The sequence below is a fragment of the Loxodonta africana genome, chromosome 25, assembly GCF_030014295.1.
Source record: "Loxodonta africana isolate mLoxAfr1 chromosome 25, mLoxAfr1.hap2, whole genome shotgun sequence".
Taxonomy (NCBI): Eukaryota; Metazoa; Chordata; class Mammalia; order Proboscidea; family Elephantidae; genus Loxodonta; species Loxodonta africana.
In genome coordinates, this window is record NC_087366.1 from 55451435 (window position 1) to 55523523 (window position 72089).

At 43.4% G+C, this 72089-nt stretch overlaps 1 protein-coding gene across 2 annotated transcripts; it reads right to left on the reverse strand.

The window, feature by feature from the left end:
* Positions 1-685: 685 nt before the first annotated feature.
* MTARC2 (mitochondrial amidoxime reducing component 2) lies at positions 686-45212 on the reverse strand. Of its 2 annotated transcripts, XM_064276888.1 has the most exons (8): positions 44926-45212; positions 35301-35474; positions 25291-25453; positions 23536-23676; positions 5958-6019; positions 5748-5819; positions 4089-4243; positions 686-2006 (listed from the first exon to the last, which is right to left on the reverse strand). In XM_064276888.1, the coding sequence occupies exons 1-7, from the start codon at positions 45195-45197 to the stop codon at positions 4117-4119; spliced, it is 1011 nt and encodes a 336-aa protein (XP_064132958.1). In that variant the 5' UTR covers positions 45198-45212; the 3' UTR covers positions 686-2006; positions 4089-4116. The 2 variants fall into 2 exon arrangements, with proteins under 2 accessions (XP_064132958.1, XP_064132959.1); XM_064276889.1 differs by lacking the exon at positions 4089-4243.
* Positions 45213-72089: the final 26877 nt, after the last annotated feature.

A 72089-nucleotide genomic window follows, 5' to 3' on the forward strand; every position in this document is an offset into this window, starting at 1 on the left:
CACCCCAGGTGCCAGCGCCAGTCTCCCCTAGAAAAAAGGCACTGGAATTTGTCTATTTCTGTTTGCCTCCTTCCCCAGTCTCTTTGCAAAAGGAAAATTTTGCTTCTTAATTTTAGTGGTTGACTTTCGAGTAAGCATGATTTTTAAGTTTCATTACTTCCAAAATGTACCCAGAGATATAGCTGACTTACCACTTTTACCTCACAGGGTGGTGGGAGGAAACCCCATTGCCCTCAAATAGATTCTGACTCATAGCAACCCTACAGGACAGAGTAGAACTCCCCCATAGGGTTTCCAAGGAGTGGCTGGTGGATTCCAACTGCCGACCGTTTGGTTAGCAGCCAAACCCTTAACCACTGGGCCACAGATGCTGGGAGTGGAGGTTAATTTCAGCCCCAGCACCCAGATAGGAGAAGATAGGAACTGCGGCTCCTCACTGGCATTGGAAAGTATCCTCACAGTCACTGGCCATCACATCCCAGAGCTGTGTGACCGAAATTCATGACCCTTCCTGCCCACCCCCCCAATAGCCACAGGAGGTAATGTTTACAGAGCCAGATTTCATCTCTGGAGGGAAGTTCTATGCTAGGTAATCAGAAAATACAAAGAAAAGTGACAGTGACTGAAATTCTAATATAAAATGAGAAAAACACTGGAAGCAGACTCATAAATACCAAAGAAAAAGTAGAATTGAGATTCACGTTTATTAATAATAAAGCAACCACAAAATCATAAGTAGGTTAATTCATTCGTGTATTATTTCAGTGAGTATTGTTGGTTAGGGAGCCCTGGTGATGCAATGGTTAAGCCCTCAGCTGCTAACCAGAAAGGCTGGGAGTTTGAACCCACCGGCCGCTCTGCAGGAGAAAGATGTGGCAGTCGACTCCACTTATGGGCAAGTTCTGCTCTGCCCCATAGGGTCACTATGGGTTAGAATTCAACTCAGCTGCATGCAACAACATTGCTGGTTGGTCATACTGAAGTAGTTTGTTTCTCTTTGTTACCAAAAAAAAAAAAAAAAATTTGCACCTATAAAATTAGGTTCATGTTCTATTCCTCCCAGGCCTTACCCTCAACATTCCATTCTCTTTTAAATTCCATTGTCCTCTTTATCCTACTTACAATTCCAGGTGGTGTGTCTGGCAGTTAGACACAATTGACTTTCATACGGCTTGGAAAAGTTGAAACTGAGTATTAAAAGAGTCTATAAAATAATTTGTATAATCAAGAGGAACCCTTATTCCATAATAGTAGGCAAAAAACCCACATGAAAGACCACCAGGACTCTATAGCTTTGTGTACCTGTTGCGATCGTGTCTGCTCCAACTCATGGCAATCCCGTGTGTGTCAGAGTAAAACTGTGCTCACAGAGTTTTCAATGGCTGTAATTTTACAGACTAGAGCAACAGGTGTTTCTTCTGAGGGGCCTATGGGTGGATTTGAACCACCAACCCTTCCATTAGTAGTAGAGCGAAAACTATTTGCACCACCCAGGGAAGGCTCAGTAGCCATGTAAAGGCCAACTGATGGGAATTTATGAGTGTGTTGACATGTAAAGACAGGATAGAAAACGATGACCTGTTATTTCCCATTTCTTAAAAAACATGGAACGGTCGAAAATAAAGTGTACACTTTTTTGTTTTTTATTTTGCAGTTTTTTAGCTGATTTGTTAACTTTCTTTCCTCGAGAATATTAAAGTCTGGTATTGGAGAAGTGTAATACCCAGAGTAACATTCAAAATCATTTTATGCATTATTTTATTTATTTAAGACTTCTGTGTTTTTTCTTTTTTTCTGTGTTACCTCAAAAATGTGTATCTTTATATTTCCAAATCACCTCTAATGCTTGCCTTCCATTACCTTGAAGCATATAAAACACCAAAAAGTTAAAAATAGAGAATCATTTTCAGTTTAAAGATGGTCAAGGGCTGGGTCCTAGAGATTCGCTGAGATGTTGCCATGGCCGTGGGCTATAATCCTGATCCAGGTCTTGTGGATGCTGTAACCTGAATAAATAATAAGAATCTCTGATTATTTGGTTGTTTATCTTCCCTGTCCATAAATAATTAAAAAATCCACAAGACAGTCATTATTGAGGTTAAAATGGAGGAGATACAAACTTTGTCCTGCCCCAAATTATTGTTGTTGTTGTTGTTAGCTTCCACCATGGTGGCAACACCATGCACAATGAGAGCTGACCGTCGTAACCCATAGGGTTTTCATTGGCTGATTTTTTGGAAGTAGAGTGCCAGGACTTTATTCCTAGTCTTAGTCTGGAAGCTCTGTTGAAGCCTATTTAGCATCATAGCGTCCTGCGAGCCTCTAATGACACACAGCTGGTGGTTGTGCACGAGGTTCACTGGCTAGGAACACAACCCCAGTCTCCACATAGAAGGGAGAATTCCATCACGGAACCATCACTGTCCCCACCCCAAATTCCTTAATGCAAAAAAACAGCCTGTTAAGATTGAGTCATCCACCCAGTTCTGGTGAGTGTCCAGAGTAAGAGATCTTTCTTACATGACTGTGGGGGTACAAAGTGGAACAGCCTTTTGAAAGCATTTGGTCAAGATGCTCAAAAATATGCGTGTACCCCATGGGTCAACAGTCCCACTTCTAGGAATCTAACTTATGGAAAAATCCTAAATTTTAAAATGTTTTGCATACAAAGATATACACTACAATATCATTTAAAGTAAAACTGAATATAGTCTAAGTATCAAATACTATAAAAATATTTTTAAGGGTCATACATTAATACAATCAATGTTAAGAGGTCATCAAAAGTTATGTTTGAAAATAGGATGTTATGTAATTTGGATGGTGCACAAACGTGCCTAAATGGAGAGCAATAGCTTTCACTGGCTTTCCGCCTTTGTGTTGTTTAATAACCTTTCGTATCACTCCAAATTGACACTTCTCCTTTGCCGCTTGCTGCTGCTATTCCTAGCACTGGTTTTGCTGCGTCTGGGAGCCATGATGCACTTCACGGTAATATTTTTGAAAGAAAATTAAACAGAGAAATAATACTACAATACTCAAGAGAAGCACAGTACATGAGACTGGATGCTGCTGCCTACCAGTTGAAGCATATACTGTTATATGGTAAACTTTTTATTTGTAAATAGGGAACGTTCACATTAAAATAGGGACAGAAAGTACAGTCCACACGTAAGCCAGTAACACAGGTGTTTATTATGACTATCAAGACAAATGTCTTATAGGTTACAGTTCCACTCTGTCCCATGCGGTCGCTCTCAGTCGGAATCGACTAAATGGCACCTAACGACAACAACGTTATTCTTCCCACGTTACAGAGAAGGATACTGAGACTTAGCAAGGTTAAGTAACTCAAATTCAGAGACGGAGTTGCCAAGATTATGAACCTGAATCTGTCCAGCACTAGATGTAGACTAGTCTTACCCACCATCCTACATTGTCCTTGATCATGGAGATGGCGGGTGTCCAGGCTGGAAGGGCAGGTCACCACAGGTGAGACCATCAGGCCAGAATTAGACAGAAGGATGGTCAAGAACTTTAGAGATATGGTGACTTTAAGAACTGGGTTCTGGATTTTATGAAAACGATTACTTAAAAACTTCAATTAGAGGTCTTTCCATAATTTAGGATTAGGCATTATGCCAGGAGCGAGGGTTTAATCTGGCCCAATGAAATCAGTGTGAAAACATTTTCTACCTCAGGATTTTTTTTTTTTTTTTTTACCTAGATGCATTGATTTTTTTTTCTAACTTTAAATTACATTTAGAAATATATAGTTAATAAAACACGTTTGATTTAACATGTCTCCCAAGTTTCTTTTCAAAGATATCCCTTAATGAACTGGGAGCCCGTGTTTCTGCTGGGATTCGGCACCGGCATTTTAAAATCAAATGGGAACGTGAGGTGGGGCAAGGTTGGGGCAGAGTCACCCCGGTTTCTGAGAGAAATAGAAAAAAGGAGCATTCTCCAACTCCAAATATAAGCTGCTTATTCCCCTAAGTGTTAAAGCAGCAAAACATAAAAACGGCTCAACACGAGCAAACGTGCCAGCGCCTGTCACAACACTGGACACCAGAAGCAGAGCTGACCTTTTGCCCTGTCACCTCAGTGGATTCGTCACTGCACCATCCGATACACGGGGTCACCAACTCTCAGGCTTCCACATTTTTCCACCAAATAATAGATCCCAAAAAGTGGGGACGACTTGTATATGTGCCTCTCGGAGGGATCACACAGGCGGTAGCTGAGAGAAGCAAAAATTCATTGTCAGGTGCAAAAAGGAAATTGATTAGTGCTCTCTTAATAGGACTCACGTCTTCCGTGCCCAGGTTCTTCATAAATAAGCAGCAAGGTTCTTCTAAAACGCTGACAGAGAAGTCTATGGGACAGAGAAGTCAAACTGCAAATAACCCTGGCTTTTCTAGAAGGACCCTAAGAGTCTAAACAGTTTTTCCATGGCTTCAGTTTGAAGCCAATCCGAAAAAATGTATATGCATTACTTACGATTAATAATTTATGTATATGTGTTACTTAAAATACATATTTTGTTGACGTGTGTACCTTCAACTTCATAATTCATTGAACTAAATGCTTGTGGAATCTCAACGTGGAAATGCCTTGACCTCTCCAAACGCTCACTCTAAGGCACTGAAACCCTGTGATGCCAGTTCCCCTCCAAGGATATAAGCCCAGAGCTGGCGTGCTTTGGTGGACAAAAATTCAGACAATGATACAGTTGGCATGTGGATCTGAACTATTGCTGAAGTTATTTTTTTTTTTAAACATGCTTGTCTGAAAAAAAAAATTGAGTAACATCACTGCATCTTAAAAACCAAAAATCCAAATAGAATTATAAATCTGAAGGGCTTAAGAAATAACCCTGAAGGACTCTTCTCTAAGCTACACCTGTTGGCAATAAGCAAACAACAAAACAGCAGAAAGAGGAGCAAACAGAATACTGTGGGCAAAGCAGTAACTTAAGCATAAAAATACGTCTGCGCTGGAAACTAAAATCTCAGCGGAAATTCTTTAAATAACAAAACTAAACAAAAACCCTGGCATAAAAGGAGCTTCTGCACAAACAACCTCTAATGACTCACTACATTTGGCTTTTTCCTAATACTTCGTTATACAACTAATAATATTATATCTACAATATATATTGTGTAAACCAAAAAAACCAAACCCGTTGCCGTCGAGTCGGGTCTGACTCATGGCGACCCTGGAGGACAGGGTAGAACGGCCCCATAGACTTTCCAAGGAGCGCCTGGTGGATTTGAACTGTCGACCTTTTGGCTAGTAGCTGTAGCAATTAACCACTATACCACCAGGGTTTCCATATATTGTATATGTTACATATATTATTCAATTACTCTCCTATTACTTGATATTGGTTCTAATAAAGAAATGCGAGCTGGCAATAAAATTAAGTATTTGAGGTCTTAATTTGGAAATGCACACAAAAATGTTATTAAAAATTGATATGGAGATATTAGGATTTTGAAACATGGTATTATATCATTAGACCATTGTGAAAAGTACCGGAAGGTCCACCCAGGAAGAGGAAGCAACAAGGACCCTTCTATATTAACTGAGAAACACAAACCAACAGGAAGGCAGAGTGGAAGACATTCCCAGACAGAAAGATCATATCCACTTAAAACCCAGGCTCAGAGACAGCACTAAACCCACAGGTGGTTCCAGGACGGGGATACCACTGAAAACACGCTGGACACTCGGTGTTTTACCTCTTCAGGGTTTCCAGGGGCTCCTTCCGGTCTCTGACTCCAGTGTCTGGGTCCACAGTGGTCAAAATGCACCTGTCAAATAATAACCAAGGCTGAGGCACTGGTTCTTCGCTAAGAGCCAAAGGGCTATGAGTTGGAATCTCACTCAATGGCAGTGGGTTTAACGGGCACCCTGCACCCAGAGGTTGTGCGCCTGGAAAGATTCCTTACCTGGAGCAAGCCATGACCTTTTTCAGTTCCACATTGCCAATTAGGAGTTCATCCCAGGTATCCTAGGAGAAAACAAATTTTCCTCTTGAGTTAAGACTTCATTCATCTTTACAGCTTTTTATTCCTTAACTGATACTAACTATGGAACTAGCAGAAGAAAGTGGCACAAGAAGATGCCAAGAAGTATCCCCCCACAGGACCCAGAGGGAGGCAGCATGCTGGTGAGCCCGGGTCCACTTCTCAGAAGCTCGATTCTGTCAGCACAACATGGATTGATCTTCTCAACAGAGGTAGTTTGCCATGAGGATTGTAAATAAACTCAGTAAATTAACTAATAAATTAACTAGATGGCCACTTTATTGATATACAATGAGGAATGCAGTTTACAGGACAAGCTGCCCCTTCCTTATAGCTAAGCCACAATGGGAGCCAAATTAAAGTCTGAGAGCTCTTTGATGAGCAAGATGTCACTCAAGGGAAGTCAGTTATAACGTTCACACGGTCAACACGTCTCCCTCCACACAGAGACTGCCGGCCACGGGGGTCCCGGTATTGCATGGGCCACTCTTTCCCACCCTCCAACAAAGAGCACTGCCAATGTTTGCCTCAGTGGTTCAATCAGTCCTCACAAGTTTGACATAGGTACTACCGTGACCCCATCTAAGATGAAGAAATGGAGGCCTAGAGAAAGATTACGAAAAGTTCCTGGGTCACACCAGGAGGATGTAGGGTAACTATTTTTGAAAACCTTTTTGAATCTGAAGGCAGGGCTTTTAACCACCCAGCTTGTAACCATATATTGTTATGTATATATGTATATATGGAGCCCTGGTGGCACAGTGGTTAAGAGCTAGGGCTGCTAACCAAACGGTCGGCAGTTTGGCAGTTCATGTCCACCAGCCGCTCCTTGGAAACCCTATGGGGCAGTTCTACCCTGTCCTATACAGAGGTTATGTAGATCATATGTAATGTAGTTACTAAAATTGCTATGACTACTATTATATTACATATAATCTGCATAACCTTCATATGTAGATTCTATGTAATATTACTACGATTATTATAATTACTATCATATGATATAAAATATGAAATGATATAAAAGAGAGGGGTCACGTAGAGCTTTTTAAAGTCACAGGTCTCGCTAATAAGAAAGCCGTTTGTCATTCTTTACCTTGTAGGTGCCTATGCCTGTCTCTGCTGAGATCTGTTGATTTTTAAAGTTGGAATTCCACAGGTGAGGAGGTCTCCGTGGATGCCCTGGGGGCCCAGCCATCACTTGCCAAACCTTTTCTGTACGGGCAATGGTTGAAGACTCAGTTGAAGACTCGCTGCTAACCCTGATGTCAGAGGTTCAGACCCGCCCAGCGGTGCAGGAAAATGACCTGGCAGTCTACTCTCGTAAAGACTGCAGCCTAGAAAACCCGATACAACAGTTCTATTTTGTCACACGGGTTCCTACGAGTTGAAAATCGACTCCACGGCACCGAACAACAACAACAATAATCTGTGTGGAAATAAAGTTCACGTTCCAAACAACCAGTTGACCAATGAACTTGAACTATGTAACCCTTGTAAAAATCGAGGACACAGCGTGTAACAAATGGAAATATCATATCCTAGTGAGGATGGTGGCATGGTAGTTAAGTGCTACGGCTGCTAACCAAATGGTTGGCAGTTCGAATCCACCAGGCGCTTCCCAGAAACTCTATGGGGCAGCTCTACTCTGTCCTGTAGAGTCACTATGAGTCAGAATCAACTCGATGGCAATGGTTTTGGTTTTTGGTTTTTTTGGCCAGGATTTATTACAAGCACTGTCCAAACAATTAACCCTATGTGGTAGTTATATTCTTCCCTATAGGCTCACTATGAGTTGGAATCCACTTGACCGCAATGGATTTGGTCTTGGTTTGGTTCGAACACTAAAACCACAGGACAACCCTAGCACCAGGCTCACCCCATGGAGGGATGTGACCTTTGATGGGGCATGACCTCACTATGAGTCGGAATCCACTTGACCGCAATGGATTTGGTCTTGGTTTGGTTCGAACACTAAAACCACAGGACAACCATAGCACCAGGCTCACCCCATGGAGGGATGTGACCTTTGATGGGGCATGACCTGGCGATGTAGTGCTGGACGCATTTTCCACACGAGGGCGCTGTGGACACAGAAATGAGAGCCCACCAGGCTGCTGAGGGCGGAAACCTGCGCTCTCAATTCACCTTCTATTCAATTTTATAAGTTTATAAACGGTGATGAATATTTCAAAGCTACATATCTGTGGAAATGCGGCATCATGACTGATATAAAGCAGGGAAGTCTCAAACTTTCAGTTAGGATTCTAGATTAACAAAGCAGATTTAAGGCATCTGCCCTTACACTATTGGACACAGCACCCAGTTGACAATACCAAACTGTCTGGATTCATAAGGACCTCCCTCAGCTTCCCCCCCGCCACCACAAATGCCAGCTCTAATTAACCCACTGCCATAGAGTGGATTCCGACTCAAAGCGACCCTATAGGTCAGAGAAGGACTGCCCCACTGAGTTTCCAAGGCTGTAATCTTTACAGAAGCAGACTGCCACATCTCTCTCCCACCGAGCAGCTGCTGGGTTCAAACCACCAACCTTTTGGTTAGCAGCCCAGCACTTACCCACTGTGCCACCAGGGCTCCTTCCAGCTCTAATTACCTCCTAAAATATTAATCCCTCCGTATTTATCTAAACTAAATCTGCATTTGAAAAGATGAGAAGGGTTCTTAATTAGTTACTATGAAATGGATCGGTATATTTTTGTTGTTGTTTATTATGTGCCGCTGAGTCGATTCCAACTTATAGCGACCCTCTGTACAACAGAATGAAACACTGCCTGGTCCTGCCCCATCCTCACAATCACTGCTATGCTTGACCCCACTCTTGTATATACAAGGAGGACGTGATCATATAGTAACAGACAGCCACATAAGTTTCGCATTTGCCAAGCAAAAAATTAAGTGTACAGAACTTAAAAATAACTACCAGAGGAGATTCTCTCTCAGTATCTCTGTCCACACGCACACAGACACACACACACATCCATATGCCAAGACGATCTCTTAAATACCAAACAGCCCATAGAATGATAAGAAAGCATGAGAGTAAGATGAAAAGGCAGACAACAGAAGCCAACATGGCCCCAGAAAAGTTGTGTGGGCTCTAAATGGAATTATCTTGGGGAGCACAGATCAGATGAGAAATTCAAATCCGACTGACCAAAACGGAGCCTCTGGGACCACCAACCTAGCCCTTTTACCCCCTAATCTCAGTCACTACACTGGTGCCTCCCCTTCTCCTGATCCTGATTTTTTAATCGCCACTTGTACGTTTATTGTGCTGTGTGGTACATACGATTCTTAAGAGCAATTTTACACTCTTTTTGGATAAGATGAGGTAATGAGTAAGTGAATAAACAAATGAAATTGTTCTGTTGTGAAATCCTTAGCAATTTTTCAGTTTTGGTATCAATGACCCTACATGGTTAGTAAGCTGGGAAAGCCACCTACTAGAGACTGGCTAAATACATTATGGGACGTACACGCAATGAATTACTCTTTGGGCGTTAAAAAGGAAGATGTGAATCTGTATTTATTGACATGAATAATGTTCAAGATGTGTGAAAAAAGCACACCACATATACATAGATAGTGGAAAAAAATAAAATGCCTGTTGCCGTCCAGTTGATTCTGAGATAAATAGGATTATTTCATTTATTAAAAAAATCTGTATGTATGCCTGTGTATAACTTTGTAGCAGTATATCTGGAAGGTTCCTCAGCAAGATTTAAGCAGTGTTATTTGTTTCTTTATAATAAATTTTTATTTTCTTTTTGCTTTTTTTTTACGAGAAACACTATAACCCCAATGAAGCATTTAAGAAATCATTGTAGTCTAAGCAGATTTATAGTTAAATTATCTCAAACCAAACTTTTTTTTTTAAGATATACAAGGACATCAATATTCCTTAATGTTCTATGCCAAAATCCAATTGCATGCCCCATGAAAAAGCCCCCGGCATCCTTTCTACAATTGGATCCAGTTGGTATCAAGCCCTCAAAGCGCCGCCCCGCCTGCACACATGCCTCCTGCATTGATGCTCTTCCTCCAGGGCTGTGAGTGCGGCTACCTTATCCCAGCATGCATCAGCTCTGTAACCCTCCAAGCACTCCTGCCTTTATCCCACTTGGTCCTGAGACTTTTTCAGGCAGACACAGCAGGTTCCCTTGGGTAATCTGCCTCAGACATTAGCACCCAGTAAGCCCTTAACAAATGTTTGTTGCAAGCCTAAATGTTCCAGAATCTTGGGTGATGGCATGCATTTGTAGGAAATAAGTTTCCCAGCTGAAGTAAAACTCCATTAAATGGACACATTTCCTTCAGCAAGTAGGGCAGGATGCCCTAAAACAAAGAATTACCACACTCAAGGAGACACCACCTTTCACTTATCAAATTAGCAATGATTATAGGCATCAGTGCTGGCAAGACTGCAATAAAAAGCACACTCTCACACTCAGCTTGTGTAAATATAAACTAGTACAAGGTTTATAGGAAGCAGTTTGGCTACATACATACACAGAAAGAGAAAGAGAGGCACTGCTAACCAAAAGGTGGGAAGTTCGAATCTATCAGCCGCTCTTTGGAAACCCTATGGGGCAGTTCCACCCTGCCCTACAGGGTCGCTATGAGTCAGAATCGACTTGACAGCAATGGATTTTTTAAGATAAATTTAGAAATGTAGACAAAGATTGTTTTACAACACTTTATTATTTACTCAAGGGAAAATGGAGAACACCCTAAATAGCCAGTAATAAAGGACTGGTTGAATAAATCATTGCACAGTCATCTAATGGACTAATACGGAGCCACTGAAATGAGGCTGCAAAGGAATCCAACGTGAAGGAATTTGTAATGACAGAGATGTGTTTACCATATACAATTAAATGAAAGCACTGAAATTCAAAATTACATATATTACCACATGAGATACCATTTTACCCCTCGGATGGCTATAAAAAAAAAAGAAAGAAATTAAGTATTGGCAAAGATGTGGAGAAATTGGAACCCATGGCCATTGCTGGTGGGAATGTAAAATGGTGCAGCCACCGTGGAAAACATTTTGATGACTCCTCAAAAAGTGAAACATAGAATTACCACAAAAACAAAACAAAGCCAGCTGCTGCTCTAGTCTATTCTATTCCAACTGCTGTCAACCCCATGTGTGTGTCAGTAGAACTGTGCTCCATAAGGGTTTTCTTGTTGTTGTTGTTTTACCAGCATTTTATTGTGTTTTCAGTGAAAGTTTACACGGCAAATTAGGTTCCCGTTTAACAATTTCTATGCAAATTGTTTGGCGACATTAGTTACATTTTTCACAATGTGTCAACATTCTCTTTAATTCTGTTCTGGTTGTTCCATTTCCGGTACCCTACTTTCCCTGCCCCCCTTATCTTCTCTTCTTTGCTTTAGAGAAATTGGTGACCTTTTGGTCTCATATAGATGGTTTTTTAATGGAGCACCATAGTCACGGGTAATATCCTTTATTTTATGCACTAATCTATTATTTTGGCAAAAGGTGACCTCAGGGGATAATTTCAGTTCAAGGTTTAAAAAGTATCTCAGGGCAATAGTCTCTAGTCTCAACTGGTCCAGTAAGTCTGGACTTCTTAATAATTTGAGTTCTGTTCTTCATTTTCTCCCATTCTCCCATCTTTCATGGCCCTGATCAGAATGATCGGTAGTGGCAGCTGGGCACCATCTAGTTCTTCTGGTCTCTGGGTGGATGAAGCCACGGCTCATGTAAGCTATTAGCCCTGTCGACTAGTTTCTTCTCTGAGACTTTGCACCATAGGGCTTTCATGGCTGTGGCTTTGTGGAAGCAGACCGCTGGGCCTTTCTTCCGAGGCACCTCTGGACGGCTTTGAACCATTAACCTTTTGGTTAGTAGCCCAACGCTCAACCATTTGTGCCACCCATGGACTCCTAGAACTACCATATGACCCAGCAATTACACTCCTAGGTATATACCCAAAAAGGTTGAAAACAGGGACTCAAACAGATACTTCTACATCGATGCTCACTGAAGCATGATTCACAGTAGCCAAAAGGTGGAAACCCTCCAAGTGCCCATCAACAGAGGAATGGATAAACAAAACGTGCCATGTTCACACAACAGAATATTATTCAGCCATGAAGAGAAATAAAGCTCTGATGCATGGTACAACACGAGTGAACCTTGAAAACATTATGCTGAGTGAAGTAAGGCAGACAAAAAGGACAAATGCTGTATGAGCCCAGTTCTGTGAAATATCTAGAATAAGTTAATGCATCCCAGTGCCGTCGAGTCGATCCCGACTCATAGCAGCCCTACAGGACAGAGTAGAACTGCCCCATAGAGTTTCCAAGGAGCGCCTGTTGGATTTGAACTGCCGACCCTTTGGTTAGCAGCCATAGCACTTAACCTCTACGCCACCAGGGTTTCCTAAGTTAATGCCTAGAGACAAAAAATAGATGAGAAGTTACCAGTGGCTGGGGGGATGGCAGAATGGAGACTTATTGCTTAACAGGTACAGAGTTTCTGTTTCAGATGATGAAAAAATTTTAGAAGTAGTAGTGATGCTTGCACGACACTGTGACGGCCATTAATGCCACCGAATTGTACGATTAAAAATGGTTAAAGAGCAAATTGTCTATATTTATATATAACCTATAAAAATTATAACATTAAATTATATTTATTGTAAATATTAAGTACAGTATAATTAAAATGTTATAAATACTTATTTTACCACAATATTTTTAAAAATTAAAAATGTACAAAATAATGTATGTTTATATACAATACCATTAAGCAATATTAGAAATGCAACAAAATGTTATCATAAGCTACCTTCTGATAGCAGGATGATGAGTGATTTTTATATTTTTTACTTTTCAGTATTTTTCCAACTGTACATAGAATATGTGTTATTTTTTTTTTTAACTAGTTAATTTCATACTTAGGAAAATTAAGCTTTATCTGAAGAAGTTGCTTGAATTGAGTCAGTAAGAACTTTCCCCCATCTCTGCAATCTTGTTTCAGACTCCCTGGGGGCTTTCTCATGACCTCAGGTTTGTGCAACACCATTTACAGACGCAATTTACATTATTCTTAAAGTACAAGTATCCTCATGTCATGCACTAGTTCCTCTGTGCTCCTACAGAATCATGGGAGATGCATTACTGCAAACCTAACTGCCCCAAAATGTACCAGGAGGGACCTGCTGTTTGAGGCACCTGCAGCTGGAAAATCCTGGCAGGAGGAAAGGTTTCTGCAAAGCTGGCTTCCCTTCCTGTAGGCTGCAGTAAGTTCCCGGTTACAGACCTCTGATTTATGGACACTCCAAGGTGCCCTTTAATGTTATGTAAGTTTGCCCTCACTTGGAAACGACTGAACCAATCCCTAAATAAAAAAACCCCTACTCACAACAATTCTCCATCAGGGTCACCTTCGCTTTTAAATCACTGCAGAGGCTTCCAGCCTCGCCCTATGCCCCCGCTGCGACTTACCTGCCAATTCGACTTAAAGACACATGTAGGAACGGATCTTGCTTGTAACCTGGGGACTGCCTGTACCTATTTTTAGCAACACCAGTATCAGGTGATAAAAAGGAAGAGAAGAGGTCTTGAGGTGTGGCTGTTTCTCTCTGCTGTGTACATGCTGATTTGGACACCCCCACTCAGGGGAGAATCTCAGTGCCTAGCGGACCCCGTACCAGGGCCTCATCAACCCCTCAGGGCTCTGCCTTGAATAAGACCAGGAGGGGTCCCACCCCACCAACGGCAGAGGCCAGGAGAGGTGGCTGCGGGCACACTTCCCAAAGGCAGCGGCCTGTGCTGCTCTGGGCCGCTCGTCACATATTGCAAGGCTGCTGAGTGACAAGAAACACAATTCAATGGTGAAATCCTTGCCCTAATTCAGATCTCCAGGGTCTCTACCCACAGGCTTGTCCATTCATGGCCAGTGATTAACCAGAAAAAGGGAGGTGAAGGAACTCTTGAGAAATAGGCCTCATGGGAGAAGGATTAAATGGGTTAACTTACAAAAGAGCCTGGGACATATGGGCAATACATGTTTGCTTAAAAAAGAAAAAAAAGCAAAAAGTTCATGTCAGAGAATCTGGGAAGCCTCTGTGATTAAGGGTCTTTCTTCACACCAAAGAGAGAAGGAAAAAGCAAAAGGAATTAGACTCTCAACCACTGTGCCACCTAATTTTGATACATGTTATCACAATTTTCCAAAGCCACTCCTTCATTTCCTTGACATTCTTTCCATCAAAATTTCTTGCTTTGCCTCAAAATAGAGAAGCATTTCCTCACTTAACACATTTGACGTGTGCACAAAAAGAAAAGTCTTTTTTTTTTTTTGAAGATCTGGGCCAGAAGTCTTAATTTCTTTTTGTTGTTGTTGTTTCTTTCTTTTCTTTAAATTGTACTTTAGATGAAGGTTTACAGAGCAAACAAGTTTCTCATTAAACAATTAACACACATTTTGTTTTTGTGACATTGGTTGCCAACCCCATGACATGTCAACACTCTCCCCTTCTCGACCTTGGGTTCCCCATTATCAGCTTTCCTGTCCTCTCCTGCTTCTCGTCCTTGTGCCTGGGTTGGTGTGCCCATTTAATCTCATTTTGTTTTATGGGCCTATCTAATCTTTGGCTGAAGGGTGAGCCTCAGGAATGGCTTCAGTACTGAGTTAAAAGGGTATCCAGGGGCCATATTCTCAGGCTTTCTCCACTCTCTCTCTCTCTTTTTTTTTTTTGTGAGTTAGAATTTTGTTCTACATTTTTCTCCAGCTCTGTCTGGGACCCTCTACTATGATCCCTGTCAGAGCAGTCTGCGGTAGTAGCCGGGCACCAGCTAGTGTGTTGGACTCAGTCTGGTGGATGCTGTGGTATTATTGCCCCTTAGTCCTTTGAACTAATCTTTCTCTTGTGTCTTTGGTTTTCTTCTATTTCCCTTGCTCCAGATGGGGTGAGACCAGTAGAGTATCTTAGATGGCCGCTTACAAGCTTTTAAAATCCCAGACACTACTCACCAAAGTAGGAAGTCCATTTTCTTTATAAACTATGTTATGCCAAATTGACCTAGATGTTCCCTGAGACCATGGTCCCCACAGCCCTCGGCCCAGAAATTTGGTCCCTCGGGGAGTTTGGATGTGTCTACGGAGCTTCCACGACCTTGCCTTGGACGAGTTGTGCCGGCTTCCCCAGTGTCGAGTACTGTCTTACCCTCCACCAAAGTTACCACTTACCTATTGTCTATTTAGTGTTTTTCCATCCCTATCCCTCCCCTCCAGCTTTGTAACCATGAAAGGTTGTTTCTTTTTGTGTGTAAACCTTTTCATGAGTTTTTATAGTAGTGATCTCATATAATACTTGTCCTTTTGAGATTGACTTATTTCACTCAGCATAATGCCCTCTAGATTCATCCATGTTGTGAGACACTTCACAGATTCATCACTGTTCTTTATTCTTGTAGTACTCTATTGTGTGTATGTACCATAGTTTTGAGACAGATAAGGTTAACTGTGCTGGCAGAACAAAAGAGCTGTTAAAAGATTACTATCTGGAAGTTGGGTAAACGAGAACCACACCCTGTCACCAAGAGATAAGACTAAAACAACCTGTGAATTACTATGTCCTTCTTAGTGTTTTTCTAGTCCCTCCCCCTTTACAGGCTCCCGCATGCACAGAAGAACAAAGTGTGACCGCTCTTTGACCTTCCTTAGCCCTCCGAAGATGGTGATGTAGTGCCAAAAATCAGTGTGCTTGCGCTATATCCCATAATGTGATGCCAAGGGCTGCTGAGAGGACTCCATCTTGACTATCAGGGGGTCCCATCTTGGATTCCAGATGCATGGGCAACCTAATTAACATGCACCACCATTCTGAGAAGTATCTGCCCCTTGAAAGAAGCCCACTAAATATTCATTACTCTGTTGTCTCCACCGAACCCATGTAAGCCCTAGCCTTGCTCCCCTTTTCAAGTCAGTCTTTTAGAGAGGCTTAGATCCCCGCTGACTCCTTTTGCTTGACTCAAGCAAAATAAACCTTGCTGAAGATAAAGTTTGTCTTTCGCGTGTATTCTTAATCCAGAAAAGACAAGGACCCTTTGTGTCAGATTGGCAATTGGCAAGTTTATCCATTCATCTGTTGATAGGCATTGTCTTAGTCCTCTAGTTCTGCTATAACAGAAATATCACAAGTGGATGGCTTTAACAAAGAGAAATTTAATTCCCTACAATTCAAGGCATCAGCTCCAGAGGAAGACTTTCTCTCTCTGTCAGCTCTGGAGGAAGGTCCTTGTCCTCAATCTTCCCATGTCGAGGAGCTTCTCAGGTGCAGTGACCCTGGGTCCAAAGGACACGCTCTGCTCCTGGGGCTGATTTCTTGGTGGTATGAGGTCCCCAACTCTCTGTTTGCTTCCCTTCCCTTTTATCTCTTGAGAGATAAAAGGTGGTACAGGCCACACCCCAGGGAAGCTCTCTTTACCTGGGATCAGAGAGGTGACCTGAGTGAGGGTGATGTTACAATCGCACCCTAATCCTCTCAACATAAAATTACAATCACAAAATGGAGGACAACCATACAATACTGGGAATCACAGCCTAACCAAGTTGATATACACATTTTTGGGGGGACATAATTCAATCCATGACAGGCATCTAGGTTGTTTTCATCTTTTTGCTATTGTGAACAATGCTGCAATGAACACAGGTATGCATATGTCTATTCCTGTGATGGCTCTTACTTCTCTAGGATATATTCCTAGGAGTGGGATTGCTGGATCATATGGTATTTCTATTTCTTGCTTTTTAACGAAGCACCATATCATTTTTCAAAATAGTTGTAGCATTTTGCATTCCCACCAGCAGTGCATAATAGTTGCAATCTCCCCGCAGCCTCTCCATCATTTGTTATTTTCTGTTTTTTTTTGATTCGTGCCAGTAATGCTGGGGTGAGATGGTTTCTCATTGTGGTTTTGATCTGCATTTCTCTAATAGCTAGTGTTCACCAGCATTTCCTCATGTATATGTTAGCTGTTGGAATGTCTTCTTTAATGAAGAGCCTGTTCATATCCTTTGCCCATTTTTTAATTGGATTACTTGTCTTTTTGTCGTAGAGGTATTGGATTTTCCTGTAGATTTTAGAGATTAGGCCTTCGTCAGGATTTTCATAGCCAAATTTTTTTTCCTAGTCTGTAGGTTCTCTTTTTACTCTTTTGGTGAAGTCTTTTGTGGAACATAAATGTTTAATTTTTAGAAGATCCAAGCTATCTAGCTTATCTTCTGGTGTTTGTGTATTGTTAGTTATGGTTTGTAACCTGTTAATGCCATGTATTAGGGCCTCTAGAGTTGATCCTATTTTTTCTTCCGTGACCTTTATAATTTTTGGTTTTATATTTAGGCTTTGGTCCATTTCAAATTAGTTTCTGTGGATGGTGTGAGGTATGAGTCCTCTTTCATTTCAGATGGATAGCCAGGGGGCAAGTCCTTACGCTGCACACTAGCTTTGTGACCCTGGGCAAGTCACACCACCTTCCCTGAGCCTCAGTTTCCTCCTCTGTGAAGAAGGAGCAAAAACATCACCTGCCTCAAGCTTTTTGCACCACGACCCACAGCAAAAAAATCATTTTACATTACTTCATAATACTGTCACACATGCACACGCAGATCGCCTGTGATTTAAAGAAAGTTTTGCCAAGTACTACTTAACCTTTGTGTTTGTCGTTAGTCTGATATTTGCTATTCTACTCTATTCCATTTTATTTTTTTAAGTGCTGGTCATGGCCTATGACCCATTGCCATTGAGTCAATTCCTACTCACAGCAACCCTACAAGACAGAGTAGAACTGTCCCATAGGGTTTCCAAGGCTGCAATCTTTATGGAAGCAGACTGCCCCATCCTTCTCCTGTGAAGCAGCTGGTGGGTTCAAGCCACCGACCGTTTGGTTAGCAGCCAAGCACTTAACCACTGCACCACCAGGCTCCTCATGGCCCACTAAACTGATATTACAGCCCAAGAGTGGATTGTGACCAGCAATTCGGAAAGGGGAACCGTGAAGATCAAATGAGACAATGCATGTGGTGTGCCTGGCACAGCACCTGCTACCTAGTAGGCAATCAATACATGTGAGCTAAAACTACTGTGTTTCCACTTGCAATTATTATTGCTACTTCAGAGATCCCTGAAGCCAGGGAGGGGTTGACACTTTTACCCAGGGGCACAGGCTTCGTATCTATGCACCCAAATAAAATCCTAACTCACCCCAACTCAGGTCACTGGGAACTAGAAAGACCGCTGATGGTGATTTGCAAAAATTGTGTTTTCCAACAGCTGGGTAGAACAGTACTGCTAAGACAGCCAGTGAGTGGTGGGGCTGGGATTCAAATCACAGCTGCCTGGCTTCAAAATCTCCTGCATCTCTAGAAGCTTCTTTGAGAAGCACTTCCTGAATGACAGGTAATACACTGAGTTTCCCGAAAGCCCCTCCACAGTTCTTTCAGCATTGGGAGTAACAACTGAGACAAAAACAAGACACCGCACACAACAGTCAAGAACAGAAACACTATGGTGACATTAAAAGCATCAACGGTTGTCAGGGGCTCAGGGGAAGGGGGCAGGATGAATAGGTAAAGTACGGGGCATTTTTAGGGCAGTGACACTATTCTGTACAGTACTGCAATGGTGGACATATGACATTATGCATTCGTCAAAACCCATAGGACCGTACGACACAAAGAGTGAACTCTAGTGGACTTTAGTTAACAATAATTCATCAATATTAGTTCATCAGCAGTACCAAATGGACCACCTGAGGTTAATAAGGGGTGGGGGAGGGGGACTGGGAAGTCAGTACTTTCTCTGCAATTTTCTATAAACCTCTAACTGCTCTGAAAAATAAAGTCTACTTAAATTTTCTTTTCTTTGAACAGAAAGACAGCCAAATCCTGTTCACCAGGAGGACAGCGACCAAAGTTCAGGAAATACTGACCCCGCAATAGCCTGCTACAGAGCTAAGAAGTGCTGGTTAATTTTATTCTTTCTAAACCTCATACCTCTGCACTCTTCGCACACAAACACGGTACCGGCCCAAGCGAAGCAGGCTTCTAAAACCTGCCTAACGTTCTCAGGTACGTGGAAAATGTGCAAAGCACTTTGGGTCACAAAGAGTCAATACAGCACCGTGCATTTCCCGCTGCTGTATAATTTTGCAATAAACAAAAGCCTGAATTTTTGCACCATGCTTAGGTTTGCAGTTTTTTTTTTTATTTGTTGGTTTATTAAATATTCACATATATTATCCATTAATATTTAATAGGGCCCCACTAATTGATAGGGCGTACTTGTGTAATGGCGCCAGGTAGACAGGTTAATGCTACTGACCCTTAACTACCAGATTTCCTCATTTAAGGGAGAAGAAATGACAACGTTAGCATCATTTGATAGGCAGATTTTTTTTTTTTTTTATTAAATGTCCACAGTTGGGGAACTCTTTCATAGAAATAAGAGAGCTCTACTTCATTTATTATATCTGTAAACCCATCACAATGGGTACGGAACGCAGGAATAAAACAAAAAATGGACTGTTTATGGGAACACAAAGTCATTTAAAATTTTATTATTCAAAAGAAAAAAAAAGTCTGCCCATTCAAGTTGCCTAAGAGAGCATGAATAGGCTTGCGTTAGCCTTGGGTTTCCATTCGCTCATTACAGAAAAGCAAAATCTTCGGCCAGGCATGAGAAAATCTTTCTTCTTATATCCCTGGCTCAAGATCTTAAACTAAAATTAATACCAAAACAACTCACCCTTCGACGGAGACATGTCAGAAAAACTTACTCCGCAAAAGGAAGCTTCTCAGGAAATAGTGGACGATTCTTGTGGAGGGACATTGCTTCATGAACAAATTTCTAATCCAGATCCTAGGAAAATTTTATTCAGGGCTGAAAAAGTATTTTAATGACCTGGGACTTAGGTGCAGCTCAACTGGACAACTCGGGGAACTAGCAAAGGGAGAAACAAGCAGATTCACCGGGAAGAAATGAGGCTTACTGAGTCCATAGGTAGTGCAGATGGCTAACGTGCTCGGCCGCTAATCAAAAAATTGGCAGTTCGAGAGTCTACCCACAGGGCACCTTGGAAGAAAGGCCTGGTAATATACTTGTGAAAAATTAGCCATTCAAAACCGTATGAAGCGCAGTTTCACTCTGACACACATGGAGGTGCCATGAGTCGAAATGGACTCCAGGCAACTGGTAGTGAGGCTTACTTGTCAGGGCCTCTCACTTGCACCGCCCCTTTTCAAGGCCTTGCTCCTCATTTTGTTTTTATTTTCTTTTTCTTAAAGAGGACCTCCCCTTTAAAAAAAAAAAAAAATCATATAAACTTCAGGTCCCAGGAAATCTAGATTTACTTCTGGGGAGAAAAACAGTTCCGGTCCTTTCCCTTGGGACGAAACCAACCCTGCTCCAGATTCTGAAATATTCGTGGGCGCCTCTCACACCTCTGGGCCTGCCGACTGGCTGTTGTCCTTGCCCACAGTGACCCCCACTCGCCCTCGTCTACACGCACAGGACACCGTTCCCAGCCCTTCTTCAGAGTTCAGGCCACACTGCACGGCCTCTGTGGGGCTCGGTCTGATCCCTCCCGCCCGACACCTCTTCCCTAGGCATATTTAACCCATTCCTGTTTCTAAGCATCCCTGGCACCTTCTGACCATGTGCTTTAAAGCACTTCTCACACTTTTCCCATTGCTTTGTGGCCACGCCTCTCACCATGCTGAAAACTTCTGAAGGGTAGGATCCACATCTTTTCATCTCTGTACCCAGGGGTCCCAGACACACCGCCTGGCACCCAGGGACAGGGGTGCACCTACAGAAAACAGCGCCTACGGCAAGCACCGAAACTGTGCCCCTGCAGGGCTGTGGCCAGGGGGATGAGCGCCCGGGGGCAACCTCTAAGTCGTACCCCCCCATTTTAAAAATGAGTAGACATTGATAGCAGTCACTCGTCAGCAGAAACGTCTCCCCCCTTCTGGTCCAGCTGCCTCAGTCAGGCGCCTTTCATCTTTGTGGCACCTCAGAACGTCCTGCGGTGCATCACCTGGTGCCCCCTCGGACTTGCACAAGGAGGCAAATGCCCACCTCTACCCCCCTTGCTATACCTCTGTGCCCCGTCCAAACATCTGACACCCATCTTTTAGATAACTTCGCCATAATGATAAACCCACTGCTGTCAATCCTGATTCACAGCGACCCTACAGTCTCAGCTCAAAAATACAAGTCAAGCTTGTTAATCTTTTACTTAACACATGACGGCGCTGCTTGAAAATTACGACTATACCTTCCTTGCTTTCACTGATGAAAGTTGGTCTATGATGTACTCAAAGTCATTTTTTTCAGTTCCTTCTCTTTTAACACTCAGCACAGCAAGATCACACAGTGTGTCTTGACCCATAAACCAAAAATAACCCATCACCGTAGTAGAGTCAATTCCAACTTATAGCAACCCTATAGGACAGGGTAGAACAGCCCCACAGGGTTTCCAAGGAACAGCTGGTGGATTTGAACTGCAGACCTTTTGGTTAGCGGCCAAACTCTTAACCACTACGCCAACAGGGTTTCCCCTTGGCCCATACCCCGCCCCTAGAAAAAAAACATTGCCATTGAGTTGATTCTGACTCATAGCAACCCTATAGGACAGACTAGAACTGCCCCATGGAGTTTCCAAGGAGCAGCTGGTAGATTTGAACTGCTGACCTTCTGGTTAGCAGTCGAGCTCTTAAGCCACTGTGCCACCAGAGTCCCATGGATGCTCTCAAACACAAAAGTATTAGTGTTAACTTGCCGAATGATCTCTCACAGCTGGCGCAGTGGAAACTGCGATGATTAATGGAAACTGCTCAGTGGCACCCCCACTTCGAGTGGTGCCCAGGGCATGCAGCATACCCGCCATACTTAGAGACGCCTCTGCAAACACCCGATAAATGGCATTTGTAGTTGTTACCTTCCATGCTCAGAAAGTTTAGCCCACCCCACCCCACAATGCTTAATATGTCTGATGTTTCATATTATAAACCAACACTCAGTTCTATGCATTGATGTACAGATCTCAGGTCACTACTGGGCTCTGGTGTGGTTATCCCTATGAGGCCATAAGGGAGTGTCCTTGAAGAGAGAGGACATTTCTGGTGTCAGTCACATGGGAGAGAATGTATGCCTCCTGGGAAAGAACTGGGGCCACTGCATGGAATGCCAGGGGACACCGTTCACAGCTCAACTCCTTTATCCTTCTGGGCCCCACTTTGGAGTCTAGTGCTTCCAGGAGTCTCAGATCTTTCAGGGCACTCCTATGTGGTACAGATGAGTAAACCACACCTGTGTGTCACACTACTGAGTTTTCTGTTTTCTTCATATTAATTTTCCTTTAGTTATGCCTGAGCTACCATTATATATTCTAGCATAGTCTTAAAATTGACATTGCCAAGAATCTCATTCTATTTGGATCAACCATCAACATCCATGGAAGTGGCAGTTAAGAAATCAAGCAATGTTTTGTATTGGGCAAATCTTCTGCAAAAGGCCTCTTCAAAAGTATTAAAAAGCAAGATGCCACTTTGGTGACTAAGGCGTCTGACTCAAGACAAACCAAAAAAATCCACACCCGCTGCTGTCAGTCAATTCTGACTCATAGCGACAGAGAAGAACTGTCCCACAGGGTTTCTAAAAAGCGCCTGGTGGATTCAAACTACTGACCTCTTGGTTAGCAGCTGGAGCTCTTTGAATTGCCTCATACTCGTGTGAAAGTTGGGTAGTGAAAACGGAAGACAGAAGAAGAATTGAAACTTTCAAACTGCGGTGTTGGCAAAAAATATTCAATATACTGTAGATTGCCAAAAGAAAGAACAAATCTGTCTTAGAAGAAATACAGCCAGAATGTTCCTTAGAAGCAGGGATAGCAAGACTTTGTTTCATTTACTTAGGACATCATCAGGAAAGACCAAATGCTAGAAAAAGTCATCATGTTTGGTAAAGTAGGGGGACAACGAAAACGAGGGAAACCCTCAATGAGATGGATTGCCACAATAGCCTCGACAGTGGGCTCAAACATACCCAAGATCATGAAAATGGTGCAGGACCGGGCACAGGACCGGGCAACTTTTCATTCTATTATACATAAAGTCACCCTCAGTAGGAGGCAACTGTGTGGCAACTAACATAGCAAAGGAAGTCTCAGACTTGTTTAAATTTAGAGCTGGGATTGTCTCCTCGGGTCCAGAGCACTAAATGGGAATCAGCGCCCCCCTGAGGCCAGTGAAGTGATGGCATCAGCAATATAGAAAAACTCCACCAGGTTAAGGTGAATCTTGGGGAAGAAGAGGTCTTCTCCACTGCCAACCTTGGAGGAGCTGAGTTAGCACTCCAAAGGAGACAGCAGTTCCCTGAACATCTAGAACAGCACATCCGAACACGACGCATAAAGGCAGTGGGCTGCTTACCTCATCAAAAGGGCCGCAGCCCGTCACTATGATATTTGGCCGGAAATGCTCCATTTTTGCTTTCTTCTCCAGCCTGGTGTTCAGATCTGCCAGGGAGGCTTCTGAGAGAACCAAAATTGGGCTGCAGTCCGGGTAGGCCACCTGTACCAAGAACACAGCATAATCAGGCCTCACTGTCCCCTGAAATCGCTTAGACCAACTGCAAAGCTAAGCAGAGCCCAGAAGCAAGATTACTTGAGTACAGAAGAGTGGTGTCCAGCAGAGAGAGGTGATACTGTGGGGCTAGGAACAGCCAGGTAAGTGCTGGAGTATGGGTCCTGCCTGCTAAGCCTCCATGGGGCTCTCCATGTCTGCACTCAATTGGAGGCAGCAGGCAGGGCTCAAGCCAAAGATGCCTCCCAGGCCTCATATTTCTTGGTCCTCATGCCAGCTCCCTACACAGTGCCCCTTCCATATCCTTATCAAACAGGGGACGGGCCTGCTGCCAGTCAACTCTGTTATTGTTGTGGTGTGCCATCAAGTCAATTCCAACTCATTGCGACCCCAAATGACAGAGCAGAATTGCCCCGTAGAGCTTCCTGCACTGTAATCTTTATCAGAGATCGCCAGGTCTTTCTCCCGTGGACTCACTGGAGGGTTCCAACTGCCGACCTTTTGGTTAGCAGCTAAGCATTTAAACATTGCCCCACCAGTCAGCTCTACTCTAGTAATAATCGCTTTCGACAACAGCCATTCACTCAACAAATATTTATTGAGCACCAACCATGTCCTAGGCACTGTGCCAGGTGGGGAAACATCAGTGAACAAAGGCAAAAAAACCCTGCCCTTGAACTCAAAGTGGACAAAGATCAAGTTTCCTTCCATCTTTATCTCCTGCCCCTCTTCCTCCCCCATCACCCACAGCAGAGCTCCCACACCCTGCACACATTCAACCCAATTGACCCAAGGACTCCCACACTTCACTCCAAATGCTTAGCTCCAGGGAGCCTAGGTGACTGAGACGGAGAGAACAACGTAACTACTACTTTCAACTATCCAGGACTGAAGAACCCAGTTTAGAAAAATATCCAAGTCTTTTGGTTCTCCCCTCGTTTTTGAATTCTATCTAAACGGGATAAAAATAAAGCAATCACTAAAAAAAAAAAAAAAAAAGCTGCCATCAAGGAGCTTATCATTTAGGGGACCTGGGAAGAAAAAGGTACTTGTAGCTTTTTACATCTTATCTCACTGCAGAACCAGGGCATTGGTCTTTGGGCCTTAACTGGCAGAGAGCGCAGTACTCTTTAAAACAAGATGCCTTCAGAAATCCTTGCCTTGTAATTTCAGGGTACCTAGATTCAGCCCCAAGCAAAAGTCTCACCTTTGCCTCCCACACTAGTTTCTTTCTGAGTTCACTGTGTACCTGGCAGCGCAAAGCTGGAAACCAGGGAGCCACCCTTGACTTCTCCCTCCACTATCTCCCCTATTCAATCCTGATTCAATCCATACTCAAATCCTTACCTGAATAAGGATTACTGAATAAGGGTTGAATAGTACCCATATTCAAACCTTAGAGACTCCACTTTTGAAATATTTCTTCTCCCTCTCCATTCCCTGTGTCTCTGCCCGGGTTGTGCCCTCATTAACACTCACTCAGGCCATTACAATACATACTCTCCTAACTGGTTTCTGAAGACAGACTCTTTGTCAGCCAAGAAAGGAGCCAGAAAGAGGAGGGTGCCCGTAGAAGTGAAGAGAAACTCACCGTAAGCTTACCTCATAATTCTGTACAGAAGGAGACAAGATTTTCTCTGATTGTCTCCCCTTCATGTTTGTTTCAAACTGAACCAGCCTGAAAGGTTCTGTTTTCAAGAAGTTGGTAAACCACTGAGCTGCCTCGTCGCCACAGTCCCTGCCCTTAATGTCAAGCCCGAATACCCTGGAAGGGTCACAAGAAAACACCACGGTTACTAACATCAACACATTGAGTGATGGTGTGCAATGGAATAGCCGGACTGTTGCAGCTTGACTACCCCAGAAGGCTTGTAAGCGGTCCTTTGGCAGAAGGTGGGCGGAACAGAAGAGGAGGGGGACTAGGGCAGAATGTGCTCTAGAAAAATGCTTCTCAGACTCTACTGTGCAGGCCAGTCAGCTGGAGATGCAGTTAAAATGCAGATTCTGACAGCAGCCAAAAGTGGAAACAACACAAGTGTCTCTCAGGAGTTGAATGGATAAATAAAATGTGGTATATGAAGTTCTGATACATGCTACCACATGGAGGAACCCTGAAAACATGATGCTGAGTGAAATAAGTCAGTCACAAAAGCACAAATACTGTACGACCCCACTTACGTGAATTATCTAGACTAGGCAGAGGCATAGAGGCCAAAGTTAATTAGTGATTACCAGGGGCTGGGGGAGGACAAAATGGGGAATTACTGCTCAGTGGGTACTGAGTTTCTGTTGGAGGTGATGAGAAACACACGAAGATGAAGAGTGGTGATGGCTATACAACATGGTGAATGAAATTAATGTCACTGAGTTGTACACTTAAGAATGGTTAGCTGAACCCCCGTGCACCTGGTGACCCATAACCGTGGTCTGGCAGAGCCTTCTTACCCTCTTGCCTCCTCACTCATCTACTGTCAAATCCTGATGCCATTGTATTAGCAGTTCTTGGACCTCTTCCTTCTCTCCAAACCCCCTTTTTGGAGCCATTGTTTAGCCTCTGTTTAATTCTTGGCTAGGACTTCACAGACATCTCATGGTCCTTGCCTGAACTTTGGCCTTTCCTCTAAAACTCTCCTGGAACCAACCAGTCTCTTACTTCAACAGACTTGATGCCACTGGTCAGCAGTTCCTTAAGCTCCTGCTCCTGGGTTCAGCACGGCCCGTCAACTTCTTCAGAACAGCACTGCATGTAACGTATGCACTTCTACCCCTCAGCTTCCACCTACGCAGGTAAGCTTTGAAAAGTAGAGAGCACCCAACAAGGTAAGGGGATACTAATTATAAAACACCCCTTTCCACTCCTGAAAATTATTTCTCTGCTAATCCTCACTGTCCCCCATCCCTGAAACAGACCGCATGTATCTATTCCTCCATCCTTCAACCTTCAATTCTTTCAGAACTTTCTGTAAAATACACTTTCTTTCACATTTTGACACAAAATGTTCCATCATCAACATCCCATGAAAAAATTTGACTTTCACTATGTAAGTACATTCTAACTTCATTAGTTAGCAGTTTAATAATTCACAAGGCAAAAATAACCTACCAAAAATTACTTCTTGGTTAGGTGCCATTGAGTTGGTTCCAACCCACAGTGACCCTACATACAACAGAACAACACACTGCTCGGTCATTCGCCATCTTCACAGTCCTAGTTATGCTTGAGCTCAGTGTTGCAGTCACTATGCCAATCCATCTCATTGAGGCTCTTCCTCTTTTTCGCTGATGTTCTACTTTACCAAGCATGATGTCCTTCGAGAGAGACTGGTCCCTTCTGATAACATGTCCAAAGTTATGTGAGATGTAGTCTCGCCATCCTTGCATCTAAGGAGCATTCTGGCCATACTTATTCCAAGACAGATTTGCTTATTCCTCTGGCAGTCCATGGTATATTCAATATTCTTCTCCAACAGCACAATTCAAAGGCATCTATTCTTCTTCAGTCTTCCTTATTCATCATCCAGCTTTCACATGCATATGAGGCAACTGAAAACACCATGGTGTGGGTCAGGTTCACCTTGGTCTTCCAGGTGACATCGTTGCTTTTCAACACTCTAAAGAGGTCTTTTGCAGCAGACTTGCCCAATGCAATGCATCTTTTTGCTTTCTTGACTGCTGCTTCCATGAGAGCTGATTGTAGATCCAAGTAAAATGAAATCCTTGACAACCTCAAACTTTTCTCTGTTTACCATGAAGTTGCTTATTGGTCCAATTGTGAGGATTTTTATTTCCTGACTCGACGGCAGTGGGTTTGGCTTTTTGGGTTTTATATTGAGGTATAATCCACACTGAAGGCTGCAGTCTTTGATTTTCATCAGTAAGTGCTTCAAGTCCCCTTCACTTTCCACAAGCAAGGCCGTGTGTGTCATCTGCATAACACAGGTTGTTAAGGAGTCTTCCTTCAATCCTAATGCCCTGTTGTTCTTCATATAGTCCAGCTTCTTGTATTATACAGATTGAATAGGTATGGTGAAAGGATACAACCCTGACACACACCTTTCCTGACTTTAAACCACACAGTATCCCCTTGCTCTGTTTGAACAACTGCCTCTTGATCTATGTATAGGTTCCTTATGAGCATAATTAAGTGTTCTGGAATTCCTGTTCTTTGAAATGTCATCCATAATTTGTTATGATCCACACAGTCGAATGCCTTTGCATAGTCAGTAAAATGTAGGTAAACATCTTTCTGGCATTCTCTGCTTTCAGCCAGGATCCATCTGACATCAGCAAAGATATCCATGGTTCCATGTCCTCTTGTGAATCCAGCTTGAATTTCTGGCGGTTGCCTGTCGATATACTGCTGCAGCCGCTTTTGAATGATCTTCAGCAAAATTTTGCTTGCGTGTGATATTAATGACATTGTTTGATAATTTCCATATTCTGTTGCATCATCTTTCTTGGGAATAGGCATAAATACCGATCTCTTCCAGCCGGTTGGCCACGTAGCTGTCTTCCAAATTTCATGGCATAGACGAGTGAGCACCTCCAGCCCTGCATCCATTTGCTGAAACATCTCAATTGGTATTCTGTCAGTTCCCGGAGCCTTGTTTTTTGTCAATGCCTTCAGTGCAGCTTGAACTTCTCCCTTCAATACCATTGGTTCCTGATCATATGTTACCTCCTGAAATGGCTGAACATCAATCAATTCTTTTTGGTATAGTGGCTCTGTGTATTCCTTCTATCTTCTTTTGATGCTTCCTGCATCGTTTAATATTTTCCCTGTAGAATCCTTCAAAATTGCAACTCGAGGCTTGGATTTTTTCTTCAGTTCTTTCAGCTTCAGAAATGCTGAGTGTGCTCTTTCCTTTTGGTTTTCTATCTTCAGGTCTTTGCACATGTCATCATAGTATTTTACTTTGTCTTCTCAAGCCGTCCTTTGAAATCTTCTGTTCAGCTCTTTTACTTCATCATTTCTTCCACTCCCTTTAGCTACTTGGTATTCAACAGCAAATTTCAGAGTCTCTTCTGACATCCATTTTGGTCTTTTCTTTCTTTCCTGTCTTTTTAATGGCCTCTTGCTTTCTTCATGTATGATGTCCTTGATGTAATTCAGTCATTAGTGTTCAATGTGTCAAATTTCTTCTTGAGATGGTCTCTAAATTCAGGTGGGCTATACTCAAGGTCATACTTTGGCTTTTGTGGGCTTATTCTAATTTTCTTCAGTTTCCACTTGAACTTGCATATGAGCAATTGATGGTCTCTTCTGCAGTTGGCCCCAGCCTTGTTCTGACTGATGATATTGAGCTTTTCCATCATATCTTTCCAGAGATGTAGTCCATTTGACTCCTGTGTATTCCATTTGGTGAGGTCCACATACATAGTCACCATTTATGTTGGTGAAAAAAGGTATTTGCAATGAAGAAGTCTGACTTGCAAAATTCTATTATGCAATCTCCCCCAACATTTCTATCACCAAGACCATATTTTCCAACTACCAATCCTTCTTTGTTTCCAACTTTCGCATTCCAATCACCAGTAATTATCAGTGCATCCTGGTTGCACATTTGATCAATTTCAGACTGCAGAAAACCCAAAAACCAAACCCACTGCCATTAAGTAGATTCCAAGTCATAGCGACCCTATAGGACAGAGTAGAACTGCCCGATAGTTCCCAAGGAGTGCCTAGAGGACTCGAACTGCCCACCTCTTGGTTAGCAGCTGTAGCACTTAACCACTACACCACCAGGATTTCCCAGACTGCAGAAGCCAGTTAAAATCTTCAATTTCTTCGTCTTTGGCCTTACTGGTTGGCGTGTAAATTTGAATAATAGTCATATTAACTGGTCTTCCTTGTACGGATATTATCTTATCACCAACAGCTTGGTACTTCAGGACAGATGTTGAAATTTTCTTTTTGATGATGAATGCAACGCTGTTCCTCTTCAAGTTGTCATTCCTGGCATAGTAGACCATATGATTGTCAGATTCGAAATGATCAATACCAGTCCATTTCAGCTCACTAGTGCCTATATCTATGTTTATGTGTTCCATTTCATTTTTGACGATTTCCAGTTTTCCTAGATTCATACTTAGTACATTCCATGTTCAGATTATCAATGAATGTTTGCAGCTGTTTCTTCTCATTTTGAGTCATGCCATATGAGCAGATGAAGGTTCCAAAAGCTTGACTCCATCCACATCATTAAGGTTGACTCTACTTTGAGGAGGCAGCTATTCCTCAGTTGTATTTTGAATACCTTCCAACCTGAGGGGCTCATCTTCCAACACTGTATCAGACAATGTTCCACTGCTATTCATAAGGTTTTCACTGGCTAATTCTTTTCAGAAGTAGACCACCAGTTCCTTCTTCCTAGTCCGTCTTAGTCCTGAAGCTCAGCTGAAACCTGTCTGCCATGAGTGACCCTGCTGATATTTGAATACCGGTAGCATAGCTTCCAGCACCACAACAACATGAAAGCCCCCACAGTACAACAAACTGACAGATACATGGGGGACTCAATAAATATGGTGAAACAGTATAGCCCTGACACACACCTTTCCTTATTTTCAGCAATGCAGTATCTCCCTGTTCTGTGAATGACTGCCTCTTAGTCTATGTACCAGTTCTTCTCTGGAATTCCCACTCTTCACAATGTTATCCATAATTTGTTATGATCCACACAGTCAAATGTCTCCACATAGTCAATAAAACACAGGCAAACATCTTCTTGATATTCCCTGCTTTCAGCCAAGACCCATCTGACATCAACAATGATATCCCTTGTTCCACGTCCTCTTCTGAACCTGGCTTGAATTTCTAGCAGTTCCCTGTTGATGTACTGCTGCAAACGTTTTTTAATTCTCTTCAGCAAAATCTTACCTGTGTTTGATATTAACGATATCATTCCATAATTTCCACACTCTGTTGGATCATCTTTCTTTGGACTGGGCATAAATATGGATCTCTTCTAGCCAGCTGGCCAAGTAGGTGTCTTTCAAATTTCTTGGCGTAGATGAGTAAGCACTTTCAGCTCTATAATATAATCAGCGGTCAATATACTTGTAGCTGAATGAAAGCCAGCTGGAGAAATCACTTCTGTTTTAAAACTGACTTAGTGTTCAGTTACAAAGATATAAAACTTGTGTTAGACTACCCAAGTTTAAAGTTATTTCTTCCTTCCTCCAACTTTAAAACATAAACTTGGCCTTTTTAGACAAAAACCTCTCAAATTCTTGTGATAATCAAGAAAACTTATTGGTCTATATTCACTCAAAAAAATTGCCACCACAAAGGGTGGACAGGGAAGACTGATAATGAGACACTAACAACGAAAGTTAAAAAAGAAAGCCTACCATGGCATTTCAGCCTTGTCCATATGCCTGTGTTAAGGGATTTCCTTTTCTTCTTTCTGACTTGAGCTCATTTTATTTTAGGCTCTGGTGAGCTCACCATGGTAATCACTCTGTTACTTACCATCTACTTTATATCACTTCTTCTGTTTTTACCAGTTCTCATGGCAGGCACCCCATTAAAGAGAAATTATAATACAGGCTGCACTAGCTGCAGTACATCTAAGGAGAGGTGATGATGACATCTTCCCCCTTGGTGTCAATCCAAATGTACAGCTCCCTGCGTCTGGTTTCTCCAAATCACCAGGGCTTTGGGGCCTTCATTCCCACCACATTCAGAAATACAGAATGAATGGATACAAGAAAGAGCTTCATTGGGTGACTGTCAGACTCGGATCAGTCCCAACTGGGTCCTCCTCTTTCTCCCCAGGGAGGGTTTGTGTCTCCCTAGAGTTCTGCCTGTTTAGCAAGGGAAATCACCTGGAGGGAAACATTTGCTTAATCTGGGTGACAAAGTGAGTCTGCCAGGCAACATCCACGTCTGTCTCTCGACACATCAAGGAAGCATTTTCCCTGAGCTTCTGGTGTCCTCCAGTCAAGTGGAGATGGCTACAGTTTTCCTCTTCAGTAAATGTATTTGCTCAAAACCCATCAGTCATGGAAAATCTTTTTTCCTTTCTGTGCATAGGAGTGACACAGTGGTTAAACACTTGGCTGCTAACCAAAAGGCGAGCAGTTCAAATCCACCAGCCACTCCTTGGAAACCCTATGAGGCAGTTCTACTCTGTCCTATAGGGTTGCTATGAGTTGGAATTGACTTGATGGCAACGGGTTTGGTTTCTTTACAAGTACATAGGAGTTAAGAGCAAAAGCCTAAGAGGCAGGTGGATTCAAATTCCAGCTCCACCTTTGCAGGATAGTGACCGAAGTCTTGGTTTCCTCACTGCTAAAGTGGAATTAACGATAACCACCTTATAAGTTTGCTAAGTTCCTAGGCGGTGCAAATAGTTACTGCGCTTCACTGCTAACCAAAGGTGCCTCAAATGAAAAGCCTGGCGATCTACTTCCCAAAAATCACGCACTGAAGACCCTGATGAGCACTGTTCTACTCTGACACACATAGGTTTGCCATGAGTCGGAACTGACTAGAAGGGAACTGGATTTTTAGCTTGCTAAGATAATTAACCAAAATATTCTATTCGGCGAGATACTTCTTCGGATGTTTTAAGATTAGGAAGCTTAAGTGTTAGCTCAGACACTTTGCTCACGAAAGAGTAAGATTAGGGCCCAGGGATCAATCTTAGCCTCTCCTCTGAGCCCTAGGATCTTGGGACACCACTTCTTTTTCACATACTTAAACTTTTTTCAAAAGTTCTAATGGTTAAAAACATGCTGAATGAAATAAGTCATCTCAAAAGGGTAAATATGTGTGATCTCACTTATATGAAATATCTAGAACAGGCAAATGTATAGAGACCAGGGGTGGGTGGACGGGAGGAGGAAAGAGGGAGTCATTGCTTGTGGGCACTAGCTTCCGTTAAGGGTGATGGGAAAGCCTGGAACTGGATCGTGGTGATGGTTGCTCGACATGATGCACACAGTAATGTCACTGAGTTTTTACATGTAAATAATATTGAATTGGCAATAACTGCCCCATAGGGTTTCTGAGGAGCGGCTGGTGGATTCAAACTGCCCACCTTTTGGTTAGCAGCCAAGCTCTTAACCGCTGTACCACCAGGGCTCCAATTTATATATACATACATTTGTTGTTGCGTTAGGTGCCTTCGAGTCGGCTCCGACTCATAGCAACCCTACGTACTACAGAATGAAACACTGCCTGGTCCTGCGCCATGCTCATAATCATTGTTACGCTTAAGCCCATTGTTGCAGCCACTGTGTCAATCCAGCTGATTGAGGGTCTTCCTCTTTTTCGCTGACCTTCTACTTTACCAAGCATTATGTCCTTCTCCAGGGACTGATCCCTCCTGATAACATGTCGAAAGTATGTAAGACGTGTTAGCGCCATCCTTGCTTCTAAGGAGCATCCTGGTTGTACTCCTTCCAAGACAGATTTGTTCATTCTTCTGGCAGTCCGTGGTATATTCAATATTCTTCGTCAACACCACAATTCAAAGATGTCACCTCTTCTTTGGTCTTCCTTATTCATTGTCCTGCTTTTGCATGCATATGAGGTGATTGAAAATACCATGGCTTGGGTCAGGTGCACCTTAGTGTACAAGGTGACATCCTTGCTTTTCAACACTTTAAAGGGACCTTTTGCAGCAGATTTGCCCAATGCAATGCATCTTTTGATTTCTTGACTGCTGCTTCCATGGCTGTTGATTGTAGATCTAAGTAGAACGAAATCCTCGACAACTTCAATCTTATATATATATATATACACACACACATACATAGACATATCTACACGCATATACATATACACACACATACACATATATACATAAACCAAAAAAAAACAAACCCAGTGCCGTCGAGTCGATTCTGACTCATAGTGACCCTACAGGACAGAGTAGAACTGCCCCATAGAGTTTCCAAGGAGTACCTGGCGGATTCAAACTGCCGACCCTTTGGTTAGCAGCCATAGCACTTAACCACTATGCCACCAAGGTTTCCACACATATACATACACACATATATACATATACATACATACACAGATATACATACATATACACACATACACATACACACATACATACATGCACACACATATATATGTACACTCATAATTTTTTTTTTTAAGTCCCATTGGTTAGAAAGGAATACAGAGCACCCATGATGAACACCTGAGCCTCTAAGCCTTCGTGATAGCACTGGGCAAGACATGGAACTTGGCAGTCCTGCAGAGAGTCCCATCACTGACAGGAAGCCAGGCCTGAGGCAGGTCCCTAGACCAGTCATGGAAATCCTCTTACCCTACTCCTCCCAACAACACCTTAGTCTCAGACCCAGGCCTCAGAGGCATCTTAAAAAGCTCCAGCATCCTTGTCACCAGCCCTGAGATTCAGCTGGTACAGGCCCCACTTACTCCCTTGACTGCCTGGCTGAAGGGTCGGCAATTTTGAATAAATGTCCATCGACTCAAATGAAAGGAGACAGGGCCTAAAGACTAGCACATTTTGCCCCCTCTACACTCTGAATCGCTGTGGGGTAAAGAATTTAACTTTACCCAAAGAATTTGGTCTTTGCCCCAGGTTCCTGAGAGAGAATTTTAAACCCCTGGAATTTCTTTCTTGAATAATTGAGGTGTCTTTTGTTATCTAAGCTTCCAGACCATACCTGAGGGTTTACGCTAGCAAGGAGACTCAGGTGAGGGATGGCCAGGCCAGAAAGACCACCTCTGGATGGCTGGCCTAGGGGGAGGTGGCATGATTCGGTCAATCATGTCTACTTAATGAGACTCCAATAAAGGCTATGGACAGGGACACACCAAGGGCTCCTGGTTGGCAAAAGACTGTGATGTCCTTGGGAGGGTAGCACACCCTTTGGGACATGGAAGCTCCGCAGTGGAAACCCTCCCAGACCTTGTCCTATGCAGCTCTTCATTGTAGCCTTTTTTCCTGCAAAATAACTATAATTGTAAGTATAGCTCTTTCCCTGAGTTCTGTGAGTCGTTCCAGTAAATTATTGAACCCAAAGGAGTGTTGGAAGCCAAAAGAGCAGAATTGAGGGGAACTGGGAGCCCCTGAGCTTACAGCTTGTATCCTGAAGGGGTAGAAGGAACCCCCGAATCTGTATCCAGCAGGTCAGAAGTGAGGGAGCCAGGGTGGAGGGAGCAAGCTTGTGCCCGGCAGCCTGATGGAGTAGTGGGAAAATGCTGAATTTGTAGCCAGCAGGTAAGAAGTGAGGGTGTCGTGAGGACTCCCAAGCTTATGGCTGGCATCTGACATCTTGGGCAGAATTGGCAGTCTGTGCCCTTGAACTTGTGAGCTCTGACCTAGCTCCAGGTGGCTCGGGTCAGAGGAAGAAGTGCCGCCTGTGCTGCTGGTGTCAGAAACGAAGTGGCAGAGAAGTGAGAAAGTGGGGATTTTGATTTAGGCTGATTTGCTCTTATCCTCTTAACCACGCACTCCTGTCTGACCACTGTCTTGACCCCAAATCCAGACTGGACTTCTCTTAAGTATTCCCTTTACCAATGTCATCTTCTGCTCTACAAACTGTAGCAAGATAGAATGCAGGGAAGACCCTAAAGAACATCCGGGTCTATTGCAGTCCTTGGATGCCCCCACACAGAGCACCTGCAGTCCTGGAGTGCATTTGAAGAGGGCAGCTTGCTAGGCAAAGCCAGCTGATCCATGCCCGGGGCCTCCAGGATCAGACGGTTGTTCTCATAGGTGATAGAGACCAGCACGAGGCGAGGCTCCTGACGGGCAGTGACCATGTGTCCATCTTCCTTAATCACTAGCCAAAACCTACAGAGGAAAAACCAGGGCAGGCTCAGAACACACTCTTCCACCCTCTCAATAGCTTCCTTCTACTTTCTGCTTCATTAAAACCCTCAACCAACTTGGGACACAACAATTTTTTTCTAGGTAATTATCCAGGTCTGGCTAAATTCTTTGAGTCCAAAAGTTGATGCCCCCAAAAGGAGCTTGTTTGGTGGAAACAACCCTGGAGGAGAGGGTCTGGCCAATGTTTGGAAATGTCCAGTTACAAAACCCCAGAAAACAAGGCTGGTTTAACGGTCTTTTCTCACGGCTTAAGCAACCATGTTATTTAGTTTGGGATTCTACTTTGGTGAGAAGCTCCCCTGGGCCTGTTAAACACCTCTGTGAGGCCCTGGGAGAAGCAAAATATCTTCCAGGTCTTTTTGTTGTGAAACAAGATGAGATTGGCCAACACTACTGGCTCAAGCGGCATGGAACCCTAGACAAAGTCTTGTAATGTTCCTGACCCCAACAAAACCGTAACCCCTTGCTGTTGAGTCAACTCCGACTCATTGTGACTCTACAGGACAGAGTAGAACTGCCCCATAAAGTTTCCAAGAAGCGCCTGATGGATTCAAACTGCCAACACTTTGGTTAGCAGCCATCACTGCTGGTGGTGCAGTGGTTAAGAGCTCCGCTGCTAACCAAAAAGTCAGCAGTTCAAATCTACCAGCTGCTCCTTGGAAACCCTATTGGGCTGTTCTACTCTGTTCCAGAGGGTTGCTATGAGTCGGAATCAATTCGCCGGCAATGCGTTTCCTGACACCAAGAGGATCCAAATTAGTCTCTACTCTGTTTAACTTGCTGTAGCATGTGGATCCTACATGGAGAACTTTCTGAGCAGGTTTTCTTCTTCACGCACACTGTTAGGAGTTGAATTGTGTCCCCCCAGAAGGTTTGTTCAAGTCCTAATCCCAGTACCTATGAATGTGACCTCATTTGGAAACAAGGTCTTTACAGATATAATCATGTTAAGATGAAGTCACACTGGAGTAGCGTGGGCCCTGATCCAGTGTGACTGGAGTCTTTACAAGAAGAGGAGACGAGACACAGACACGCACGGAGAAGATGGCAATGGAGATGGGGGCAGAGATCGCAGTGATGCTGCCACAAGCCGAGGAACACCCGGGGTTACCAGAAGCTAGGAGAGAAAAGAATGGACCTTTCCTAGAGCCCTCAGATGGAACATGGCCCTGCCAACACTTCAATTTTGAACTTCTAGTTTCCAGAACTAGAAGGGAACAAAATTCTGTTGTTTTAAGCCACCCAGTTGTAGTAATTTATTATGGAAACCCTTGTTGTTGTTGTTGTTGTTAGGTGCTGTCGAGTTGGTTCCGACTCATAGTGACCCTATGCACAACAGAATGAAATGCTGCTGGGTCCTGCGCCATCCTTACAATCATTGTCATGCTTGAGCCCATTGCTACAGCCACTGTGTCAATCCACCTCGTTGAGGTTCTTCCTCTTTTCTGCTGACCCCGTACTCTGCCAAGCACGATGTCCTTCTCCAGGGACTTATCCCTCCAGACAACATGTCCAAAGTATGTAAGACGCAGTCTCACCATCCTTGCTTCTAAGGAGTATTCTGTTCATACTTCTTCCAGGACAGATTTGTTTGTTCTTTTGGCAGCCCATGGTATATTCAATATTCTTCGCCAACACCACAATTCAAAGGCGTCAATTCTTCTTCAGTCTTCCTTATTCATTGTCCAGCTTTCACATGCATATGTTGTGATTGAAAATACCATGGCCTGGGTCAGGCGCACCTTAGTCTTCAAGGTGACATCTTTGCTTTTTAACACCTTAAAGAGGTCTTTTGCAGCAGATTTGCCTAATGCAATGCATCATTTGATATCTTGACTGCTGCTTCCATGGCTGTTGATTGTGGATTCAAGTAAAATGAAATCCTTGACAACTTCAGTCTTTTCTCCGTTTATCATGATGTTCTTCACTGGTCCAGTTGTGAGGATTTTTGTTTTCCTTATGTTGAGGTGTAATCCACACTGAAGGCTGTGGTCTTTGATCTTCATTAGTAAGTGCTTCAAGTCCTTTTCACTTTCAGCAAGCAAGGTTGTATCATCTGCATAACACAGGTTGTTAATGAGTCTTTCTCCAATCTTGATGCCCTGTTCTTCTTTATATACTTCAGCTTCTCGTATTATTTGCTCAGCATACAGATTGAATAGTTATGGTGAAAGAATACAACCCTGGTGCACACCTTTCCTGACTTTAAACCAATCAGTATCCCCTTGTTCTGTCCGAACAATTGCCTCTTGATCTATGTAAAGGTTCCTCATGAGCACAAGTAAATGTTCTGGAATTCCCATTTTTTGCAGTGTTATCCATAATCTGTTACGATCCACACAGTCGAATGCCTTTGCATATTCAAGAAAACACAGGTAAACGTCCTTCTGGTATTCTCTGCTTTTAGCCAGGATCCATCTGACATCAGCAATGATATCCATGGTTCCACATCCTCTTCCGAAACCAGCCTGAATTTCTGGCAGTTCCCTGTCGATATACTGCTGTAGCCGCTTTTGAATGATCTTCAGCAAAATTTTGCTTGTGTGTGATATTAATGATATTGTTCTATAATTTCCGCATTTGGTTCGATCACCTTTCTTGGGAATACTCATAAATACGGATCTCTTCCAGTCGGTTGGCCAGGAAGCTGTCTTCCATATTTCTTGGCATAGACGAGTGAGCACCTCCAGTGCTGCATCCACTTGTTGAAACATCTCAGTTGATATTCTGTCAATTCCTGGAGACTTGTTTTTCGCCAATGCCTTCAGAGCAGCTTGGACTTCTTCCTTCAGTACCATCAGTTCCTGATCGTATGCTACCTTTGAAATGGCAACATCAACTAATTCTTTTTTGGTATAATGACTGTGTGTATTCCTTCCATCTTCTTTTGATGCTTCCTGCATCATTTAATATTTTCCCCATAGAATCCTTCACTATTGCAACTTGAGGCTTGAATTTTTCCCTCAGTTCTTTCAGCTTGAGAAACGTGGAGTGTGTTCTTCTCTTTTGGTTTTCTATCTCCACCTCTTTGCACATGTCATTATAAATACTTTACTTTGTCTTCTTGAGCAGTCCTTTGAAATCTTCTGTTCAGTTCTTTTACTTCATCACTTCTTCCTTTTGCTTTAACTGCTCCATGTTCGTAAGCAAGTTTCAGGGTCTCCTCTGACATCCATGTTGGTCTTTTCTTTCTTTCCTGTCTTTTCAGTGACCTCTCACCTTCTTCATGTATGATGTCCTTGATGTCATTCCACAACTCGTCTGGTCTTCGGTCACTAGTGTTCAATGCATCAAATCTACTCTTCAGATGGTCTCTAAATTCAGGTGGGATATACTCAAGGTCGTATTTTGGCTCTCATGGACTTGCTCTGATTTTCTTCAGTTTCAGCTTGAACTTGCATATGAGCAATTGATGGTCTGTTCCACAGTCGGCCCCTGGCCTTGTTCTGACTGACGATATTGAGATTTTCCATCGTCTCTTTCTACAAACGTAGTCAATTTGATTCCTGTGTGTTCCATCTGGCGAGGTCCATGTATATAAAAAAAATATATATATTTTTTTTTTATGTATATAGTCGCCATTTATGTTGGTGAAACAAAGTATTTGCAATGAAGAAGTTGTTGGTCTTGCAACATTCTATCATCCGATCTCCAGCATTGTTTCTATCACCAAGACCATATTTTCGACCAACTACCGATCCTTCTTCTTTGTTTCCAACTTTCACATTCCAATCACCAGTAATTATCAATGCATCCTGATTGCATGTTCAATCAATTTCAGACTGCAGCAGCTGATAAAAATCTTCAATTTCTTCATCTTTGGCCTTAATGGCAACACTAGGAAACTAATTATCACAAACTATATGGGATCAAACTGACAACAGCAACTCGAAAGAATAGATAAGAAGCTTAGGGGGCAGTGGGTTTATGTTAATGTGGGAGGAACAATTCAGAAAAGGAGGGTGATACTGGTTGTACAACTTGAAGAGAATGTAATCAACGTCACTGAATTTAACATGTAGAAACTGTTAAACGGGTGTTTGTTCTGCTGGGTACATTCTGAACACCAACAAAAAAATACGAGAAAATACTTTTGTTTAATAACAGGAATAGGCAAATAGAGAGAGACCAAAGTTTATCAGTGGTTACCAGGGGCAGAAGGAAGGGGAAGAAAAACCACCATGTGGGAAGCAGTGCGTTTCAGCTTAGAGTGATGGTTGCATAACAGATTAATGTAATTGACGTCACTAAGCTGGACGTCTGAAAAATGATGAGTTGGCATATGCCGTGCTATATATACTTTTCCAAAAAAAAGAAAGAAAAAGCTGTTGAGGCTACTTATGTACAACCAAAACAAACATCTCACGGGGTTTGTTTTCTTGGTTTGGAGTTTAGGATCATAGTTTCAAGGGACATCCCAATCAATTGGTCTAATACAGTTTCTCAGTACCTCTCTTCTGTTAGTTTGTTGCATAGTGACTGGGATCATAAAAGCTAGCAAGCAGCCATCCAAGGTGCAACAACTGGTCTCCATTCACCCGAAGCAACAGAGGCAGAAGGAGAATCAGGAACTGGAGATGGAATTTAACCGTGTGTCTGGTTGCCTCTATGAACAATTGCCTCCTTTGCCATGAGACGAGAAGAACTGCATGGAGCCCAGCTACCCTTACTGAACCCACAGGAAGGGTGTAGCTCTATAGAAGAATCCTGATCAAAAGAGGGGAAAATGTGGAACAGATATTCTAATTGTCAATGGAATCCAGACTTTTAGGAGCCACTGAGGCTGAAATGAACCACTGAAACTACTGCCCTAAAATAATATTTAAACTTTAAACCTCAAAACAAAACTATCCTCATGTCTTCTTTGAATCAAAAAATGGCTTATCTTAATTAGTAAAGTACATCTGCTTTGAGTATTGTGCTCTTTTAAAGAATTGTCTATGTGATGTCAAATTGACAGTCAACTGGAAAGGTTCAATGGATCACTTAGGGGGTAGTGGGTTTAAGGTATTGGTGTAGTAATTTGAAAAAGGATAGCAAGAATGGTACCACGGCTTGAAGAATATAACTAAAGTCACTGAATTGTACATGGAGAAATTGTTGAAATGGTGTATCTTTGGCTGTGTATACTTTCACCAAAATAATAGTAATAATAATAAAACAAAGAGGTGAAAATAGCAGTGTATCAGAAATACACAATATTTAAAAAAAATAAAAAAAGGTTTCTCTCTAAACACTGTAAAAAAATAAAAACCCTACAAATGTATCTAGTATGTGTAAACTTGGTCATATAACCAAATAAATATAATAATTAGAAAAAAAAAAAGACAGCCCCTTCTGGAATAAGGGGTAGCCCCTCCCCAGGAGACATTTCAAAACACGACTGGAGCACACTGGAGATGTCCGAAGTAACCTATGACGCCATCTAATACGGGGTGCAGGGAGCCCCGTGCTGCCCTTCCTGACCTGGTACGTGGTTTCTCACCTGGAGCCCCCGTGTCAGGCAGAGTCCCTGTCAGGTGTTGTCTAACCTGTCCTCTCCCTGCAACCCAGCCAGCAGACAATGGCTAGCAGCTGTGCCCTGCTGACTGGCACGGTGTTGGTGCAAGGGTGTGGCAGTGGTGGAGGTAACGTGTGAAGGCATTTTGGTAGCGGTCTTGTCTGCTCCCTTCCTACCAGCTGGCAATGCTGGGCAGTACCAGATCCCCACCCTTCCAAGGGGGCCCCTCTTTTCTAGGCATCTTGCTTATCTCTGTAACCTAAGGACTTCCTGCCTACTTTTTCACAGCCCTTTTTCCGTTGAGGCCGGGCCCCATTCCTTACTTCCAGCTTCATCCTTGGGTGCAGAGTTCTGGGTAACCCTGATATAGTTAACACCCCAAAGGCCCGTACCCTTAAATTCCAACACGTCCCACCTCTAGACAAGATGACTTCTGAGATCTGCCCATGACGAGACACATGTCCGAAGAAGAGTGACACCCATGTTTGTACATCATTTTGACAGTCAGCCCCTCCCTGGGCTGAGTCTTCTCATCTCCCCGCCATTCCCCCAGTATTAGCCCTTCCTTTGGAAACCCTGGTGGCATAGGGGTTAAGAGATATGGCCGCTAACCAGAACATCAACAGTTCGAATCCATCAGGTGCTCTTTGAAAGTTCTATTGGGGCAGTTCTACTGTGTCCTATAGGGTCGCTATGAGTTGGAATCCACTCAATGCCAGTGGGCTTTGGTTTTTTCTGGCTCGCAGTCCCCGCCCTGAGCTCCAGGCTGTTGTATAATCCTGTGGCAGGTAACTTCTGGGAGTTAACAGCAGGAAGCTATAGTTAAAGGTTTTGTGCTAATAACTGCAATGTCAAGTGGCAACTTGCAGAATAACACAGGACGCCACAAAGGTCAAAGGCTGTCTTCTGTGACATCCCCCATCCACCCTCGGGAGCCCCTGAGGGCCTGGGTAGTGACACCCAGTGAATTAACAATTCGCTCTGTTCTGCTGATCTGAAGGAAAGGGTAAGCCTGGAGAGTGGATTTTTTCACGAGAAGGTTAGCACAAGCTAGGCAGTAATAGGGAACACCAGCACCTTGACTTTACACCTAAAACACGAGTATGTGATATAGGGACCTGTGCAGGAGCCGAAGAACAACAGGGCCCTGAGCAACCAAGAGTAACGTGAAGAAGGAGCCCGAGACAGCTTAAAAATCTCACTTCTCCAGTAACAAATGGCCTGGGGAGCAGGAAAGACTGAGCCTGCAAGTGGGGAGAGCACAGAACCCCCCACAGGGAGGATAAGAGCACAAGAGCTGGGCAGGGAATGACATACTGGATAATAAAATTAAGAAAATTCATTTCCCAAAGGAAAATAAAGGGCTAGTGTCAGAAAGGGTTTGGGGATTTATAAACAACACAGTCACGAATGGCTGCTAAGGACAGCAGGCTTTTCAAGATCAGGGAGAGCAGCCAGGCCCTCCCAGGACCTGAGCAGGAGCAGCCAATGCCAGCATTGTGTCAGCTGGACTTTAACCACCCTCAAAGCACAGGGTGCTTCACCTAAGGATTCACAAATACATTACGAGCTAACAAAATACCTCCAGAAAGTTGAGGCACAGAGCACCGACGAAGGAAAATCCTAGCTTCTTAAGAGGCGTTCCAAAAATACTGACTCAGAATAGACGCAAAGACAACTTTTCCAGCATTCAGAGGTTCAAACCCACTCAGTGGTACTGTGGGGGAAAGGCCTGGTGATCTGTTTCCGTAAAGATTAAAAACAAAACCAAACCTGTTCCCAGCTAGTCAATTCTGGCTTATAGAGACCCCATGTGTTTACAGCCAAGAAAGCCCTACGGAGCACAGTTCCACTCTGTGACACACGCAGTCGCCATGAATAGGAATCAACTCAATGGCAACGGTTTGGCTTAGGAATATTTGTAGGTTTTTTATTGTCCTCTCGGGTTGAGAGAACAACAGGAGTCATTCGGCAGAGCTCTTTGGAGTGCACAGGTTTGCTTTCAAATGTCAATCATCTTTTGGTAAATAAAATCTAGGTTACCACACCAAATCAAACCCTTTGCCGTTGAGTCGATTCCAACTCATATCAACCCTATAGGACAGAGTAGAGTTGTCCCATAGGGTTTCCAAGGAGCAGCTGGTGGATTCGAACTGCTGAGCTTTTGGTTAGCAACTGAGCTCTTAACCACTGTGCCACCAGGGCTCCAAATCTAGGTTAATCGGGTCTTAGAAATCACAGGGTTCCACCTCTTTATTTTGCAAATGAGAGAAAGGAGGCTCAAAGGGGCAAGTCACTTTGCCCAAGTTCTCCTGATCCTCACTGCAATCCTCACACTTCTATTTCACATTCTGGATGCACAGAAAGAGTGTGCCTATTGTACTCACACAGCCCAGAGCTGAAATCCCTCCAGCACATAGAGATTTGTGATCTTGGGTGAGATCCCACATCTCAGTATCCTTCCTGACGCCGGTTCTTTATTTGCAAAATGAGATAACACCTAGCTCACAAGATTGTTACAAAGTTAATTAAGATATCCAGTCCCTGGGTGGTGTGAATGATTAACGTGCTTGGCTGCTAATGGAAAGGCTGGAGGTTTGAGTCCACCCGGAAGTGCCTCGGAAGAAAGTCCTGCTGATCTAAAAAAAAAAAAATTTTTTTTTATCTACTTCTGAAAAAATCAGTCATTAAAAACCCTGTGGCTTGTGTCTAGTTCTCCCCGACACACACGGTGTTGTCATGAATCAGAAGCTATATATATATTTTTTAAACTCTCCAGAATTGGAAATCTGGTGGGGGAAAATGGGAAATCTCCTATAAGTTACATCACCTGTACTTCCCTAAAACAAGGTGGGATTGGTTTCCCAGAGCACTGGCCAACTGACGTTTCTTTAAGAAGTCAGCCATCTTCAGAGACAGCACTTATGTGTGGAACCTGGAGTGAACTCAGGGCAGCAGATGGCCTCTGCTAGAAGGTTCCTTAAATGACCAACTTGCAAATCTCCTTCCCACTAGACACAAGACCCCAGCTATACAGCATCCCAGCCAGGTAAGAAGCCATCTTAAACCTAATGAACCAAAGCAGGCGGCCTAGTTCTCTCTTGATTACTCTTTCTAGGGTTTAGCATTGTTCACTGTCAAGAGAGCCCTCCTGATACACAGCTGCATAGTTCTGGGCCAGTGATAACGTGTACGCATGCTCACCTCTGGGACAAGTACTATGGCACCTCTCCTTTCTGGAGGGCTCAGAACAAAATTTCTAATTGCCAGGCCCTGTGTTGGGTTGGGACTTTACGCACAGCTCTTAGCTGAGGACCACTCTGCCTCTGGGGGCAAGTGTCACCCTCGTGGCCCTGCCAGAGCAGCTCTCTCCCACTGACATTCCCCGCCGCCCCCTCACCCCCACCCCCACCCCAGCAGAAGACTTCACGCATCAAAGTGAGTCAGGTCTCGCAGGCAAGACCCCAAGGATGGGGAAACTGCGAAGAACAAGCCTCAGCAAGGCCAACGGCAGCGTACCTGAACAACAGTTTCTGCATTGCCCCATCCCGCCACTAGGGCCACTGGCGTTTAACTGTCTACCATCGTGCTACAGAGACAGAATAAGAAACTTTAGAGCTCACAGGAGTCTTGGAGATAACCAGATCAGACCCCCTTCTTTTACAGAAAAGGGGCCTCCCACTCAGATAACGCAGGAGCCTGTCCAAGGGTAGGGCCCTACCTACCTTTCCAAATCTGAACCAGACGTGAACTTGAACTTCCCAGCTAAAGGCTCAAAGACAGAGGCTCCAACGGTCAGCCAAGGTTAACTCAGGTCCCAAACCTCTACTTTCTTATGGGAAACAGACCCCACCTCCTCCACCCCCACCCATAACTGGGCCCGCGCTGCCCACCGGCCCGGGCCGGCCGTACCTGTCCCGTAGGTGGCCGCTGCGCAGCCCCATGGACGTGCACTCGGCCGCGCTCACCGACACCCCCTTGCAGGACTTGACCGGGTAGATCCACAGCTGAGCCACGGTGCCCACCTGCTGCAGCCGCCGGCGCCGCCAGGGTCGCGCGCGGAGCCAGGCCACGGCCCCCAGTGCCACGGCGGCCAGTCCCAGCGCGGCGAGCCCGAGCCACCCGGGCCGGGGCTGCGCGGGGAGGCCGAGGCGGGCCAGCGCCGAGGAGCCGGCGGGGCCCATGGCCAAGCGCTGCGGGACGCGGGGCCTGAGCTCGGGCAAAGGAGGACGTGGAGGCGCAGAAGGCTTCCGGCGGACGGGAGGAGCCACAGCCGGCCCGCTGCGCGACCCGCCACCTTTTGCCGGCCACTTACACGCAGGGAGGGAGTGCCTAAAGGCGGTACCAAGGGCACCGCGATGGTGGGGCGGAGCCAGCAGCGCTGAGGTCTCTGGGCGCCCCTGGGGGCGATCCAGCCGGCTCAAAGCCATCGGGCTAACAGCCAATTTCTCTACAGTGTTCGCTTTCACTTTGCTTTTCCCTCTTCCCTGTCCCCTGCAAGGCGGCGGTCCCCCACGCAATGTGACCCTTCATCTGCCCTCCCACCCCTGGTCTCTGTAGCCCCCTCTTCTCCTCTAATATCACACACTTAGCTGCTTGACCAGGGCACACAGAACCGTGAAGGTGGGCTGCAGAATCCAAGATTTCAAAAATGTTTGGGAACTACTTTTTCTGACAGACCACTCCCTTCAAGCTATTTTGGGAAGAGTTGATTTTTCTTAGGCATACAAGTTTAAGATTCCAGGTCTTTCTGTAGCTGAATGAGGGTTCTCGTCCTGTTCTATTCCTATTCTATTAGTCGATGGAAATAAGACAAATGCCAGGCCACCAGTTGCAAGGGAAACAGAAAGTGGCAATTTATTGTTTTCCAGAACAAGGAACAACTGGGGTCTAACAGTGGAAAGACCATGTGCTCCTGTCCTAGGGGAGCTTGGAGCTTTTATGCCCTCCAGTCCCCAAGCGGCAGGGACTGGTGCCCAAAATCTGACACTGCAATCACTCACATGTCCTATTTGGAGATCCAGGTGCTGAGTCATGTTGAAAAGGATGGGACATTTCACTCTACCAATGGGTTTGGGTGCCACTGTGTGCTGGAGAACATCTTGTTCTCCCGCAGTGTTCATGTCTGGGGCCAAGTTCAGGGCCACAGCTCTTCAGGTCCTTCACATGCTCCAAGATCCTGGTTTGTGCATGTGAGGAATTCCAGTGACAAACTCAATCCATAGTTTGGGCCCCAGCGAGGTTGGGCCAAGTGAGTTAGAAGCCAAGGCTTGGTGGGCTGCAAGGAAGGGGAGAACTGTGGTGGAGCAGGGGAAGCCTCTGCGATGGCTTCAGCTCATTTGTTTTTTAAAAGATTGTTTCTTAATAAATTGTGCACAGTTCTAGGAGAGCATAGGGAGGCAGCCAGTGGGCCATCTCCAAAATCCACATGGGCCACCTCTGCAGAAGAGGCCCACCCTGTGGGAAGAGAATAGACTGGGGAGGGAAGGAGAAACAAAAAAACAAAGCTCTTTGCACACCTTGGGTATGAAAAGTGAGTGAAAACCAGGCTGAATTTCCCTGGAAGCAGACGTAGTTTGTAACCCCAGACCTGGGAGAACCAAGCTCTTGGACAGCCACACACCCCAATCTCTTCGGTCCCCATACACCCTGTCATACTCAGTGGCCAAGACATATTGTCTTTGTTCCTTTTTTTTTTTTTTAATTTTTGTTGTTGTTGAGAATATACACAGCAGAACAAAAAGCAGTTCAACAATTTCTACATGTACAACTCAGTGATACCGATTGTTGTCGCTGTGTGCCTTCGATTTGATTCTGACTCATAGATGACCCTGTAGGCAGAGTAGAACTGCCCCACAGGATTTCTTTGGCTGTAATCTTTGCAGACACAGTGGCTGCAACAATGGGCTCAAACATAGCAACAATTCTGAGGATGGCACAGGCCAGGCAGTGTTTCGTTCTATTGTACATAGAGTGAGTCACATGAGTCGGAACCAACTCCACAGTACCTAACAACAATCTTTATGGAAGCACACTGCCACATCTTTCTCTCATGGAGGGGCTGGTGGGTTCGAACCACTGACCTTTCAGTTAGCAGCCTAGTGCTTAACCACTGTGCCACCAGGGCTGCTTTGATTATTGATTACATTCTTCCAGTTGTATAACCATTCACACCCTTGTTTTCTGAATGGTTCGTCCCCCATTAACATAAACTCATTGCCCCTTAAATTTGCTATCTAATCTTTCTAGTCAATTTGATCCTATATAGATAGTTCTTCAAAAAAGCTCGGTGTTCAAGGCTAACACTGTTTACTAAATAAGCTCAATTATTGTTTGATTTAAAGAAGACTTCAGGGGTTGTTTTTGGTTTAAGGTTTGAAGCATGGTTTCCTGAATGAAGTGTGTGCTCCCGATCCACTTTTCATCTCAGGACTCTTGAGGGACATCAGAGCCTCCCTCCCCATAAACCTGCTGTCAAAGTGAGATGCTTGGAAGCCCATCTCCCTCGCTGTCCATGAGCTCCCAGGCAGGGAAAATGTCTCATCTGGGTATCCTTCAATAAGTATTTATTGATCATCCACTGTGCTTTCCCTAGATTGGGGATGCAAAGCTGAGAAGAAGCTGGCCCTCTGTGAAGGAGCCTACAGAGCAGTGGGGAGACCGAGGCACAGGGTAATACCAGGGAATAGTTGTGGTCAAGAGGCAGTAGACACAATACCATTATCACATCCAAGAAATCTGAAATTACTATTACAGTCTATGAGTCGGAATCAGCTCGACAGCACTGGGTTTGGTTTTGGTGATATTCAAACCAGGAAACCCTGGTGGCACCGTGGTTAAGTGCTACAGCTGCTGACCAAAGGGTCGGCAGTTCAAATCTACCAGGTGCTCCTTGGAAACTCTATGGGGCAGTTCTACTCTGTCCTGTAGGGTCTCTATGGGTCGGAATTGACTCAATCGCACTGGGTTTGGTTTTTGTTTTTTTTTTTGTTTTTATATTCAAATTGATCTTAATCATGACAAAACAGTTTTTATACACTTTTTTTAAAAATCTGGGACTAATCAAGGACCATGCATTACAGTCGGTTGTCATGCCTCTTTAAAAAAAACAAAACAAAAAACCCGTTGCCGTAGAGTCGATTCCAACTCCTAGCGACCCTATAGGACAGAGTAGAACTGCCCCATAGGGTTTCCAAGGAGCATCTGGTGAATTTGAACTGCTGACCTTTTGGTTAGCAGACATAGCTCTTAACCACTATGCCACCAGGGTTTCCAAAGCAAATCCATTGCCATGGAGCGGATTCTGACTCAGAGACTCATGTCTCTTTAGTCTCCTTCCATCTAGAATAACACCCTCCCTCCCCCGCCCCAGCTTTTCAGTCTTTCATGATGCTGGAGTTTTTTAAGGATTCCAGGGCAATTATCTTGTAAAATATTCCACACTTCAGATTAGTCTGGTTGTTTCCTCATGCTTAGATTCAGCTTAAACATTTAGCAAAAATAACATATAGACGATGTTTTGCACTTTTCGTTGCATCGTATCAGGAGACATCTAACATCAGTTTGTTCAATTATGTTCTTGTTGTGTGCCGTCAAGTCGATTCTGACTCACAGCGACCCTATAGGACAGAGTAGGACTGTCCCATAGGGTTTCCAAGGAGCGACTGGTGGATTCGAACTGCTGACCTTTTGGTTAGCAGCCTGAGCTCTTAACCACTGCGCCACCAGATGCTAACATTGGTCGTGTATTTAAGGTGCTGTCCATTGCAATTAAGAAGCAGTAGGTGGAAATAGCAGGTTAGTTCAAAAGGTAAAGAATGACACTTTTGAATACTGTGCTTTTTAAAAAAATTATATGAGACCAAAGGGACAACAGCTACTCTAAAGCGTGAATGAGAAGTTTGGGGGGCAGTGAGACTAAGTTAGCGGGAAGGGAATATCTAGAACGAAAATAATGAGAATGCTGACATGATGTGAAGAATGTAACCAATGTCACTGAACAGTATGTGTAGAAATTGTTGAACGGGAACCTGTTGTGCTGGGTATATGTTCACCAAAAAGACAATAAAATCTTTTTTTAAAAAAAGCAGTATGTGGATTAATATTTTAAGATTATCAGAATATTCTCTATTCCAAACAGCTTTCACTTAATGGCTTTAGTATCCATTAGCCTCCTTGCCTGTAAAAATTATCACACTGGTGGACGTAAAACAGTTTTTTAAAAATATTATCACTTCTACACTTACTCCCTGGCATTTTGTCTGTGAAGAAGAGCCTCTCTCCCACGCACCCACATTTATTTTTGGTTCTCTATGGACTCATGGATTATTTTTGTACCATCATAAATATATTTGATGCTCAAAATGTTTGATTAGTAGGAGGCCCTTCAAGATTAATGTCTTCATTAATTTTTGAGTACTTCTTTGCTTTCTGGTGTAAGGTGTTGCAGCTCACCTTTAACTTTCCTTGCCTCAGACTTTGAATCAGACATTTCTTCAAGGAGATCTGGTTTCTTTTATAGTAGAATGGTATTAGAAACCAAGATCTGGGTGCTAGGTGTGCTTGTTGTTCCCAGGGTGTTGTTGCTTCTAGGTCCTCTCAACCAACAGAGCAAGGAAATGTGTCTGTATACTAACCCACGTATACATATATATCTACAAATATTTCTATATGTAATCATCTCTATCTATATTAAGCTAAACATAAGTTCATACCGATGTCTCCAACTGTAATTCAATACCACATGGATCGTTCCAGCCTCCTTTCCTGGCCTGTCTGTGAACTTTTAAACAAATGGTCTGGACGTGTTCGCTAGTAAATTTTGGAGGTCAGAAATTGTTGAATCTGATTTTCCCCTTCAAGAAAACTGCTGCAGTTTGTTCCAGTTTTCTGAACTCAAAGTGTTATGGATTGAATTGTGTCCCCCAAAATGATATGTTGAAGTCCTAACCCTTGTACCTTCGAATATGATCTTGGTTGGAAATTGGGTCTTTGAAGATGCTATCAGTTAGGTTAATATGAGTCATGTTGGATTAGTGTGCGTCCTAATCCTATGAGTTGTGTCCTATAAAAGACGACAAGAGACAAAAAGGCAGAGGACAGAGGAAGGATGCCATGTGGTGCTGCAGCTACAAGCAAAGGATCTCTGGGAACCACCAGAAGCTAGGACAGAGGCGTGGAACAGACTCTCTCAGAGCCCTCAGAAGGAACAACGTGGCCAATACCCTGATTTGGACTTCTAGTCTCCAGAACTGTGAGACGATAAATTTCTGTTCTTTAACGCTGTCTATTTTGTGGTGTTTTGTTACAGCGGCCCTAGACTGAAACTAACAGAAATAGTTACAGACATTTGGGATCAGGAGCACCAAATACATATCAGACGCCTTTGTCCTGCCTTCCAAATTTCCACTGGTGTTGGTACCTGGCCAGGACAGTCCTGGGCTCCTCAGAAGACCGCCAATGACTCCAGCAAGTGCTGGAGCTGGGCACCTAGACATGGCCGTGTACTCCATCCTCGCAGCAACTGAGTCAGCAAACCTACATTTCTCAGTGTTTAATGCCGGGCAGTGAGAAGCTGGACATTCTTTGAATCCTACTGTATAAATTCCATTTTTTGATTTATCACTAACAGTAGTGACATGGCCTTGTTTCCCAAGTGTTAACTACTACAGAGTAACCTGCGGTAGCTTCCAGGCCACAGGCACATTTGGCCTGAATCCAGGAACAGATTATCTGTTTCACACCTGCCTTGACCCCTCACCTCTCCCAGGCTCTTCCATTAGAAGGTGGAGCTTTAGGAGTCTCCTCCCCACTCAGCATCTAGGTACTCTTCCACGAGAAAGTGATGCTGACATTGTTACCTATACTCCACCATCATGGCGCTGTCGTTTCTGAATCCCCAAACTCCAAAGCTTTTTACTCTGAGTGTTAAGACCTTTCCTGCCACAGAAGGTGGCCTTGCTGCTGCTTCAGACTTACCCTTCCTCCACTGAGACCGTAGAATGAGTCCTTCCAGGCTGGGTCTAGACGCTCTTTGGAGAAGTGCTGGCTGTATTGCGTGAATAGCTGCGTTACACTAGCATTCCAAGCAAGGCTGTGAGTGCTCGCTGATCCCCGGCCCCATGGTTTGATGAAAAATTACATTGGGGATGTGAGGCCAGTGGCGATTCAGGGGAAGAACTCCCGCCTTCCATGTGGGAGGCCCAGGTTTGATTTCCAACCAACGCACTTCATGTGTAGCCACAACCAGCTGTTGCCTTGATGCTGAACATGTTTCAGTGGAGCTTCCATACTAATACAAACTGGGAAGAAAGGCCTGATGATCTACGTCCGAAACCAGCCATGAAAACCCCATGGATCACGAGGTTCTGATCTGCAACTGATCAAGGGGATGGCGCAGGGCTGGGCAGTGTTTCCTTCTGTTGTGCGTGGGATTGCCATGAGTGGAAAGAGCTAACGACAACAACAACAATGGATAGAGTAAGTTGGTTTTAATCTTAATGGAAATACAAAACAAACGAAAAACATTATTTTCACCATCCCAAGAGAAAATTGTAATTTGTTTCAATACATATCCAAACATAGATATATCGCTATATAACTTATTTCATTTTTCTGACTCTTGTAACAATTTTTCTCTAGGCAGTTGGTGTTTCGTAGAAGAAAGTGCTGGCCATTCCCCATGGCCCTGTTCTAAAGTCCATCTCAGGAGTGTTTCCTGACTTCATCTAATGGCCTCTCCCAGAGACCAACTTTATCTCCTCACCTCTGAGTTTGGAGCAGGGTGGTGGTGCTAAGTTTGGATCTTGTTGCCTGCTGTCATTGAATGACAAAACTGTAGCCAGTGGGACAGACTGGGACACATACATAAATTATAGACAAAGAGGGAGAAGTATAAATATCTGGATGAGTTATGATCCTGCTAGTGAGGAAAAATTTAAAAAGAAGGCAAAATGGAACAGAGCAGAAAATTGATTATTTGAACTCAGTCAAGAGCTGTGGCAAAATGTTTCTTATCAGTAACGAGAATTAGTTATTATGTACTTTGAACCTCATGAAATAGGGAAGGCAGAATAATGACTTGTGAAATAAAATTATAAGTTTTGCTTTGTGAAAACAGAGTTCTCTTACCCACAACACTAAAGGCCATGTTATTAAATGTTAGAAACCTATGTGCTATATAATCATAAATATGTATATGGTTTTCAGTGCTTATAAGTATGTCTTGAACTATAACTAACTTAGAAGTAGCTTGTCTAGTTTCAGAGGCTGGTGGTGCAGTGGGTAACAGCTCAGCTGCCAGCAAAAAGGCTGGCAGTTCAAATCTACCAGTCGCTCTTTGGAAGTCCTATAGGGCAGTTTTGCTCTGTCCTTTAGGGTTGCTATGAGTCGGAATCAGCTCAACAGGAATGAGTTTCGTCTAGTTTCACATAACTGTATTTAGGTGTTCAGGCTGACTGAAACACTCGAAACTTGTTCTTTCAGAAAACAACCAAAGATTAACAAACGTGCCGTCTGTCCAAGATACCAAAGTTCATGTAATCACGGCTCACTGGTCTTGTGATTGTCTTAGCAAGGTTTCTGTTTTTTTGTTCTTTATAATGTTTGAGCACATAGTGCTCTCTTATGAGATTATGTGTTCTGACATAGTCATCAACCAATCAAAAACTTTTGTTCGAAGTTCCTGATAAAACTGTATATGCAGCACTTTAAACTCTAAATTGGAGCACTGATTTACTTGGTAATTACATACTGCCCAACTTCAAAGTTGTCTATGGAACCTGCACAGCAATCTGTTGTTAATGGTGTCCTGAGTAGTTTATTTCTGACAGCCTTGAAGCTCCCTATTGGCATAAGAGCTTGTACAAGGCTCAACCTGGTAGTCTGGAGTGGAAGAAAAAATCTCTTAGGGTGATGTAGGTTCAGAATCCTCTTTCCCAACCAAAATCTTTGGTCAATTTGCAATATCATTCAGCTGAGAAAATAACTCTAAACTCAATGACATAATAGGAAGATTTAGAATTAACTACAGAGATAATATTTTAATTCTAATTCTTGTATCCCCCATGCCTCTGTCAGTATGAGGTACCGTGGGGGCTCACATGTTGCTGTAATGCTGAAAGCTATGCCACTGGTATTCAAATACCACCAGGGTCACCCATGGTGGACAGGTTTTACCTGAGCTTCCAGGGTAAGACAGACTAGGAAGAAGGATTCGGTGATCTACTTCTGAAAAGAATTAGCCAGTGAAAACCTTATGAGTAGCAGCGGAACATTGTCTGATTTAGTGCTGAAAGACGAGTCCCTCAGGGTGGAAGGCACTCAAAAGATGACGGGAAGAGCTGGCTCCTCAAAGTAGAATCGAACTTAATGACAGGGGTGAAGTCAAGCTTCCTGGACCTTCATTTGCTGAAGTGACTTGACTCAAAATGGGAAGAAACAGCTGCAAACATCCATTAATCATTGGAATGTGGAATGTACAAAGTATGAATCTGGGAAAACTTGAAAAAGTCAAAAATGAAATGGAAAGCAAAAACATCAATATCCTAGGCATTAGTGAGCTGTATTGGCCATTTTGAATTGGACAATCATATGGTCTACTATGCCGGGAATGACAAATTGAAGAGGAATGGTGCTGCACTCATCGTCAAAAAGAACGTTTCAAGATCTGTCTTGAAGTACAACCCTGTCAGTGATAGGATAATATCCATATGCCTGCAAGGAAGACCAGTTAATATGGCCATTATTCAAATTTATGCATCATCCACTAAGGTCAAAGATGAAGAAATTGAAGACTTTCGCCAACTTCTGCAGTCTGAAATTGATCAAACATGCAATCAGGATGCATTGATAATTATTGGTGATTGAAAAACGAAAGTTGGAAACAAAGAAGAAGGACAGTAATTGGAAAATATGGCCTTGTGGTAGAAACTATGCCAGAGATAGCAAGACAGAATTTCTCAAGACCAAAGACTTCTTCATTGCAAATAGTTTTTTTCACCAACATACACAGCAACTATACACGTGGACCTCTCCAGATGGAATACACATGAATCAAATCAACTACATCTGTGGAAAGAGGACAATGGAAAAGCTCAATATCATCAGTCGGAACAAGGCCAGAGGCTGACTGTGGAACAGACTATCAGTTTCTCATATGTAAATTCAAGTTAAAGCTGAACAAAATTAGAACAAGTCCACCAGAGCCAAAGTATGACCTTGAGTATAAAACCAAAAAAAACCCAAACCAGTTGCTGTCGAGTCAATTCCAACTCATAGCAACTCTGAGTATGTCCCACATGAATTTAGAGACCATCTCGAAAATAGATTTGACGTGTTGAATGCGAATAACCGAAGGCCAGACGAGTTGTGGAATGACATCAAGGACATCATACATGAAGAAAGCAAGAGGTCATTAAAAAGACAGGAAAGAAAGAAAAGACCAAAATGGATGTCAGAAAAGACTCTGAAACTTGCTCTTGAACGTCAAGTAGCTCAAGCAAAAGGACGAAATGATGAAGTAAAAGAGGTGAACAGAAGATTTCAAAGGGTGGCTTGAGAAGACACAGTAAAGTATTATAACGATATGTGCAAAGAGCTGGAGATAGAAAACCAAAAGGGAAGAATGCGCTCAGCATTTCTCAAGCTGAAAGAACTGAAGAAAAAAATCAAGCCCCCTGGCCGAAGGCTGGGAAATCCACCTAGGAAATCCCTCCTACAGCCAGAGCAAACGTAAAGGCCCAGACGGGTCAAGCTGAACTCAGGGAGGGAGGGAACTGGGAAGCAACATGGGCGAGGGGGGTGGGGTGGGTGACGGGGTGGCAGCTGAGGCATTGCCTCTCTGGTTATATTTGCTTGCTATGTATTGATGTGTGCTGACCTCCTCTATTAACCAGCAGATGAGTAGTTTTAATAAAAATTATGGGAGGAAAAACTCAAATATGCAGGCCTCGTGGAGAGCAAGTACAGTGGCCCTTAGTGGTTCAGGAGGTGAGCAACTTTCATTCAAGCCCACCTATGTATTGGGCGGTGGTGCTAAGTCTTGAACGGTGACTGACGGAGACATTGGTGGTTCAGCGGTAGAAGTCTCGACTTCCATTTGGGAGTCCAGGGTTCGACTCCCTACCAATGCACCTGGTACACAGCCACAGCCATCTGTCAGTGGCGGCTTGCGTGTTGCTATTATGCTGAACAGGTTTCAACAGAGCTTCCAGGCTAAGATGGACTAGAAAGTAAGACCTGGGGATCTACTTCCGAAAATCAGTCAATGAAAACCCTATGGATCTCAACCAGTGATGGGGATGGCCCAGGGCCATGCAGCGTTTAGTTCTGTTGTGCTTGGGGTCGCCATAAGTCAGGGGCTGACTCAGCAGCAGCTAACAAGTGTTTGAGAAAGACAGAGTCTCTGCTCTCAGGGGGCCAATGGACTACCAAGGATGTTGTTGTTGTTAGGTGCCATCGAGTCGATTTTGACATCAGTAAAGAGGCAATCGAGTTACAGGATGAGGAGGGCTACAGGTGGGAAGGGGAGGGAGCTACAGGAGGGGGCCCCAGTGGGACAGAGAAGCTGAGGCCTGATTGAGGAGAAATATTTTGTTAAATGAAAAAAGGACGGAGGGAGGTGGCGATAGAGAGACAGCATTTTGAGGAGCTGAATTCATTCCAGGCTGGAAAGCAGGGGTCAAAGGCTGGGAGTCGGGAGAGATAAAGCTGGGAAGAAAACAGGCACGGATGGTAGAAAACAGTACATTGTGTAAAGGAATGGGACTTTATCCCGAGGCTGTGCAAAAAATGAGTAACATTAGCCAATAAAAAGAGAAACTGGATAAAGATGGGAGGGATGAATACTTTCCAGTAGTACAAATTTTTATACCTAAATTTTAAACCATGGATAGTATTTTCTTCAAAAAATTACAAATAATAAAAATTATTTTATTTTACAAATAGATCTATATTTTTTATTATTATTTTTAATGCACTACCTACAATGGGAAACCCTGGTGGCATAATGGCTAAGTGCTACAGCTGCTAACCAAAAGGTCAGCAGTTCAAATCCCCAGGCGCTCCCTGGAAACACTATGGGGCAGTTCTGCTGTATCCTATAGGCTTGCTATGAGTCGGAATTAACTCAACGGCAGTGGGTTTGGTTTTTGGTTTGGGTACTACCTACAGTGAGTCTGGGTAAGCACAACAGACAGTAAGCCTACCTTACCAGCTTCCAGTCTGGTTATTCGGTACTTTCAAAGTTTTGTCGTCCAACAGAGACAGAGCACAGCTTTGAGTAGATTCCCAGTGTTAAAAGATGTGTGAACAGTGATAACACAAAGAATATAGTAAATGTTAAACTAGAGATACAGGCTTAGAGCTCTGAAAACACAGGTTAGAGACTGGGAAGCCCACCACCCCTCAGAGCTGGTGGGAGGCATGATCGGGGAGGTAACATGTACACTGGACTCATCGGTACAAACAGTTAGCACATTTGGTTGCTAACCAAAAGGTTGGAGGTTCAAGTCCACCCTGACACACCTTGGAGAAAGGCTTGGTGATCTATACCCCAAAAACCAGCCATTGAGAACCCTGTGAGGCACAGTTCTACTCTAGGTCAGAGTCGGCTCAACAGCCAGTGGTAACGTGTACACGGGATTTTGAAGAGCTTTAAAAAATGAACAAGGTAGGAACAGCTCGGGCAAAGAGAAATAAAATGTTCTGAAAAGGCCTGAAATGTTCTTAGAGGAAACAGTTTGGTAGGATGATCAGGGCGGCATATGAACTAGCAGAGGGCGACGCTAACAGGCAGGTGAGGCAAGCTTTGGAGGCCTTGCCTGCTGTACCGAGGAATATGAGTTTCTTTCCCACAGAGTTCAAGTGCGCTGTTCTGGTCATTGGTATTGGGGAAGCTAGGACATGTGTGCCTTTAGGAAAATGATTTTTTTTCCCCCCAAATAGCATATTTGAGTTTTTTTCCCATAATTTTTATTGAAACTACTCATCTGCTGGTTAATAGAGGAGGTCAACACAAATCAATACTTAACAAGCAAATATAAATTTTAAAAATATAAAATTAAAAAATAAAGCAGCTGAATAAACTTGCTTTTTTCTCCTTGTCAAATATGTTCATGGTTATAATTTTTATATTAAAAAAGTTTTTTATTGTCAAGATTGCTCCTAGTTTATGTGTTAGAATTAACCATTATGAATGTTGCATCTTTTCTACAAGAATCCAAGACTGTGTGGTGGTTTACAGCCCCAGATCTGGCCCACAGCTTTTTTTATTTGGTTTACATAGAATTTTTTTTTTTTTGTAATTGGAAGGTTTCCACTTTGTTTTGAAAAATCAAACTATGTGGCAATATGAGATCTGTCTTATGCATGATAACAATCACCTGAATGGGGTCCCCCCTCTTTTAGACACGCACCCCCCATGTTGCTTCCCTGTTCCCTCCCTCCCTGAGTTCAGCCCTCTGGGCCTTTAGGCTTGCTCTGGCTGTAGGAGGGATTTCCTAGGTAGATTTCCCAGCCTTCCACCAGGGGGCAATATAATCAGAGGTTTGGACAAAAGGGTGCGGAGGAAGTGCTTGGAGCTGGTTCCACCGGGGAAGTGAAAGGAAGCCCTCCTTTCCTCCCTGGAGAGTCAGTCCAAAGGAGTAACTTCCTGTGACCCAACCCAGTGAAGGGTTGAGACTAAGAGCCACTGGCAGGTCTCGTATTTTGAGACACACTGGGGAGAAACAAAGCCATGCTTTTACCTTTACGCGTAGCATTTGACTACTACTTCGCAGTTTTCAAAGGTCTGTCAGAGACAGGATGTTATTGCATTTTGTCTTCACATCAATCCTGTGCTAGAAATACACCATGTGTCTACTCCTGTACGGTGGATAAGGAAGCTGAGACACCCAGAGGGCCTGGTCTCGCCTAAGAGCCCCCTGCAAGAACTAGAAGCAGGTGCTCCATCATGGTCCTGTTCTCACACTTTCCATTTATGGGAGAAGGAAAGACAGACTGCCAAGAATACATGGCTAGAGGAGGGGAGCAAGGAATGGGAAGAAGAAAGAAGTGAAGAGCTGTGTTTGTCACAGCAAACCCTCTAATTATAAAGTTTACATCTACCTGTATCTCTTGGGCACAGTAAACTCTCAGTATATGTTTGTTAAATAAGTAAATGGCCAGCAAAGTGTACTGATCCTTTATCTGGATCCCTTTGCTAACAGGAACAGAGTTGTAGGGGCTTGGGCTGATGGCATTGAGGGCTGGAGACCCTCTTGTCTCCGGCCAGCCTGGATCCCAGGCTCCTCAGATGGCCATGACTGCCATGTCTTTGTTGCTTTGATTTTGAGGATGTTATCAGCCAGGATGCAGAATCCGGCTTCCTCCCTGAGTCTTCGGTTGCTTTTTCCCTGAGTTTGTTTTCTTTGGCTGCCACAGGGAGGTTTGCTTTTCATGTTAGCAGCATGTGCCCTGCTCAGAGTGAAGGAAGAAGGCTGGAGCAAGACACAGTGGCCTGGGAAGGGAAGAGGTCAGTCTTTCTAAAACATGGCCCCTAGGAAGTAAATGCTCGTTGATATTTCCCCCTGACCTCCCTCTTTCCATCCACTCCCATAAGAAAGAAAACTATACTGTCTCCTCATCCATGGCTAATCACAAAACAATCTCCATTTCCCAGGATCTCTTTTACTTACAATTATTTTCAACCTGTAAGAGTCTTTATTTAATATCTTCAGTATGACCGGAAAATAATGACATAGATACGATCTACTCTACAAAACATTGGTTGCGAGCATTGTTGTGTTGTCTTTTTTAAAACTGAAATGTAATTCACATAACATAAAATTCATCATTTTGTACTGTACAATCCAGTGGGTTTTAGTACTACACTATATTGTGCAACTGTCTACACGTGGACTGGTAACATGAAACTTGCCTCCAAAAATGGAGGGTGCCGAGAGACTGAAAGAAGAGGTGGGCAGCGCCAGTGTGGTGGCAAAGGAGTTTATTAGGGAGGCTTACATTTGAAGTAGCCTTGGGTGGCCACAGGATGAAAACAGATCTCTGTGCCCCGCAGTAGGAGGGCAGAGGTATTATAGTGGTGATGGACAATGGTGGCTACAAGTCAGGGGCTTACATAAGAAGGACTCAGCAAATGGTAGCAAACTAGTGGATCACACAAGGGTGCTCACGTTCGACCTCGCAAAGCTTGTTTCCTGGTCAGTCCATCCCTTGAGGCTGGCTCCTACAATCTGGTGCATTCCCTCTGGTGCCGCAGCATGAGAGGCCCTGTTCCCACCCTGCCGGGAACAGATATAGAAGTGGGGTTGGCCAGGTGCTTTGTGGTGCCCACGCATGTGCAAGAGACAGAGAAAGTTACTGTGTGCCCAGAACAGCGGGGAGAGCTCTCCTTTAAGGGGAAGGAACTTGGAGAGAGAAAGCAGCCCAATTCCCAGCCTTCTTCTCAGAGAATTCTCTGCACCCAAGGCCTTTACTTGGGTAACCTGGATGGGAGGTGTAGAAGCAGACCATTCCCCCGCAAGAGTCCACCCCTGACTCCCATCAGGGTGCCAGAAAAAGAAGTGAAGCATTTCCTAGTCCTGGTATGCTCATCACCCATCTTGGACATTGAGTTGTATGTCCATGGTTTTGTGCATAACTCTGGTGGATATCGTGCCTATGCACCATCATTTGAGGCAGCGTTTAATGAAGGTTACTAGTAGGACTGTCCCCAGCAGATTGATCAGGCCTGCTTGGAGGAGAGATCCTAACCAGCCACCCCACCCGTGGCTTAATCTAAGCTAACTCAACAGATCGAAGGACTGCCTTTGTCCAATCTTATGTATGTAAGACCTTGAGTTAGGAAACCAAAAGGGAACGACACATTCGGCATTCCTCAAGCTGAAAGAACTGAAGAAAAAATTCAAGCCTTAAGTTGCAATTTTGAAGGATTCTATGTGAAAATATTGAACAATGCAGGACACATCATAAGAAGATGGAATGAATACAGAGTCATTATACCAAAAAGAGTTGGTCGACGTTCAACCATTTCAGGGAGAAGTCCAAGCTGTGCTGAAGGCATTGGTGAAAAAGGAGGCCCCAGGAATTGATGGAATACTAACTGAGGTACTTCAGCAAACAGATGCAGCGCTGGAAGTGCTCACTCATCTATGCCAAGAAATTTGGAAGACAGCCACCCGGCCAACTGACTGGAAGAGATCCCTATTTATGCCTATTCCACAGAAAGGTGATAGAATCGAATGAGGAAATTATTTAACAAAATCATTAATACCATGGACTGCTAAAAGACGGAACAAATCAGTCTTGAAGCAAGTACAGCCAGAATGCTCCTTAGAAGCAAGAATCATGAGACTTCATCTAACATACTTTGGACATGTTAGGAGGGTTCGGTCCCCAGAGAAGGACATCATTCATGCTTGGTAAAGTAGAGGGTCAAACATAGCAATGATTGTGAAGATGATGCAGGACTGGGCAGTGTTTCATTCTGTTGTACACAAGGTCACTATGAGTTGGAACTGGCTTGACAGCACCTAACAACAATGACAACAACATCATTAATATCACACACAAGTAAAATTCTGCTGAAGATCATTCAAAGGCGGTTGCAACAATACATCAACAGGGAACTTCCAGAAACCAAAGCTGGATTCAGAAGAGGACAAGAATAGAGGAATATCATTGCTGACGTCAGTTGGACCCTGGCTGAAAACAGAGAATACCAGTAAGATGTTTACCTGTGTTTTGTCGACTATGCAAAGGCATTTTACTGTGTGGATCATAACAACGTATGGATAACCAAAGAATGGGAATTCCAGAACACTTAATTGTGCTCATGAGGAACCTGTACATAGATTAAGAGGCACTTATTCAAACAGAACAATCGGATACGGCATGGTTTAAAGTCAGAAAAGGTGCGCCTCAGGGATGTATCCACTCACCAAACTTATTCAATCTGTGTGCTGAGCAAATAATCCAAGAAGCTGGACTACATGAAGAAGAATGTGGCATCAGGATTGGAGGAAGACTAGTTGACAGCCTGCGACATGCAGATGGCACAACCTTGCTTGCTGAAAGTGAAGAGGACTTAAAGTACTTAACTGATGAAGATCAAAGACTACAGCCTTCAGTGTGGATTACACCTCAACATAAAGAAAACAAAAATCATCACAACTGGACCAATAAGCAACTTCATGATAAGTGGAGAAAGGGTTGAAGTTGTCAAGGGTTTCATTTTGCTTGGATCCACAATCAACACCCATGGAAGCAGCAGTCAAGAAATCAAATGATGCATTGCATTGGGCAAATCTGCTTCAAAAGGCCTCTTTAAAGTGTTAACAAAGCAAAGATGCCACTTTAAGGACTAAGGTGTACCTGGCCCAAGCAGTGGTGGTTTCAATTGCCTCAGATGTATGCAAAAGCTGAAAAATGAATAAGGAAGACCGAAGAAGAGTTGACACCTTTGAACTGTGGTGTTGGAGAAGAATATTGAATATACCATGGACTGCAGAAGAATGAACAAACCTGTCTTGGAAGAAGCACAGCCACAATTCTCTTTAGAAGCAAGGATGGCAAGGCTTCATCTCACACACGTTGGACATGTTGTCATTCGGAACCAGTCCCTGGAGAAGGACATCATGCTTGGTAAAATAGAGGGTCAGCGAGAAAGAGGAAGACCCTGAAAGAGATGAACTGACACAGGACTGCAACAATGGGCTCAAGCATAACAATGATTAGGGGGATGACTGTTTGGTTCTGTTGTACATAGGGTTGCTGTGAGTCGGAACCAACTCGACAGCGTCTAAAAACAACATGCATGTATAACGTCTCTTGATTTATTTATATAAAAACAGCATATTTCTGCCAACATGGCACATTATATGAACAGTGCACATTTCAATACAAGTAATATAATATCTCTCTTAGCACAATTGAATGAAGTATTAGCATTGCCAGACTGGGCTAATTCAGACTTGGTGTAGTCAGACAACGTACATTGGACTTTCTGGTCATAGTCTATAAACTCTCCACGTCCAGATTAACATCAAACTCAGTCTTCAAAGTACCATTCTGATTCAAACCACCTAGTCCCATGCCATTTACATTTTTAACACGCAGAGAGAAATTTCTTTCTAAAATTGGAGCACTCCCCATAGGTAGCTCTCATCCTTCGAAAGATGTTTTCTTTGAGTAGTGGAGTAAACTGTGTTTATTTACTCCATTATCTCTTCAGTACACCAGGTGACACATTTAGTTGGTCTAAGAAGTGTCTTCCTTATTGACAGGTCAGGAGGAACAATGTGGGGAGATGGCTTGGGATCTTGGTTCAGATGTTTACAGAGCCAACAGTTGGTCTGATTGGTAGCTCTAGCAAAAGCCTGTGTCATTGGGGCCCATGGATGAGGGGCCTATCCATTGTTGTGAGATAATGGAAAGAAAAACAGACAAAAAACAGGGAACTCACCTAGTTCCCTCAGGACTTGAGGTGAAGGTTGTCCAGGTGCAGCTACCCAGGCTATCTGTCCCGTCTTGAGGCAATGACCTTGGTGGGAACATAGATCTTTTGTCAGGAACAGTTGTATGCAAAAGAAACACATTTTATAAAATGAGAGTTTGATCAAACGTACAACTCAAACGAGAGACGCCCTTGCACGGAACTGCTGCACTGAGACCCCAGAGTGCTTGCTTGTCCATTGAGGTGCTCATTCGCCCCTATGGATTTGGGGTGGTATAGAGCAGGAAGAGTTTATTCAAGATCCAGTGGAAATTTCTGTATAGGATAAGAAGCCCTGATATGATTTATCTGCAAAGAATGCCCTGGCCTGTTGGTTTGGGAATCTGTCCCTGGGCAGGTTTTAGCCTTCACCAGGGTCTTGTAGGCAGGTCAGCTTTTCTATGCTGTTCAGCATTTTCTGGAGACAGTGGCAGCCCACGGGTGTAGGCCCAGCCTGGGATGCACGTGAATCTCCATGGGCCGTCCTCTCCTAAATCCTGGAGGTGGGTGGCCGTACATCTCTTTGCTCTGGAGCAGAGGATGCCTCAGCCTCTGCAGTCAGTTTGCAAGAGCTGTCTGCTCGTGTTTTCCTCTCTCAGCGTAGCGGCCTTTCTGCTGAACATCCACACAAGTGACAAAAACTTATCAGGACCAGAGTTGATTTTTTTTTTTTTTTGTCCAGATGTCCCATTTCCATAGGGGTTTGCTTTACATGTCAGTCTGAGGGTTGTCAGTGGCCAGATTGAATGGCCAAGCTATTAACTATTGCCCAAGTCACAGTTGCCATGTGCCCCACTAAAAATGGCCCTAACTACAGCAATTCTTAGCAGAGTTTGGAGGCAAAAGCTTACAGAAGTGTACATAAATATATTAACATCATCAATACATACAAGAGGGGCTTGTAGGAGCCCCAAAGGGACTTACTCATAGCCAGGCTTGGTCAAAGGTCGCAATGATGGTGACCTCAGATGCAAAAGTTTTCCTCATTTTCATGCCAGATATTATAGAGATCACAGTCACTGATGCAATGATATCTAAATACAAAGACATACAATTTTTTTTCATTTCCGTATTTAGCTTTAGTTGTAACATTAGGCCTTTTGTCTCCCCTGGTGACAGAGGGACCTAGGCTTAATCCTGAGTCTTAATTATTTCTGAAAGTCAGAAGATCCGAGCAAAGTTGGCAGAGCCCTCAGTCATTTGTGGAGCCATGCCTCCACCACACCAAGTGCTAGCATGGGTTCAGCCCAGCCGCCTGGTAACCTGGAGGAGCGCCCTCCTATTTTAGTTTTCCCCTTATTATTGCAGTTGTGACTATGTTGCTGCTTCGTTATCTTGGTGGGGGCAGTTATCAGAGAATTTCAGAGAGGGTTGTAAGGTCTATTCAAGGCCATTCAACACAAGCTATCTTGAAAGGCATTTTGCTGTTTTATTTTTCTCCTATTTTAACTCTTGCTTTGCAGTGGGTATTACAGGGTATTCTCAGTGCCAGGGCCCTGCTTAGCGCTTCCAACTATATCCAGTCTGACTGTTGGAGGGCTTTGAGTAATGGCTAAGGGATTGTTCCCCTAGCCCATGAGTCCCTCACCTGTACAAATCTGCAGGTGACCATTTCTTGTTGCTCACCCTGTTCATGGACACAGCTGCTCAATATATATTATTAGCTGTGGCCACACACGACCGCAGCACACGCCTTTCCAACTGTAACTTTTTCTGTAAAACTCTTATGTGTGCTTCAGCAGCTATCTGGGCTTCAGTGGCCAGCAGAACAGCCCAGAGCATCCACAACTGGGCTATGCCATCTGGCATTTTTAGGGCATCCCCATACTCACACAAGTGTCCACAAACATCAAGCATATGGGCTAGAGCGCCCCACATGAAGGTTACTGGCCAACCTGAGATTTCCCCCACAGATGCCTCAGTCCCACTCGCCATTTCCTTGATCTCCTGGCTGGTTCGCCAATTTTCCAGGCATGGACCAGTAACATGAAACTTGCCTCCAAAAATGAAGGGTGCTGAGAGATCAAAGAAAGAGGCGGACAACTCCAGTGTGGCAGTGAAGGAATTTATTGGGCAGACTTACAAATGAGGCAGTCCTGGGCAGCTTCAGGACCGAAGCAGATCTCTGTGTCCCAGAGTGAAAGGGCAGAGATTTTATAGTGGTGGTGGATAACAGTGGTTACAAGCTGGGAACTTACATAAGAATGACTCAACAAATAGTAGTGAACTAGCGGATCACATGAGGGCCTTTGTGTTCAGCCTTGCAAAGCCTGTTTCCCTTTCATTCCATCCGTCAAGGCTCACTCCTACAGTCTTGCACATTTCCTCTCTTGTCCCACAGCATGTGAGACCCCATCTCCTTCCAACAGGGAACAGATATAGATGTAGGATTGCCCAGGTACCATGTGGTGCCTGCACACGTACAAGAGACAGAGAAAGTTACTGTGTGCCCAGAACAGTGGAAGGATTCTCTGATAAGGAGAAGGAACTGGGAGAGAGAAGGCGGCCCAATTCTAGCCTCCCTATCAGAGAATGCTCTGGGCCCAAGACCTTTACTTAGGCAGCCTGGGTGGGAGACATAGAAGCAGACCCTTCCCCCAACAGCAACTATCGTCACTGTCTAATTTCAGAAAATTTCTATCATTACCCCAAAAAGAAGCTCTACCTATTAGCAGTCCAAATACTGCCCTCCTCCACCCCCTGGCAGCCACTAATCTGCTTTCTGCCTCTATGGATTTGCCTATTTCAGACATTACATATAAATAGAATCATACAATAAGTGATCTTTTGTGACTGGCTTCTTTCATGTAGCATAATGTTTTCAGGGTCCATCCATATTGTACCATGTATCAGAACTTCATTGCTTTTTAGGGCTGAATAACATTCCACTGTATAAAGGAGTCCTGGTGATGCAGTGGGTAAGTGCTTGACTTACTCAGCGGCTCCATGAAGATGTGGCAGTCTGCTTCTGTAAAGAAGCTATGGGGCAGTTCTACTCTGTCCTATGGGGCAGTTCTGCTCTGTCCTATGGGGTCGTAATGATTCAGAATCAACTTGACAGCAATGCATACGGGTACATCATATTTTGTTTATCCCTTCATCTGTTGATGAACATTTAGGTTGTTTCTACTTTTTGGCTATTATGCACAATGCTGTTATGTACAAATTTTTGTGAGAAAATATGTTTTCAGTTCTCTTGTGTACCTACCTAAAAGTGGAACTACTGGGTCATATGGTAATTCCACGTTTAACCTTTTGAGGAGCTGCCAGACTGTTTTCCACAGCAATTGCGCCACTTTACATTCCCACCAGCAAAGTATGAAGGTTCGTTTTATTCTTAACCCAAGCAATTCAGACCGTTCAGACGGTCTTAGGTGAGCCTAGAGTCAGAGAAGGGGAGAGAATGAATGGAGATTTCCATTGTGCCAATGGGGACATACCTGACAGCAATCCTCAGTGTACCAGGTTATTTATCACAAGCCATGAAGAGGAAAATGGGGATGGATAAGTCAGTGGGTAGCACGGAGCAGGTATACAAATCTTTTACGCTCATCAACCAGGGGTTATGTTTTGGTGGAGGAGTGAGTGGTCTGAGAACATTTAATAAATGTCCACTGTTGAATGGGTGGGATTGTGTAGGAGTGCATCTTGTCTCTTCCCTGTGGGACTTCTGGGGTCTCTTTGAACCTGGACCACAAAGTCTTTAAGGGCAATTTTGGCAGTGTCAATACTCTTTACAAGAACGTGGAGGGTTGAAGACATATGGGAGGACCTTTCTTTTTTTTTTTTCACTGATATCATCAACTAACTGATTTTAAAAAATGAGTTCAACACATCCTGTTATAGAAATTCCATCGAGTTAATGGGGAACTTGCATTTAGCACAGCTCATTCATTGAACCAAAGCTGGAACTTTGTTTTCATGGATGCAGAAGGAATATAAATACAGAGCTTCAGCCTATGGAAGCACAGAGCAGGAACACTGGGGGTAGAGAGTGTCAGTCTGAGGCCATCTCAGCCCATCCTTGATCCAGCTGTGAAGCTCAACAGGAAGTAAATTCACCTCTAAGGGATGTGCTAAAATGTTTGTTGACACTAACAGGAGGAACCTTGGCTGACTTCAGATGGAAACCTCAAACAAAGGAGCTTTGGGGAGTGAATGCTCTTGAATAGAGAACAATTTTTAAAAACTAAACTCCACAATTGTTACATTTAAAGAGTTTTTCATTACATACAAAATTCCAAATAAACTTCCTTGCTTTGGATAAGTCACTTGAGCCAGCAACAGCAGTAAAATCGCCTCTCTCTCTGTCTCTCTCTTTCAGTAATCAGCACAGGGACTCAGTACGTTTATTAAGGCCCGTCCCACACTACCCATCACTGTCTTCCCTGGCCTTATCTCTTTTAATGTTGTTTGTTCGCCCTAAACTGTCATGATGATACCATGAAGTATGACTGAGCATTTATTATATGCAAGACACCCCGAGCTTACAAAGTGAATTTTGGGGCATTCTTTTCCCTAAAAACTTACAGTCAAGTATGTCAAACATGTTTTTTTTTCAGTTGCTGTCAAGTTGATGCTGACTTACTATGAGCTTATGTATAACAAAATAAATCATTGCCCAATCCTGGGCCATCTCAGTCCATCGTTGCTGTTATCCTGTCGATTCAGCTCGATTCAGCTCATCGAGGCTCGCTCTCTCCCTCGTTGGCCCTCTCCTTCACCACACACAAAGCAAGCAAGTCAGGTGATGTTCTGTTGTGATCCACAGGGTTTTCACTGGCTAATTTTGGGGAGGAGATTGCCATGCCTTTCTTCCTAGTTTGTCTAAGTCTAGAAGTTCCACTGATACCTGTTCATTATGGGGGACCCTGCTAGTATTTGAAATATCAGTGGTATAGCTTCAGCATCATAGCAACACGCAAGCCACCACAGTGCAACGAACTGACAGACGGGCAGTGGACGTAAAATACACACCTAAGTAACCTATAAGTAGATATAATACAAGCTGGAGAGCTATAACGATCATGTAGGAGGTTGGAATATAATGATACAAAGATTCAAAGGAAGGAGAAATAATTTCTGGATGGAGGCAAAAGAAAGATTGCCTCCTTCTTGTCGGGAAAGGCCAAGGAGCATACTTTTGAATGGGGAGCTCACCTTGGTGCCAGGGCAGCTATTAAGAGAAGCTTGAAAAAGGAAATGCTCAGTCAGATTTGGGATGATCTGTGCTAGAACCCAGTTAGAGGGAGACACATGGATAGGCCTTGTTTGCTTCCTTTTGCTGCATGAATAATTACCTTTTTAAGGCCGAGAAGCCCATTGTTTGACCAATTAATTCCCCTAATTAAAAGCCATCCTGATGACAAATACTTTCTCCCACATCCTGCATTTTTCCTAATCGAAGTCCACTGCTTCGAGGTGTTCCCTTCCAGCTCTTGGTATTCACACTCGCTTTCATATTTGAGATCAATGAGAAAGGAGCAACCCTTCCCAGTTGCATATGTAGGAATGTACCTCACTTAGAATTTTGATATTCTTTGGGAAAGGCCATATGTAGATTTCAAGTGCCATACTGGGAAACCACAAGTCTGTAGTCTGGAATTTTCCTAACTTAATCATTTTTTTTTTTTTTTAATCATTAGGACTATTAATGAAAAACAATTCAAAAGCCCATAAGTTTTTGAAGCATTAAAACTTCCCACTCTGGGAAAGGACTAGAAGGCAAGAGGGGACAGGAAAGCTGGTAATAGGGAACCCGAGGCTGAGAAGGGAGAGTGTTGACATGTCATGGGGTTGTTAACCAATGTCTTAAAACAATATGTGTGCAAACTGTTTAATGAGAAGTGAGTTTGTTCTGTAAACCTTCGTTTAAAGTACAATTAAAAAATAAAACAAAAAAACCTCCCCTCTCTGGCTGTCTTTATAATGGCCCTGCCAAGGTGTGTGGTATAATGGTGACAGAAGTGGATTAATAAACAGGAGTCGAGGTGGTGCAAGCGGTTTGTGATCAGCTGCTAACCTAAATGTTGGTGGTTGGAACCCACTTAGCTGCTCCGTGGAAGAAAGGCCTGGTGAACCGCTTCCGTAAAGATTGTAGCCAAGAAAGCCCTATGGAGCATTTCCGCTCTGTAACACATGGGGTTGCCATGAATTGGGGGCTGACTCGATGTCAGCTGACAATGACAACAGCAACATTATCATAAACACACCAAGGACCCTGTGGATGGCACAGGACTGGGCAATGTCTTATTCTATTATATGTAACGTTGCCATGAGTTAGAGCTGACTCAACAGCAGCACTATAATAAAAAAAATAAATAAATAAGACTCATGTAAGAAGCTTCAGGGAAGACTTAGGCTTAACATGGTACAGAACTCACTTCCAGGGTCCATTTATGGAAAAACCTTATCCTAGTAGGTGAACAAGGCAGTCACAGAACCAAATTACTAAATTACTAAAATCAGGAACCTTACAGAAATGAGAAGAATTAAGGGAATACTATGAACAACCATATACTAATAAGTTAGATAAATAAGATGTAATGGACAAATTCCTAGACAGACACAAACTACCAAAACTGACTCAAGAAGAATTAGAAAATCTGAACAGATATATAATAAGTCTGAATTAGTAATTACTAAAAGAAGAATTCAAGCCATTAAAAAAAAACTCTTCAAAAAACCAAAGAGAAAAAAACAATTTTCAACTCATTCTATAAGGCCAGTATTACCCTCATGCCAAAATCAGACAAAGATATCACCAGAAAAGAAAACTAAAAACTAATATTGCTTGTGAAAACAGACACTAAAATACTCAATAAAATGCTAGCAAACTAAATCAAGAAACGCGATCAAGTGGGGTTTATTCCAGGAATGCAAGTTGGTTTAACTACCAAAAATCAATAGGAAAAAAAAGGACAAAAACCACATGATCATCTCAAAAGATGCAGAATATGTATTGGACAAAATCCAACATCCTTTTATGATAAAAACAACCAATAAACAAGGAATAGAAGAGAACGTCATCAAGCCGATAAAGGATACCTAAGGAAAATCCACAGCTAACAAGAGGCTTAATGGTAAAGGACTGAGTGCTTTCTTGATAGATGAAGAACAAGACATGGATGGCTGTTCTTACCACTTCTCTTCAATATTGTACTAGAGGTTTTAGCCAGAGCAATTAGGCAAGAAAAAGAAACAAATGACCCCATATTAAAAAGGAAGAAGTAAAATCATCTTAATTTGCAGATGACATGACCTTGTATATAGAAAATCCTAAGTAATCTATTAAAATGTTGTTATTGTTAGGTGCCTTCAAGTTGGCTCTGACTCATAGCAACCCGATATACAACAGAACGAAACACGGCTCAGTCCTACACCATCCTCACAATTCTTGCTATGTTTGAGCTCATTGTTGCAACCACTGTGTGAATTCATCTCGTTGAAGATCTTCTTCTTTCGCTATGACTCTCTACCAAACATGATGTCCTTCTCCAGGGACTGGTCCCTCCTGATAACATGTCCAAAGTGCGTGAGACAAAGTCTCACCATCCTCTCTTCTAAGAAGCGTTCTGGCTGTACTTCTTCCAAGACAGATTTGTTCCTTCCTCTGGCAGTCCATGGTATATTCAATACTCTTTGCCAACACCATAATTCAAAAGCATGAATTCTTCAGTCTTCCTTATTCATTGTCCACCTTTTGCATATATATGAGGTGACTGAAAACACCATGGCTTGGGCCAAGTGCACTTTAGTCCCCAAAGTGACACCTTTGCTTTTTAACACTCTAAAGAGGTCTTTTGCAGGAGATTTGCCAAATGCAATACATGGTTTGATTTCTTGACTGCTGCTTCCATGGGCGTTGATTGTGGATCCAAGTAAAATGAAATCCTTGACAACTTCAATCTTTTCTCCGTTTATCATGATGTTGCTTATTAGTCCAGTTGTGAGGATTTTTGTTTTCTTTATGTTGAGGTACAGTCCATGCTGAAGACCATAGCCTTTGATCTTAAACAGTAAGTGTTTCATGTCCTCTGCTTTTAGCAAGCAAGGTTGTATCATCTACATATCACAGGTTGTTAATGAATCTTCCTCCAATCCTGATGCTGTGTTCTTCATATAGCCCAGCTTCTCGGATTATTTGCTCAGCATACAGATTGAATAAGTATGGTAAAAAGCTACAACCCTGATACACACATTTCCTGATTTTAAACCATGCAGTATTCCCTTGTTCTGTTGAATGACTGCATCCTGGTCTATGTACAGTTTCCTCATGAGCATAATTATGTGTTCTGGAATTCCCATTCTTCATATATTATCCATAATTTGTTAGAATCCACACAGTCAAATGCCTTTGCATAGTCAATAAAACAACAGGCAAACATCTTTGTGGTATTCTCTGCTTTCAGCCAATGTCCATATCTGACATCAGCAATGATACCCCTCATTCTATGTCCTCTTCTGAATTTGGCCTGAATTCCTGGCAGTCCCCTGCAACGTACTGCTGCAACTGTTTCTGAATTATCTTCAGCAAAATTTTACTTGCATGTGATATTAATGATATTATTTGATAATTTCTACATTCTGTTGGGTCATCTTTCTTTGGAATGGGCAGAAATATGGATCTCTTCAGGTCAGTTGGTCAGGTACCTGCCTTCCAAATTTCATGGCACAGGCGAGTGAGCCCTTCCAGCATTGCTTCTGTTTGTTGAAACACCTCAACGGGTATTCCATCAATTCCTGGAGCCTTGTTTTTTACCAATGCCTCCAGTGCAGCTTGGACTTCTTCCTTCAGTACCATCAGTTCTTGATCTTTTGCTACCTCTGGAAATGCTTGAACGTCGACCAATTGTTTTTGGTACAGTGAGTAGCTCTGTGTATTCCTTCCATCTTCTTTTGATACTTCCTGTGTCATTCGATATTTTGTCCATAGAGTCTTTCAATATTGCAACTAGGGGCTTGAATTTTTTCTTCTAGTTCTTGCAGCTTGAGAATGTTGAGCGACTTCTGCTGTTTTGGTTTTCTAACTCCTAGTCTTTCCACATTTCGTTATAATATTTTACTTTGTCTTCTCGAGCCGCCCTTTGAAATCTTCTGTTCAGCTCTTTTACTTCATCATTTCTTCCATTAGCTTTAGCTACACAACATTCAAGAGCATCTTTCAGAGTCTCTTCTGACATCTGTTTTGGTCTTTTCTTTCCTTCCTGTCTTTTTAATGACCTTTTGTTTTCTTCATGTATGGTGTTCTTGATATCATCCCACAACTTGTCTGGTTTTCAGTCATTAGTATTCAATGTGTCAAATCTATTCTTGAGATGGTTTCTAAATTTAGGTGGATATACTCAAGGTCGTACTTTGGCTTGTTGGTCATACCCGTGGACTTGTTCTAATTTTCTTCAGCTTCAGCTTGAACTCATACAAGCAATTAATGGTCTGTTCTGAAGCTGGCTGCTGGCCTTGTTCTGACTGATGATATTATCAGTCACCATGAAGATTACAGCCACGAAAACCCTGTGGAGCAGTGCTACTCTGTAACACATGGGGTTGCCCGCCATGAGGTGGAAGCATTCAGTGGCCATGG

Bases quoted from the DNA above. Each gene is read 5' to 3' on its own strand.
- MTARC2 (XM_064276888.1), bottom strand. From the start codon at position 45,197: ATGGGCCCCGCCGGCTCCTCGGCGCTGGCCCGCCTCGGCCTCCCCGCG. The intron at 35,475-44,925 runs GTACGGCCGGCC...TTTCCTCTGTAG, and splicing joins AGCGGCCACCTACGGGACAG to GTTTTGGCTAGTGATTAAGG. The intron at 23,677-25,290 runs GTAAGCTTACGG...TTCTTGGTACAG, and splicing joins CTTCTGTACAGAATTATGAG to GTGGCCTACCCGGACTGCAG.